Source organism: Panthera tigris, chromosome B2 (genome assembly GCF_018350195.1).
Source record: "Panthera tigris isolate Pti1 chromosome B2, P.tigris_Pti1_mat1.1, whole genome shotgun sequence".
Classification (NCBI taxonomy): domain Eukaryota; kingdom Metazoa; phylum Chordata; class Mammalia; order Carnivora; family Felidae; genus Panthera; species Panthera tigris.
This window is the reverse complement of record NC_056664.1, coordinates 36004584-36074486: the sequence shown is the minus strand read 5'-3', so window position 1 is coordinate 36074486 and position 69903 is coordinate 36004584. Positions and strand designations below refer to the sequence as shown.

Below are 69903 nucleotides of genomic sequence, written 5' to 3'. Positions count from 1 at the left end.
GTTTGGAGGGCCAAGGAGGCCACAGGGGAAACACTGGAGGAATTTAATAAAAAAAAATGTATTTGAAAATCACGTTTGTTTATTTCTGATTATAAAAATAATACATACTGCTTGTAGGAAATTGGGGAAAAATAGAAACATATGAAGACAGAAATGCAAATCACCCATAATCCCACCGCCCACGATAATCATTAAAATGGCATTATCTATCCTGCTCATCTTTCTTCTGTATACAGCTTTTTACATAATTGAGACCATATTAATATTATTTATATAATTTATATTCTATCTATCATGGACAACAGGTCCCTGAACTCTGCACAGTGAACGAATGAAGAACACACATACACAAATACTCCCACACAAACACACACCAGTTAATTTGCATAGACAATGGAGAATGGACCAGGAGAAAGGACACTGAATGGTACTCACAAGTCCCTACCCTGCTATTAACCAGCATCATGACCCTGAAGAAATCACTTCACCTTCTCTGTGCCTTACTTTCTTAATCTGTAAAATGGAAGGGTTGATGAAACCCCATTTAACTGCCTCCCAGCAATTTGGGGAGGGTCAAACGTGAAAGTTCTTTATCAACTGTAGTGGTATCATTAGGCCTCGTAAAAGAATTAGGAGCTCCTGGCTTTTGCCATTTAATGTGCTGTGTGGCTTTGAGCCAGTTCCTTAGTTTCTGTGGTCTCAGCCACCTACTTAGTTACATGCAGGACTGGACTAAGATTCCTAATAAGGAAACTAAGAATTTTTAGAACAATTTATTTTGTGCCAGGCACTGTACTGAGCACTTTGGATGCATTTTCTCACTTAATCCCCCTAATAGCTCCGTGAAGTCAGAACTATTTTTGCCACGCTTTTACCCACAAGGAAATAGACCCAGAGAATTTGAGTGACTTGCTCACAGTTGCTCAGCTAGTAAGCAGTAGAGCTGGGGTTAAAATTAAGGACTCCTGAATACCGCTGTCAATTAAACCCCTATAATGGTAGAAACAGCCTCTCTCCCTATTGTCCAATAGGGTGGCCACTGGTCATGTGCAACTCTTAAGCACTTGAAAAGTGGCTACTGTGACTGAATTAGCTAGTGGCTATGTGTCAGCCAGCGCAGCTATAGGGTGTTAGCCTTAGGCCCTCTTCTATGTCAGAGGCAGCACCAAGTAAGGGTGAAGAGTGTGGACCCTATAGCCTCTGGAGCCAGATTATCTGGTTTGATAATCAGTTTTGCCACTTATTAGCTGTGTAACCTTGGGAGAGTGACTGAACCTCTCTGTTCCTCAGTTCCCCCATCTCTAAAACGAAGATGATAAAACTCCCTGCTCCTTTGATGGCTGTAAGTCCTGGGGTAGCCGACCGAAATGGAAATGGAGAGACGTGGGGATACACTGGCCTCACAGGGCTGAGTGGGAGGGTCCCTTGGGTACCCACTCCCACGGCGGGGACCATATGTGGCTCTGAAGGCCCGGGCTAGTGGTCTTGGCCGATCCCTGAGGAGAGCAGGGAGAGCCAGATAATGAGCCGAATTCATCAAAAAGGCAGCAAGTCTCTGGGGCTCCCAGTGTGTGCGGAACGGCGAGCCTGCGAGCCTGCGGGGCGGCCGGGACCCCTTTTTCCCTGACTGCGTCCTGCGGGGGTGGGGCGATTAGGCCTGGCGTGACCCGGAGGGGAGGGGGCTGAGGGTGGGTTGGAAGTGAAAGGGCGGGGGAAATGAGGCACAGGATGGGTTGACACCAGCTCGTCCTGGGGTTGGCTCCGAGCAGAGGGAGCTGAAGCGGGGCCACCACTTTGCACACTGGGGTGGGAGGTGGGCGCCATTCGTGTTGTATTCTGTGTAAATGGCGCCCCCTGGAGTTTATGGCACGCGGTCCTGTCCCTGTGCGTGCGTGGGTGTGTGTGTATGTGTCTATGATTATTCCACTCCAGATTTCCTGCCTCTCACCCCTTTATATGGGTCAAAAAGAGGTGATGACAAAAGGAACGAGAATTTGCTGGGGGAGGTTAACCAGAAAGGAAGCAAGAAGAAACACCTGCCTGGTACCTGGGCCCAGCCCTGGCCCTGTTCCCTCCCCTGATTTCAGCTTCACTCCCCGTCCTGCCCTTTCCTCCTTTCCCCACACACCCTAGCCTGACTTTTCAAGCTTGAGAACATTTGATCCAGCTTCCTTCCGAAGAGCTGCCCTGGAGAAGGTGAGAAAGACCAGCTCAGCGAAACTCGATGCTTTCCTTTGGGGCTGCTGGGGCCCTGGGAGCAGATGCCAGAGGACAGAGCCCCCTTCAGCCTGGCAGAGCCCGGGGTCTTCAGGAAACCCACCAGACCCCCACCCCCACACCCCTCCTAAAAAGCATCCCAGAATGAGGCAGAAGTGGAAAGTCACTTCCCCTGCCCCTTGTTTACGCAGGATTTCCCAAAACCTTCTGCCCCTCGTTTGCCTACTTCCCTAAGAATCTGCTTCCCCTCAGCCTGTACATAACACAAATATTTCCTCTTATATATTTATTATTTATATTTGTCCCTAATCTACATATTGTCTGGATAGTTTGGGCTTCCCTTATCCTGGTAATTCAGGTCTTGACCAGAGCCTGTTTTTGTTCGAGTTAGTGTAATCCAGATCAGCTCATTTTAATGAGCGGACATCAAGTGGCTACTGGGTGCTCAGCCCTGCACTGGGCTACCTAATAGGAGTGGGGCATCCACCCTGCCCTCGAGCTCAAGGCACAGGTAGAAACAGAGCACATGACACAGATGCCACCTTGAGCCTGGGGTCGGAGGTGACATCCATGAGACCAGGTGGAACCTTGGGAGAGTTGATCTCCAGGTGTTCTGCAATCCCCTCGGCCAGATGTGTCCCTAGGGAGGCTAGTGGACTGAGGCGGGGATGGGGTTTGTTGCTGGGCTGGGGCCTGGCCCCCAGAGAGAGTGGGTTTTCTTCCCTACAGGGGCTGACTGCTACATACCAGCCTCACAGTCTTGCCTCCAAACAGGCCTGGTTCCCAGGAGCCCAGAGAGACATTTGCATTAGGAGAAAATACCCAAATAAAACACCAGGCTGCTTCCCCTGGGCTTGGTTGAAACTTGGAAGGCTGCAGGCAACCAGGCTTAAAGCAGGGAACAATCTTGCAGTAAGAGCCAAGAAGTCAGTGTAACCAGCAAGATGTCTTCCTTGTTCCCTATCTCCTTAGCGATTACTTTATCACTGTTACAACATATCTGCTCCTAGATCTATATCCTGACTCCATTAAAAATTTTTTTTTTAATGTTTATTTATTTTTGAGAGAGAGACAGAATGCAAGTGGGGTGGGGCAGAGAGAAAGGGAAACAGAATCTGAAGCAGGTTCCAGGCTCTGAACTGTCAGCACAGAGCCTGATACAGGGCTCGAACTCACCACAAGATCGTGACCTGAGCCGAAGTCGGATGCTCAACCGTCTGAGCCACCCAGGTGCCCCCTGACTCCGTTTTTATAGCAGGATCTGTAACTCCATAGTAGCAGTCTCCTCTCTCAGACTGGGGCTCCCTGAGGCAGGGCTGTGTCTCCTCCCACAGACTGGGACTCCCTGAGGGCAGGGCTGTGTCTCTCCCCTCAGACTGTGTCTCCCCCTCAGACTGGGACTCCCTGAGACAGGACTGTGTCTGTCTTCAGACTAGGGTCTCTGAGGGCAGGGCTGTGTCTCCCCCCTCAGACTGGAGCTCTCTGAGGGCAAGGCTGCGTCTTTATTTGTTGATATCTCCAGCAGAATACCCAATATGATGAAGGGACAACACCTGGCTCAAGAAATATGTGTTGAACTAATAAACAGTCAAGAGAACCCAACTTTTTCAGCCTGTTCACCCCCTTTCCAGACCAACCCAGTGGGGAAGTAGAACCGGGTAAATCAGTGCTCCTTACACGCACTCAGAGTGGGAAGACCATGTGTTTTCCAAGCCGGTGTTAAAACCAAACTACTTTTGATCCATTGGGACATCAGCTCAAAAAAATTAAAACTCCCCCGTTCCAATATTAGTGTGGACAAAGGGAGCTTGGGACAGCTTAGGTGACCCTCACCTGAGAAGCACTGGCATCGATAACAGGCCACTGACACAGCTCACGAGCATTTGGAGTTTGGGCTGGGAGCAATCTCAGGGGAGGCGGGGCACATCTGCTTGTTGTGAAAATGTGAATTTGGAGCCCAGAGATGGAAGGCCGCACGGTGAGGCATGACACGCTTGTGGAAAGGTGGCCAGAGAGAGGAAGGGACTCCTATCTCTTTTGTGTCCCCACCCCCACCATTCCAGGACTGGTATTTTCAATAATTAATTGTTAAGCCGGTCAGCAAATGTCTCTTTGGCTCAGTCTTCACATCTGTGAAATGGAGGCCACATGTCTTACCTCACAGGCACGTTTTAAGGACCAAATAGGGTAGTGGGTGTGGAATTCCTTGGAAAGGTCAAATGTGAGGGTACCCTTGGTGGTTGTAAAATAATTTACAAGAGGACCCATATAAATTGGACTTTCAAAAGTGATGTTTCCCCATCTCACAATCCAGCCCCATCAAGTTTTATGTGCCAATTCATATGACAAGCATTTATTGAGCACCCACTAAGTGCCTGGCACTATGCCAGGTGCGAGGGATACTGTGGTGCCCCCTTTAGTCCCTTACACAGAGCCAGAGTGAGCCTGCTAAATTCAAGTCAGATCCTCTCCCTCTTCTGATTAAAACCCTGCCAGAGCTCCCATCTCCTGGGAATAACACCCAACCTCCTGCAATGGCCCTAAGGCCCAAAAGACCTGTCCCCTTAACCCCTCTGATGTCAGCTCCTACTACTCTCCGGTCACCTATTCAACTGCAGCCAAATCCTCTTTCACCACTGCGGGGCCTTTACACCTGCAATGCTCTTCCCCCAGATATTGGCACAGGTTGACCCCCCCCCCCCCTTCTTCAAGGTCATGACTCCAGTGTCAGCGGAATCTAGTCCAGATACCCTCTCTCACATTTTGGCCCTCCCACTGCCTCCTCCTCTTCCTAGCTGTAGTATTTCCTTGCTATCTAAATACGATTTCGTTTCCTTATTCATATAGTCTTTTGCCTGCCTCTTCACCAGAAAATAACCTCCCTGAGGGTAGGCTCTGGTCTGTTCATTCACATTGAATCTGCAGTGCCTGGAGCAGTGCCTGGCACAGAGACGGAGATACTGGTTAAGTGAATGAATGGTGAACAGACAGGCTCCCAGAGCAGAGGATCTGCCAATGAGGAGGGAGGGGAGGGGCTACAGAACCTGGGTGTCGGAAGTCTCCTCCTCTCCAAGGGTGTCATTGCAGGACTGCATTGTCACTAGTCTTGAGAAGCACGTTTTAGAACGGGAGTTAACTGCTTACTAATTAGCAGCTGGAACCACTAATTGGCTATTTGTTAGAGCCTGAATTAATAAACTGGTCTTCCTTCGAGGTCATAACTCTGCTCATTCTTTACCCCTCCCAGTCAGCCTTCACCCCACCTGACCAGAAAGTGTCTTGCCCTGAGATTGAATCGATACCTGCCACTGTATGATTTTCAGAGACAATCTCCCTCGCAAAGGCGACAACACCATTTCCACAAAGACTTCCTCTCCCTCTCTCTTTCTCTCTCTCTCTCCTCCTTCTCCTCCTCCTTCTCTCTTCTCCCAGGCTCTAACTTGCCTAAGGCAGGAGGAGATGGGGGAGCTTTCTAGGAAGGAGCTCTCACAATAAAAGCCCTCAGCTGCCCTGCTTGGCCAAAGTCTGGGGTTCCTGGTTCCCTGGCCTGTCACCCCCCACCCCCCCCCCCGCCCCTCAATCAGCAGCTAGTTCCTGAAATCTCTTGGAATCCAAGGACTGGGATTTCTCCGGGCAGAATAGGGTTTTCCTAGACTATCTTGGGTGGAACTCAGGAGTTGACATCAGGTGCTACCCACGGAGCCTCCAGGCAGCCCAGCCTCAGTCGGGCTCAGGTCCAGTGGTCTAGAGCTCATATCCCCACCCCTCAACAGCCCATTTGGGGCCCAGTGAATTGTTCTCCGTGTGTGAGGAGAATAGGAAACATTTCTTGTGAAAACATTTACTAGGCACCTAAGCCCTTTTCAGTATAGAGCAGTAGGAAAGAGCAGTGTCGTGGAGCCCAGCTACCTAGGTCAAAGCCCGGTTTGGCCACTTAGCTGTGTGAGTCACTAAATCGTTCTATGTTATTCTATGAGAATAACAGCCCCATCTCACATAGTTGTTATGAAGATTAAATAGTTACCGACATGTAGGGCTTAGAATAGTTCCCGGCCCATGGTATCAGCTCTTATCCACTCCTGTTTCTCAACCATTCCGTGAGATAGGGATCCTACTCACTTTACAGCTGGGGAAACTGAGGCCTAGAGAGGTTAGGACTGGAACGTCGGGCTGATGGTTCTCAAGTCTAGTACTTTTTCCCTTCTCCGGGGTTGCCAGACAGAGGGCCGTGTCAGAGGCAGCAGACCAGGCACACTTGGGGGAGGAGATGGCTGAATCTACAGGCACACGCAAACAGGATGTCAAGGTATTTACACTGCATACAATTAGCTGCAGAGTATTCACAAGTGAATTAGCTACAGCAAATGTTCAATCCCAGCCTGGCTCCCTCACCCCCCACCCCTCCTCCTGGTCTCTCCCTGACCATGAGTCTTCTCTCTCCTTCAGGCCAGTGTGTGTTCAGGGAGGGCAAACTCAAATGCATGTCAGCTGAGTCAGTGGGGTTCCCTGCTCCTCAGTAATACATCCCAAGGCCAAAGAGGAGCAATCAACTGCTGTCTGGGGTTGGACCAGCTAATTGGAAAATGGGAAGGCAGTCTCCTATGACATGGATACAAGGTCATTTAATTCAGAATGGGCGAAGCCAAGGAGAGCGGGGAATCACCCTGAGAGCTTCCTGGAGGCGGTGAGGGTTTCTAGGAATTTTTGAACAATGGGAAGGAGATGACAATAAGATATTCATCATCACACCCTCCATCGATGCCACTTCCTCTTCAGACTTCCCGTGGAGCAGGAAATGGATTTTTCTCTTTGGGGTATTGGTTTGGGGTGGAGCGTAGAAAGGATGGCTGTACGGAGGGTATCCTAAGTCTGTGGTCTCTGGCCTTATGATGGGTATCACTCATCCATTCATTTAGCAGATCTTCAGCTGGCATCTGCCAGGTGCTCAGCACTAAACTGGATCCTCTTATTCAGCCTTGGATCCACAGGAAACGAAAGAGAGAGAAGGGGGTGGGGGGAGATGAAGAAGGAACAATCAGTTGGAGGGGGGCTGAAAAATAAGATTCTTCAGATGTTTTCGGACTTCCCAGGATGGACCGAAAGGGAACTGAGGAGGTGCCAACTGATGGCACACCCCCAGTGGCGGCCTGGCATTTCTCCCAATACCTCCCACTGCTGCCCGGTCACGTTCTCCGGTGAGCAGTCCCTTGAGGGTCAGGGGAAGGGGGGGACCTAGCAGGAAACGACCTGGGGAAGGGGTGGGTTTTATTATTTTTTAAAATTCATGTTTTAATTTCCATATTGAAAAATTAAATCTTTTTGGTGTAAGTTCTTTGAGTTTTGGTAAATGCAGAGTCGGGTAACCACCATCACAGCCCAGATACTGAACAGTTCCGGGGAGCGGGGGAAGGAGGGTTAATAATCTCCCCGCTTGTTAGCTGCTGCGGTTGTCCGCGCTCCCACGGGCCGCCCTGATACAGTCCTTGCGCACAAGCCGAGATAAATAACGGCGACAGGTGGAGCAGGTGAGATTAGCAGGACCGGGGTAGGGGGACGCGATCGGAGGCGCAGGGGAGGCAGCCCTCCCGGCTTCCCAGCCGACGCCCCCTCCCTGCCGGCGTTTGGGAGGAGCGCTCTCTCCACCCCAGCTCTTGGGGGCGGGGTGAGGTAGCGGAGTTCCGGAGTGTCTGACGCCCGCAGCTGGAGGGGGCCCCGGGCTTGGCTGCCGGAAGAGAGTGCGCCCCTGGGGCGCTTGGGGGCGCTTGAGGTCCTAAGGAGAGGCAGGATGGGGAGAGACAGGGGCAAGCCGGGGAGAATGTGGGTGGCCTCGGGGAGCTCCGGTGGCGGGGTCCTGCGGACAAACCTGTTGGCAACCTGTGGGCCGAGGCAAGGGCTGGAGCTCTAAGCGTGCGCTCTCCGCCCCCGGCTCAGCCAGTTGCTCTGGCGGTGGCCCCCACGCCCTACGCAGGGAGAGGCCGAGGCTGCCTGGAAAGGGGCGGGGGCTCGGCCGGGGGCGGAGGGACTCCGGGGCCGCGCAGACAGCCCTGTAGACCGACAGCAGGCGGCCGGCTCGCGCGCCTGCAGGACCCCAAAAGACGCGGGCCCTTGGCCTTTCCTTCCGACCTCCGCTGTAGTTCCAACCACCAAAAGTGCAAAACATTTACAAAGTGTGCAGTGCCCCGCAGGCTTCGGCCCCCGGGGCGAACGGCCGTGCTTGCCCCGCGAGCGTACTGGAATCGGTGTACCCGGCTCGGCAGCCAGTCTGGGTGTGCAAGGGCGGGCGAAGAGCGAGCGTGAGAGCGTGCGAGCGCGCGGCTGCAGAGCCCGCGCCGAAACCCACGTCCCTCCGCCACTGTCCTCGGGATAGATGGATCCATTTCTGCTTTCTGACATTTTCCTGCTGGGGGGGTGGGGGGGCGGAGAGAGGGAAAGAAGGGGGAGGGGCAGAGAGAGAGAGAGAGAGAGAGAGAGAGAGAGAGAGAGAGAGAAGGAGAGGAGAAAGCAGGCAGTCTGCTTCCCCCAGCCCTGTTTTGTTTTCTCTAATTGGTCCTGGGGGAGGCGAGGAAATTGGACAGAGGCTGGGCCGGGCGAGCTGGGCTGCCTTTAATTGGCTCCTTTTTTTAACTGGAGGGGAATCAAACAGGAGAGCGAGCGACAAAGGGTGGGAGAGCGAGAGACCGAACGAGGAGACGCGAGGAGGAGGGAGGAGGAAGGGAGGGAGGGAGGGAGGCGGGGGGAGCGCGGAATGAAAAGCTCCGAGGGGGGAAAAAGCAGCACAGCGAAGCTCAAGTTGCCGAGCGAGCGGAGCGCTCCCGCGGCCCCGAGCCCAGCGGCCGCCGCGCCCGGGAGCCCGGCCCGGCCCCGCCCGCTCGGGGCCCCCGCTGGCCGAGGCCGCCGGGCGGGGGCGGGGACGACCAACTTGGGGCGCGGCGCAGCCCCACTCTCCGGAGAGCATCGAGACCGGGAGCGCCACGGCCGCGGCCAGACGGCGGGAGCGAAGCGCGACGAGCGGAGGCGGCGAGCGGCGCCCGCGCCGCAGCCCCGGCCTCGCCGAGAGCGCGAATATTTTTCAAACGACTCAAACTTTCCTCCTTTCCCCGCTTTCCCGGGTCTCTCTTGGCTGGAATTGCTCTCCTGATTCCCGCGGGGTGCCGGGGCGCGATTCCTCCCCGGGGCTCCTCGGTGGCTCGGGTAACTTCGCGGACCTGGGGACCCGTGGATCTCGCCCCTTGGCCGAGCCCAGCCAGCGCTTCTCCCCCGCTCAGGAGGGCCGGGGCCGGGGCTCCTTCGCCTTTGGGAGGGCGCCCAATCCGGCCCCCCTGGGTCGGGCTACTGAGACTCCAGGACCCGCCGCAGGACTGGAGACCGCGGATTAACCCGAGCGAAGCCCGGGCCTTCCAGCCCCCACTCCGCGGAGGGGCGTCCCCTGGGCGGGGAAAAAGACAAGTTTGTCAGTCGTCGGTGGCCTGTTGGATCGAAGAGCCCCTGCCGCCGCAGAGGGGTCCCTGGCGCCCAGCACACGGAGCAGACAGCCCTGGGGACCCGGGGCAGATCGGCGGCCGGGCTCCTCGGGCCGGGGCGCTGGCTGCTGCGCCGGGCGCGCCAAGGCACCCGGGGCCGGGCCAGCGCCCCCTGCGTCCCCACGCGGGCAGCGGCCCCGCCGGAGGAGAAACCCGGGTCGCCGCCGCAGCCACCGCCGCCTCCTCAGTCTCCCGGTCTCCGTCGCCGCCCCCTCTGTCGCCTCTCGGGGAAAGGGGGGACGCAGGGGGCTTCGCGGGGCCCCGGCGGATGCGCCCCCCGCCACCTCTCGGGCTGCGCCGCCTCGCGGGGATGAAGCACCGGCCGTGAAAATGGAGGTGACCTGCCTTCTACTTCTGGCGCTGATCCCCTTCCACTGCCGGGGACAAGGAGTCTACGGTAAGATCCCGCGTCCCGCTCCACGCTGGCTTAGCACCGCGCGGAAACTTTGCAAGAGGCGCAAAGTGCGCGCTGCCGGGGTTTGGTGGGGACCCCGGCTCGGACTCTGGAGTGGATGCCCGGGTCCCCGCCCTTTTCAGGGCGCGAGGAGATCGAGCTCGCTGTTTCAGAGCACGGAAACGGGTCGTAGGGTCTGGCGTGAAGCCGGGGATGCCAGGGGGAGGCACACACTTCCTCAAACCTTGCCGGGGGCCGGAATGACTCGAAACCCTTGAGAGCACCCAGTGGGCTCGGGAGATCCCGACTGACCCCAAACCCGAGCCTGGGGCAGCGACTTGCACGGAAACCTAGTCCTACCCTGGCTCGGCCTCCGGAGTACAAGCCGAGCGATGCACGATCCGGAGTTGCGCGCGGCTTGCGGGTGAGCTGGCTGCCAGCACGGCGGCGGGGCGGCGGGCTCGCCTTCCCCGCTCTCGCTGCGGCTTTCGCTTCTTTTACTCGCTTCTTGACTGCCAGAGCGGATGCCAGCATCCCCTGGATTGGGCACCTAAAACCCCGGCATCCGTTTTCGGATCTAGCGTGAGCCAGTTCTTCCCATCCCCGGTTCCCAGCTACAAAACCCCAGCCCCACCTTCTTTCTCCCTGAGCGCATACACGGACGCATTCAGCCACCGTCCCCAGGAAACGCAAACACGGCACGCACCCATCGGGCTACGTGTTCAAACTCTGCCTCCTGCCACGCAGCTTTGCTCCTGCGTCCCTACGCCTCGCTTTCCGGCGCTAAGGGGACTCTGGCTGGTTACCCCTTCTCCTGTCTCTCCCGTGGGTGTTCCTGGGGAGAGGTCCTGAGAGCAGGCATCAATGTCCAGGATCACCCCAGGGCTCACCACTCTCAGGGACCCTCCTTCTGAGTTCTAGTAGGCTTCAGTGCCCTGACCTTACAGTCTCAGGGCCTAGTGGCCCTTACTCTGCCTTCTGACTGCAGGATGGTCTGCACAGATCACTTTTTAATATTGTATAGGTGGGGTGGGAGGGTTCCCCGTCCCTCTATCCTGAGTCCAGGGCCTAATTATTCATCTTTAGATCAGGGGAGAGTTTGACCTGTTCTGTTGGTGTGGAGGCAGAGACATTGTCCCCCCAGCTGCCAGCCTGGGGCGCAGATGTTAAATGCTTCCTTCTGGGGGTGGCTGGCGTTGCCTCCTGGTACCTCGCGAGAGGCATGGGTGTCCTGAGGGGTGTCTGGGAGGTGACATGCTCCTGGCTCTATACAGCTAGCTGGCTTGGGCATAATTCCCTGGGGAGGCCGGCCCAGGCATCTGGCCAAACTCTGCTCTTAATTAGTTTGTGTGTCTCTTACTGCCTGGCCCTTTACATAGGCCAGAAGAGGAAAAAAGAAGGAAGAATGTAGCAGGGACCTAGAGAGGCTGGGTTGTGGGGAGGAGGCCACTGAGCTAGCCCCAGAGGCCTCCCCGGGGGCAGAGGAAGACACCAGAGGGCTGGGGTGGGGGTGGGGGTTCTTTTTCTTCGTTGTCCCCAAGGTTTTCTTGTAGCTTCACTGCCTCCTTAAGAGGTGGCCTAAGGATGGATGTCACTGAGGTCTTTACCTCCTCACCACACCCCAGGGGCTCTGAGGGTGACAGAGAACCCTCACTATTCCCTACTGTCCTCTACTCTGCCCCTCCCCCCTAAGTGTCCTTGGGCAGATCTGGCGAACTATCTCCTGGTCATCCCTCTCCTTGGTCCCCTCCAGCTTTTCCAGACTTCTCCAGGGCTGCACAGGGCCCATGTTGGGGAAGCCCCTCTGAGCCTAGCCTGGAAACCCCAGCAATAAGGGCAGGGTTGGGGTCGGGTGGGGGCTATGGAAGCAGTGTCTGTAGACCCTGATTTCAGAGTCCTAGGGGACCAGGATTTAGCCATTGGCTTATCTGCCTCTCATTTTCTGTATTTTCTCCTCCCTCATGTGCCTGGATCTCACTTTTTGTTGCTCTCCACTTAGAGCAAACCAAGCTGGGTGTACTGGGGCCAACCCCAGGGCTCTAGGGTGACAGTCTTTGCATCTTCCCTTTGAGGTGTTGGCTCCAGGGCAGGCTGGGGCCTCAGGGAAATTGCAGAGTGAAGCATCTTTATTGGGATAGATGGGGAAGAGGTTAAGATCTAGTATGAGAATGAGGATGGCAAGAGGCTGCTGAGTTCTTTGTGATGCTAGAAGCTTTGGCCAGAGACAGCAGAAGGGGGAACTATGGTACTACCGTAGTTCTTCTGCCCCCCCCCCCCCCCGGTTTCCCTCTCTGCCTAAAGCAGATGAAGCAGCGTGAGAAAGAGTAGAGTGTAGGGGTGAGAGATGGCCACTTGTGTCCATCATTGTATCCTGGCATCCAACATGGTGCCGGGCACACAGCAGGAGCTCGGCAAATGTTTGCTGCAGGAATGAAGGGCCATGGTTGCAGGTGGCAGGGCGTGGGGGGAGGTTGAGGAAATGCTTTTTGAAATTCTTTCTCCCCAAGAAGTCTGTCTAGGATGTTTTCCAGCAGGGTAGTGGGGCACACTCTGAGGGTCTCTGCTTTAGGGAGAGTCACAGATTCCTAGACTGGCAGCTGTAGGAGACCTCAGGGAGGAGGAGAGAGAAGAGGCTGAAAGCCCAGTGCTGCCTTGGCAGTGAGGAGAGGCCGGTTTTAGCCAAGGCACAAAAGAAAACATGTGTCCTGGGGAGGGAACCCGGCCCCTTCCCCTCTGCCTAGCCCTGCGTGGCTGAGGGAGGGGTAGATTAACATGGAAGCTGAATCGAGAGGGCAGAAGAGCAGGAGGGCAAAGCCGGCAGGATCTATCTAGCTTGGGCTGTGGGTCTCTGTTGAGGCTGGTAGGAGGCAAGTGTCCAGAGCCTATTGGCTGCTTCCATCTGAGGGTCCTGTTGCCGGGGTCTGAGGTCTGCAGTCTATAGCAGGGCTGGGGAGGTGCTCTCAGTCTGGCCAGGTGGTTTCGCTCCTTCTTTGGGACACAGATGCTACGGCAGCCCAGTGCTGGACCAGATGGTCCATTTGGAGCCGATCTCCTCTTCCCTCCCTGCCTCCCAATCTCCTGGCCCGGTTTGTTGTGCTCCGTGGTGGATTCTGCAGTCTGTTTTCTGGCCGGCCAGGGGAGTGGGCTGGCCCCAGAGGCCTACTCCTGGGCAAAGGCAGGAGCCAGGTGAGGGAGGAAGGGCATCCCGTGTGTGGAAAGCATCAGAAAACACCCGCTCCTCCATCCTGGCTTCCGCTTCTCCCCGTAGCTGCCGGACGCCCGGCCAGGGCAGGTCAGTGGGATTCCACTCCCTTACAAAAACACAGCAAACCTCTGGATTATTTAATATGCAGGAGTAGGAATTGACATTATCCTTAAGACAGGTTGTTTGCAACTTACTGGTGGAAGTCAAAATATTTCACCAAAGGTGTCATCAGAAACTACCATCCTATGCTAATTTTTGTGGGAACATGAAGACAGATGTTGAATAATTTGACAAGAGCAACATAGCTTACAGAATTATCACCAAGTCAGGGTTTTTTTCCCCCTCCTCTGAGGGGTGCAGAGAAAGAATTTCAGGAAGTGCGTCTCCCAGTGCCATCTTCTGGGTGTTGATCCTGGCTGTGGGCACTCTTGGGATTTCTCACTAGAGTTTCTACCACAAGTCTTGAGTCTGGCTGTCCAGATCTAACCCTGCCCTTGGAGAAGGCATGCCATCAGAAAACTGGTCCCCTAGGGCTAATGGAAGGCTCTGGGGGTTTCTAAATGTCCTCAAGAAGGTTCCAGCCTCTGTTCCTTCTTCCTTCCCAGTTATGGTAACTGCATGAGAGAGAGATGGAGCCTTGTGCCCACAAGTCAGGCTGGTTTCTTTGCCTTGCCAGCATTGTCTTCCCACCCCCCTCCACCTTTCCCTGCTGAAGTTGATGTTGGCCCCTGAGCCAGCCTCAGGACTCCCCAGGTCCAGTAGCAGAGCCTGGAGAGCCCCACTTAGGGTCAAGATCTGCATGGTGCCCCATCCTACACTGCAGGCAGGGGATCGGTGTTTCATGGGTGGTGGTGGGGCCCTGGTGAGGGGGTGGTTAGAGAGGATTTTATTAGCCAGGAAAGCACCCTTGAGGGAGTGTGCTGGAGACATGCCAGGGGCCCACTTGTAATTGGCCAGGCTTGGCTGTGAGTTGCTGGGGCCGGGCGGCAAAGCTTCCTTTAGAGCCTGGTATTAGCTCCGCTTTGCTAGAACAGGGAGGAACGGGGCGGGGGGGGGGGGGTGCTGTTGGCAGGGGGAGTGCTCCGGAGGGAGAATGGAAGGAGCTAATCACGGCCGCCAAGGCCCGGCAAATGAATGATGCAGGAAATCAATACCTGGGGGCGGGGGTGGAAATCCGGGCAGTGGTAGCAGCCCCAGCGTCTCTAGCTGCCCAGGAGGCACGGGTGGGCCTGGGAGTAGTGAGATAGGCTGAAGTGTGAAGGACCCCTCTCTGCTACCTCCTCCCTTCCTCCTTCCTCATCACTTCTCTGCCTTTCTTCTCCCCCACTCTTGTCTTCCATCTCCATGTTGGGTCAGGCAGTGCTGCACCCCACAAAGGCAAGGGGCCTGGGAGAGAGGACCTTGGGCCTCTCAGTCCTGGCAGGACATTGCCCTGCCCCCTACCTACCGCTGGACACCTGAGCCTGACCAGGCCCCAGGTGCAGGGAGCGTGCGTAGCTGCCCAAGGACTGTACCTGATGCTGCTGGCACTGCCACTCCAGATGTGGCCAGCAGGGGGAGGGCTTGGCCACCACATTGCCTTTTCTGGGCTCCCTGGGCCTCAAGTCTCCCGGTGGGATGAGTTATTCCAGTTCCTCAGCCTGGGGTCTTCGGGAGCTCCTTAAGGCCTTCTGATGCTCCAGGCCACCTCCACCTCCCACACACCCAACCCCCTGTCCCAGGGCATTTGCCTGTGGCCAAAGCCACACTTGCTGCGCCCCATGCCGCAAGAGAGCTCGGCAGTAGGACTCAGCTCTGTGGGATCCTGCCCAGGTGGGGCGGTGTGCAGACCTGGGACTGTATCCGTCACAGAGCTGCCTCTTTGTGAACCTGGGGTGTGGCCCCTGTTCTTCATCTTCCTCCCCTTCTCAGAACACTCTGCTTTGCAGGCACACAATCTGCCCATGGCAGGAACTAGGTATTAAGGGACCCTACTGCATTTGAATGCCGATACAGGAGTCGAGACCAATGCTTAATAACAGAGGAATCTTTTTTAAACAATGGAATTGTTACCCCGACCCCCCACCCCCGCAGTCAATGAGTAACACGTGCTCTTTGCAAAACAATCAGAGAATGCAAAAAATTATAAGGAAGAAAGTAAAGCTCACTTGATATCCCACCCTGCATTTGGTGATGGTTCTTTCAGGTGTCCCTTTATGCAAAGAAGAATGACTCTTTTCGAGAGAATCATTGGTTATTACAACAATCCCTCATAGGGAGTAAGTGTCATGTGCCTTTACCCAGTGCTCGTATGCCTCTGATTCCCGTAAGGTTCTGAGAGGTTAGCATAGCATGTCCTATTGTCCGCATTTAAGAGAAGAGGAGACAGACACTTAAGTGACCTGCTCAAGGTTACACAGCTGGTAAGAAGTGGCCATGAGGCTCCATCGCTGGGGACCTTCTGATTTGGAGGTAGGAAAGATGGAGTTTCCTCCCTCAAGGAGAAGGGGAGAGGAGTTACACACAAGATGGTTCCTGAAGATCTTGGTAAATGCCATGTGGCAAGGACAGATAAAGGACTGAGGGAATTCAAAGGGTTAGGAAGTTACTTCCAAGGTCTTGTGAAGGGGGCGTTTCAACTGGCTCGATGAATAGAAGTAAGGCCTGAGGAGAACATCACAGATGGAGGGCTCACTGTGGCAAAGGCATGGAGGGTAAAGAACCTGGTCTGTGCAGGGAGTAATGAGTTGTTCCGTCGGGCTGGAACATCGTTTGAAAAAGAATGGGCACTTAGAGTTGGCACAGCAAAGGAACAATCATAACAGTGGCTAATGTTTACTGCCTGGGCTGAGATCACAAACGTGCATTCACTACAAACATGCAGTCACTACAACCCTTGGAGTGAGTCATTTTTAGCCCATTTTACCAAAAAAGTAAACTGAGGGCTCAGAAAGATGAAGTCACCTGTCCAAGTGCTGGAGCTGGGCTCAAACCCATATTGGATTACGGAGCCTGCGTTTGGGTGTAGGAGGCTGGAATTCTGGGTCTGGGAGAAGCTGTCAGGAAGGTCCTGAGCAGAGAAATGGGTTGATGTCAGCCATATTTCAGGCTGCTGTGCAGCTGTGTGTTTTGAAGAGGGTATATATGGTCAGGAGGAGGGAGACTGGTTGGGAGGTTCCGCGGTTGTCTGGGGAATTCATAGGGAGAACTCCATCCAGGGTGGTGGCTGTGAGAATGGACAGGAGGTCTCAGGTACAAGAACCACAGGGAGTAAAGGCTCTGTATGGAACACGAGATATCTGGCGAGAGAAATAAGCTCTTACTCTCTTAGAGTTTGCATTCACGCTGAGGGGAGACAGACAGTAAACAGTAAACAAGTATAAAATGCATCCTATGGTGATGGGTTCGATGAAAAAGGGGAAAGGAGCTTAAGGGACAAGGAGGGGTAGACTGTGGTTCAAGTTCACATACAGAGTGGCTGGGAGGCTTCCTTGTATAGGTGCCACCAGAACAGAGAGCTGAAGATGCGGAGGGAGGAAGCCCAGTGGATATCTGCAGGAAGTATATTCCAGGCAGGAGATTAACCAGTGCAAAGGCCCTGGAGTAGGAGTCTGCCTGGCCTGTTTGGCAACAACGAGGAGTCCAGTATGGCTGGAGCAAAGTGAGCGATGCAGGGGGCGGGGGGAGGAGGTGGCGTGAGAGAGTTAGTGGGGCCTGGTTGTTTGCAGTCTTGAAGGCTATGTAAGGATGTTGGCTTGTATTCTGAGAGGTGTGGGGGAGCCATGGGAGGCTTTTGAGCAAGAGAGAGACATGAGTTGACACCTTTTTAATAGAATCCCTCTAGCTGCCATGTGGAGAATAGACTCTAGGGGGTTGGGCGTGGGGGAAGGGATCCGGTTAGAGATTGTCGGAAAACGCAAGAAATGAGACTGTACAATCATTATGGTCCAAAAGGGCTTCAGGAAGAGCACAGGCAAGAGCTGGGGCTGAAAATGGCTCTGAGGTTTGGCACACAATGGCAGAGCAAAGGCCACAGAAGTCAGGCAGGTTTAGGGCAACGGCGTGACGTAGTTAAGAGCTTGGAATTCGGGGTAAGAAACCAGGGCCGAACCCCAGCTCTGCCCGGCACCAGCCACGAGAGCCTGGAAGGTTACATCAGCTTTCTCAGGCATGGCTTTTCCGCTTGTCGGAATGTTTACTGCCGACAGTAGTAAACTGCGGTGGGTAGTCGAGCCCACCGCATGGGTTTGTGATAAGCACGCCATGAGACCGTGCTGGGGAGCCCTGGGCACTGTGCTCGGCACTCAGCCAGGCCTCAACACATCGCTTTATTCTAATGACGACGCCCGTGCAGTTTTGAACTTTGTGGGATTGTGGTGTGGGATGTGTGGGAGCCCTGGTGGTGGGGTAAGTGGACACGAGTGTTCATGCTCAGGAGAGAGAGCATTCTGAAAGAGGCTGATTTGCACACGTGGATTTATGTGCACAGAACAATGTGGGTTGAAATCACGAGTGGACTGAAATTGCCAGGGAAGAGAGAGTAGAGTGAGGGGCACTGGACTGAGACCAGCACCCTGGGGGTGGAAGGAGTGAGAGGAGACAGAGTAGAAGGCATCAGGGAGGAAGAAGGAGACCTAAGAGGGGACAGGGATCAGAAAGCCAGGAGAAGGGCCAGGGTCTGTGGGAGGAAGGGCCATCTAAGGTGGAGGAGGAGACAGAGTAAGGGCCATCTGGGGACTAGGAGGTTGGCAGAGAGGCAGCAGGGCTCCTCGAGATCCTCTGGGGACTTGGGGAAACCTCAGATGCTGATTCAGTGGGTCTGGGGCTAGGCTGAGATTCTGCATTTGTAACGAACTCCTCGGTGTGATGCCCATGCTGCTGGTCCAGTCGCTCTTTGGATAGCAAGGGCATACAGGAAGGAGGTCAGACTCAAGCGGCAGACTTGGGATAGAGGGCCAAGTAGGTGGCTTGCTGCCTGTGAGGGGCTGTGGCCCAGTAGCCTCACCTCCGAGCCTCAGTTTCCCCATCTGGAAGGCCGGTTTAGGCATGCCCGCCTCTTAGGATTCCAGAGAAGCCCAACAGTGATAATGCTTTGCAAGCTCTCAGGCGAACTCTGGGGACTCTGTTTCGCGAGAGCAGAGGGGGTGGCAGGCAGATGGTAGGGAGCCCCGGGTGTGGGTGGCCTGTTGAAGCAGGAGGTGCGGGCTGCGCTTTTGAGAAACGTGGCGGGCCAGGGAGGGCCTGAACAGCAATTCCTGCTCCCCTTGCCTGGCCTTCCGCCTGTGGGAAGCTGGGCTGCAGGGGTGGGCGATCTGGGTCAGTGGGTGGTGACCTGGGCAGGCATGAGGACGCTGCTTGGCCAGCTTTGGAGATTCCACCCCGCGCTCTTCTGGGTTCCTTTCCAGTCCAAGAAACTCTGCTGAAATAGACTTTGATTATCTGGAGGGCTGGAAGCTGCGTGGAGAAGTGGTTCTCAACCCCAGGGGCATGGCAGAACCACCTGGAGAGCTTTTTCAACGACAGATGCCCGGCTCCACCTCAGACCTCCTGATTCAGAAACTCTGCAGGTGGCATCAAGGCAGCTGTGGTTGTAAGAGCTCTCCATTCGATTCTCGGGCACAGCTGGTGTAGACAGTGCATCCGAATGAGTCAGGCCCAAACAGATGTCTTCTTCCCCTGGGCTTTCTGAGGGCATTTCTGGGTTTTCTAGGTCACCGCCCAAGCTTTGTTTCAGCCAAGCTCTGGACCCTGGGGTTTTAAAAAAAAAAACCCTATGCTTATTATTCTGTAAATTAGGAGCAGGGAGGCTTTCTAGTTTAAGAGTTCTAACTGGCAAGTGCAGGTCATGATCTTTGGGAGACTGGCCCCTCCCTCTGCTTCTGACCACGGGATTTCCAGTCCCGAACCTAGAGAGCCTGAAAGAAACTGCCCCAGAAATGCTGTTTTCATTGATTTTCAGTAGGTAAATTCTGTTACCATGTTGAAACGTTGCCCTTTTGTTTATTCTTTTCTCTTTTTGGTTTAGAGAAAAATGAAAATTTCAGAGCTGGACCACATCACAGCAATTCAGTGTAAACCAAGCAAATATTTAATGAATATCTATCTGCCGAGTGTCTGGAAGGGTAGTGGGTGCCGTGGCTGCAGGGGTGAAGGGCACCTGCCCCCGAGGAGCTCACAGTGGAGCAGGAGAGTGCAGTCCTTTCCAAAGCCCTCATTTTGGAGAAGCTTGAGTGATTTTGCCCAAGGCTGTAGGGTTAGCAGGTAGTGGAGTAAGGATTTGCACTCAAGCCTGCCCAGTGCAAAGTCTAGGGTCTGCCTGCTGCCCCACATGTGAGGTTCCTGAAGGAAGTATCTGGCCATTTTTTGTTCCCCAGCCTGTGTTGTGGAGGATGGGTTGGCTGAGGACCCTCAGTCTTATATCAGATAGACATCACATTCTGTTGCTAGAAACAAAGTCTTGACTATGGAGCCTCCAACAAATTAAAGCTGACTTTCTTAAGTCGAGAGGTAGACTATCCATGACTGCTATGGTGACTCCCTGGTCAATGCAGATCCATTCTCTTTCCATCTTATTGCTCTGCTCTCTTTACAATGGTGCTTCTCAAACTCTGCCACGTGTTAGAATTACCAGGTTGGGTGCTTAAAAATCCTGATGCCTAGGTCATACCTCATACCAGTTAAATCAGAACATCTGGGAGTAGGAACCAGGCATCAGTGTGTGTGTGTGTGTGTATGCGCACACACACACACACACACACACACACACACACACACACACGTTCAGCATAAAGAACTCCAGCCTTAGAGCATTTTGCTTCAAAGTCGCCAAAGGGCTGCTGGGGCTCAGCCATCGTGACACATTCCAGGCAGGAGGAAAGGAGGAACATTTAAAAGGGTGGACCTGCCAGCTGAGTCAGCTTCTATTAAAGAGCTTTTCCAGAAGCCCCCTCCCAGTGACTTCTGCTTGCATCCCATTGGCTATTCTTAGCTGCAAGGGACGCTGAGACATGTAGTCTTTTAGATGGGCACATTGTCACCTAGGAAAATATCAGGTTACGTTAGAAAGAAGTGGAGAATGGGTATTGGGTAGGTAATGAGTAGTCTTTACCACAAATCCCTACCTTGGGGCCAGTTGGCATTTCTTGAAATGAGAGAGGATTTAGATGGATGTCAGCGCTGCTCTCACCCCTCCCTGCCAGCCTAGCTCAGGGGCTCTGGCTGCTCTGAGGATGCCCAGAAGAGACATAGGGAGGAGAGACATAGGGAGGAGACTTGCTTAGGGTCACCGAGACATTCATGAGGGGTCTAGTTTCCCATCTGCCAGTGCTCCTTTTTTTTTTTTTAAGTTTATTTATTTATTTTGAGAGAGAGAGAGAGAGAGAGAGAGCGCGCTCACACAAGCAAAGGAGGGGCAAACAGAGAGAGAGGGAAAGAGAGAGAATCCCAAGCAGGCTCCGAGCTGTCAGTGCAAAGCCTGACGCGGGGCTTGAACTCATGAACGGTGAGATTATGCCCTGAGCCGAAATCAAGTGTCAGATGCTTAAGTGACGGAGCCACCCAGGTGCCCTGTATCTTCCAGTGCTCTTGTTCCTTCCTCCCCACCCCAGCACCATTCACACTTGCTTGAGGTTGTTCATTTCTGCTGGTCGATACCCCTTTCCACTAGCAGGTAGCTCTTTTTGCTCACAGCCACCAGGAGGGCACTGTGGATTTTTAGACCAGAAACTGAAGGTCCATACTAGAAGCCAGGGACTGGAGAGTACTGTAGAGGTGATGATCTAGCTCATTTTCTCCCTCTCAGGCCCACACCCATCTGGGACCAGGCTACTCCATTGCTGTTTGCTCAGTGTCTCTGGTCCTTGTTGCTGGAAACTTCTCATTGTCTGACCCTATTTCCACTCACCTTAACATAATCTCTTATCAGAAAGATACAGGAGCTGAGGCCTTTGAGCTGAACTTGAACATCTCTTTGGCCCCGAGACTTTCCCTATGTGATTCTTAAGGAACTCTTCATGAAGGCACCTTTTCCCATGTCTGAGAGGGACATCAGGAGGGTAGAGGTAGGGAGCTGGATTCTGGTGGCCCCATCTACCTGTGTTTGGTTCTCGCATTTCAGTAAAATGCAGAGGGACCTTGGGGGAGGTCACTTTAACTTCCAGTAAAGTATATAAGCCCACAAGGCAAGCTGGAGGTGGCAAGGCCTGGCTTTACTCTCCTTTCTGGAATAAGGCCACAGAGTAGACAGAGGGAAGGCCATGAGATGGGGTCTCAAGGTGTGGCAAGGAGTGAGCTCATCTGCCAGGCAGTTGCCTTAAGTAGTGACCCAGAAGCAGATTTTCGAGATTCAGTGCAAGAAGAAACAGACCAGTGAAGGTAAGTGGCTTGCCAAGGTCACACAGCAATGAGGTGTCAAAGCTGAAGTTAAAAGCCAAGGGACTCTACAGCTGCATCTTTCTCATTCTCCAGTATCACCTCGTAGGTTCAAAGAGAAGCCAGGACCTGTCTACATGGTATTTACAAACTTTTTTATGTCCACACCTTTATAATTCTCCCATCACCCCTGTGAATGCTATGTCTCATTCCCAGGCCTCATTACATCTGGACTGTAGGATCTGGGGCTCATTCTGGGCCCAGGGCTCCTGCTTAGATGTTAGAAGTCCTTAATGGAAAAGTCAGGGAGGCCCCCCTTGTGGGTAGAGGAAGCAGTTGGCTTGGCAATGTGAACTGCTGCCAGTCCCCACCAGGCCCAACATCTCTGTCACACTGCCTAAGTCTCACCTTAGAGTTATTGACAAGTTAGCCAGCAGAAGCATGGTCTGTGTTACCAGAAGGTTGTTCTGGGAGTACCTGGCAGCCCTCAAGCCTTCCTCCAGTGGCCCAGGTTGGTTGATCAGATGAGTTGGATCTTGAAGTGTTGGTATTCATGCAAGGAAGTTTCCAAGGAAGTCATGGGTGGAGGTAGGGAAGCATGGTAGGTTATGTGATGTTGGTGGGTGTGATTGTTAAGCAGTATGAGGGTCCTGGGTTGTGGCCATGTGAGAGATTTAATAGTGGACACCATGGTGATCAGGATTGGCTTGGGCTCCCTGTCTTAGTTTGGGCTCCCCAGAAGCAGATGCCGAGATAAGGAGCCAAGTGAGGTAGTTTATTTGGCAGGTGAGCTTGGAAAACTCTGGTAGGGAAATGGAGATGTAAGACAGGGAACCAAAAAAAGGTGCACCGTCAAGCCAGTCACTACTGTGTCCCATTGGGGACCTCTGGGACACCATGTAAAACACTCTCCCACCATGGTGAAGGAGCTGGGGCATGTATACACCAACTCCTATCTGTGTTGGTTGAAGGCTGCTCCTGGGGGTATTAATTTCCTGGTACTTCTAGCCCAGTAGGCATGGAATGTAAGCTCTAGTGGCCAGAGATGGCCTCAGGCAGAGAGAAGCAGGTTCTGGCCAGAGTGCAATGAGGTGGTCAGGGGAGAGGATGTGGTGCAGAGAGGGGAGGCACCAACAGCTGTACGACATCCTGCCTAAGCCATCGGTCTTGCTTTTTCAGATCCAGCCTGTTTTGCTGAGCTCTTTGTTCTTAGGTCCTGTCTTCTAGATGCATGTATAAGCCCTGACTCCGGGATAAAAACTCTCCCTTGCGGCCATCAGACCTGTGAGCTGCTCATTTACTTCCTAGGATTTTGTGACCAGAACCCCAGCACATCGATTTCCCCAAGACCTTCCTGATAGAGTCCAGGCTCTCCCTGATGGATTGAAGGGGGCCTTACACTTGGGGAGGGCAGGGTTGGGGGATCACTGAGGACAAACTCAGAGTCTACAGGTCTTTTGGGCATTGCCACGAGAGGCATGATCTTTAGCTACCCACCTGCTGAATTCAAAACTAAGAAAGAGGTGGGGACAATCTCTGAGACTAGCTCTCCGCAGGCAGAATTCTGTGTGGGTGAAAAAGTAGATTGCTTTCTGTCCACCTCCTTCTCCAGGAACCAAACCTCCTCCCGTGGGCAGACTAGCCTGTACCCCTGAACATCCCTGGGCCTAATGGGTCCAGATCAGAGCACCTCCATCCTGTTGTGAATTTTTGTGTCTCTTCACTACCCACCTGAGATTAACTAATTAGTCAGATATTTTATTGAGCACCTCCTATGTGTCAGACACTGTTCTCAGCACTGAGGATACGGCAGAGAGCAAGACAAAGAGAAGATCTAGAATCACAGGCTTGTAGAGTCAGAGCCAGGAGGGATCTTAGGGCAAATCTGATCATTTGTTCGGGAGAGAAACCTGAGGCCGAGAAGGAGCAAGAGAAGCCTTCATGCCACAGAGCAAATAGGGAGCCCAGCCTGGAATCATGGAAGGTCAAAGATAATGGGCTAAGAGGTCACCTTTCCCTAACTGCTCGGTTTTTAGAGGCAGAAACCAGTGGCCAGAGGCAAGAGTCACACCAAGCTAGTGGCATGGGTTTTGCCTGCCAGTGAACACAGCATTCTCTCCTGCATCCCTTCCAAGCCAGACTTGGGCTCTGATGTACTGAAGGGAGTGTGTGTGTGTGTGTGTGTGTGTGCGTGCGTGCGTGCGTGCATGCACGCGTGCATGCATTGTGCCTGTGCCTGTGTGGCTTTACATGGGCTAGGGCAGCCAGCAGGAGATATGAGTGGCTTTCCAGTGATCAAGACATCCCACCTCCTTCTGGGACATACAGTGAGCTCTCCCCTCCTGCCTCCTCTAGCTCTCCCATACAGCCATGGCCCCTGGCACTGCCCACTGCCACAGTGACCTCGGGCAATGCTGGGAGGGTTCAGTCCTGAAGGATGCCCTGATGTGCCTGAAGCATCAACATCCCTGACTGCCTCACTCCCTTTTTCTGGAGCTGAAGGAGCAGAGGCTGTGAGGCTGTCCAGGGCAGGGGTGGGATGCATGCCTCCCAGTCTGCTCCCCCTCATTCTGTTGGAGCTGGGGCAGGTGTAAGGAGTGGCTCTAGAGAGCCAGGCTGAGAGGCAAAAGGGGAGGTAGTTCTGTGTGCTGGTAATCAGTGTGTGTGTGTGTGTGTGTGTGTGTGTGTGTGTGTGTGTGTGTGTGTAGGACCATTGGCATGAGATAAACTGCTCCCACTGGGTACCTTGATAGGAGCTAAAATACACCCCCCCCCCGTTCTCTCTACCCTGTGCATGTGCACTTTACATGTATTTTTTGTGTACCCGTAAATACACCAGGGCATACATGTGCTGAAAGTGATGGTGATGTACAAGAGCCTGTGTACAGGGGACCAGATGTGTACATGTGGGGAGACTGCTGACCTCTTTCGGGGGCCTTCTCTGGGTCTACCTTTATCCCACTGCCTCTCCAGGCAGCCCTTGGCTCCCAGGCAGGGGGCAGGAGCGGGCATCCAGCACTCTGGGCCGCCAGCTCAATGCTTATATCCAGCCTGGGTTATGGCTCACCTCCCCCCACCCCGCTTCTAGGAGACCTGAAGTGGGGGCCAGGGGCAGGCCGAGGCTGGCCTGGAGCTCCTGGCTAATTTTCCCCGGCCTCCATCGATCCAGCAGCTTCTCCTGAGTCTATTAGCAGTCGGCGAGTGAAAATATCCCCCATTGCGAGCCCTGACCTGAGACAGGGAGGAATCCATAGCAATTTGTTCAAACAGAGGAAAGCGTTTCCTTCTGATTTGTATTCCAATTTATTCTAGGCAGGAAGGGGGTCAGGGTGGGAGGGGTGAACCCTGGCTCACCAGTGCTGGGCCCGGGCCCATCCCCCTCAGCCCCCCATGCCAGCCGGGGTGGCAGCTGGTGCTCCCCATGGTTCCTGGGGTGGGGGCTGAGGAGGGGAGGGTGGGCCCCAGCAGGGGGACGGGAAGAGAGGCCCGCCAGCCTTCCCAGCAGGCCCTGCTTGGCTGGAGAGCTCAGTTGTGGATTTGGTTTTCACAAAATACAAAGCCGCCTGCTCGGAGCCTCTCTCCCGGGCACTGGGGCCTGTGCCAGGCGTGCGCTCACCCGCTGCGCCCGTGCCAGGATGGGGGCTGGGCCGGGCCCATGGACAGTGGCCCCAGCTGGGCTGAGTGGCAGGAGGGTCTATTCTCCTGAAGCCCTCCCCAGCCAGCCTTGCGGGAACAGAGCCGCTCAGGCTCTGAGGGGAGCTGAGACTTTGGAAAAGCTGCTGTGCAGGGCGGAGAGCCCCTCTCCACGGGAGTCCCAAGTGCATCTTCCTGGCGCAGTGCTCAGGCTTCGAACCTGGTCTGAGCGAACTGGGGGTCACTGCTGTCCTGCCCAGGAAGACTCTTTTGAGCACTTACGATAATGACAGCTCTGACTGACATTCATTAAGTACCTACAGTTTGCCGGGCACTGGGCTAGTGCTATTGAGTAACCAGTCCTTGCAGGTGCCAGGCCGCCTTGTGTGCCTCAGTTTCCCCCTCTCCCACATACTTCTGTCACCCCGCCCCCCATCTCTGCTCAGTCTCTCTCACTTCCTCCTGAGAATCACTTCTCCCTTCCACCTGAGGGTGGCCCTGGTGACAGAGTCTCAGTACTGACGCCTCTGCAGCCCCCTTTTCCAGAGGGACCCCATGAACAGGCGAGCTCCTTTTCTTCCAGGTAGCTTTCCTTTGGCCCCACCTCACCCTCACCGCCAGGACCCCGGCCTCTGCAGAGGTGGCACCATGGCAACAGGAGACAAGGATTCTGGGAAGGGTCAGCCAAGTGGTCCTACAGCCACCCCCCTCCACTGCTTTCCTTCCTTCTTGGGTCAGTGCCCGCAGGGAGGGGAGTAACCAGAGACGTTCTTCACACCCAGGTGTCAGCGGCTCGCAGCTCTGAGGTCAGCTGTTGCACATGATTTGCCAGGCTCCATGACACCACCAAGGTCTAATTTCAGAAGCCAGCAACTAAATATACCAAAGCTGATGAATAATCATCTCTCTCAGGTGGGAGCCTGCGGCCTCAAGGAGCAGAGGCTTCTGAAACAGATCTGGGTTCAGGTTCTGCCTCAGCCGCTCCCTGGCTGTGCGATCCCGGGCAGGTTGTGCTCTGTGCCTCATGTACAAGATGGCATTATAATAGCACCTTCCTGAGGGGGCAGTGGTGAAGAGGGAGTGGGAATGCATGGGAAGCCATTCTTTTTTTTTTTTTTTTTAATGTGTTTATTTATTTTTGAGAGGACAAGCACGAGCAGGGGAGGGGCAGAGAGAAGGGGAGACACAACCCCAAGCAGGCTTCGTGCCATCAGCGCAGAGCCCGATGCGGGGCTTGAACTCATGACCTGAGCCGAGATCAAGAGCCCGACCCTTAACCGACTGTACCACCCAAGCGCCCCTCGAAAGCCATTCTTTGCCAGTGTCCGGCGCATGGGAAGTAAGTGACGGCGACCGTCCAGGGGAGGCCCTGCTAAGTGGGTGCTTCCAGTGCCTGGGCCTGGCTCAGGAAGCTAGTGAGTCACAGAGGCTGCCACCAGGGAAGTGGCATGTGAGGCTCTGTGTACGGGCATGTGACGCATTATCCGGAGAAAGAGGGAGCAAGACCGAGACCTTGTTCCAGGAGAAGGGGTGGCAGAATTCCAGCCCTCCTCCCATCTTCCTCTTGGAAGTTTATGGCAACAACGTTCCCTTTCAGCCACTTTGTAGGTGGGGAGACAGGTGTGTTTTGCACCCAGCCCTTTACTGCACCACTGCCTATTCCAGACCTCAGTTTCCTCCTAAGAGGCAGCCCCCCCCTCCCCCCATCTCCTCAGCCCCTGGGCGCTTCCTAACAGCAATGACTTTTCCGTCTCTGGCTGTGATTGAACTCTGGTCCAATTGGCCTCCCCCATCCCCAAGTTCTTCACTTTTCTCCCCCGACCTACTGGGTTCCAAATCATTTACAAGTTGTTCAGAGGCTCAGCATTATAATCAGATCCTACGGTGCAAGCCACTTACGTGGTTTCTAAAATTTTAGCCAAAAAAAGGAGTGAAACCCTTCAGTGATGGAGAAAAAAACAATAATGAAAATACTTAACAGGGGGGCAGGTATTGCATTTCTTGATTTATAAATGTACTCAATGCTAAAGAAAATATGTTCCCAAACTTTATGCTTCCTGAATTGACTCTTGGAAAAAAGGAAAAGAAGATTGTTCATCCTTTTCAGGGATTTCACATGCTTTCCCTCCCAGGGGTATTTGCCTTTTGAAAGGGACACAGAAAGAGAATAAATGAGTGACTGTTTAATATGCAAGGTGTAGATGAGTGTTATGAAGAACACAGCAGGGAAGGGATTGAAAATGGTAAAAGTGGGGGCAGGCATGCTGTTTTAAATGGAGTGGTCAGGGAAGGCTTCTCTCTCTTGAAAGAGCTGTAGGAGGTAAGGGAGAGCGAGTTCTGGAAATCTGGGGAAGAGCAGTCTGGCGGCAGGAGCTGCAAGTGCAAAGGCCCTGAGGTAGGAGTGGGCTCGGCCTGCTTTGAAGAACAGCAGAGAGAGCAGTGTGGCCACAACGTGGAGTATAGTAGAACCCAAGGGAGCAGATGACAAGGTGGCATGGTAGCCTGTTGAAAAGGCATTGGCTTTGACTCCACATGAGATGGAAGTCATGGTAGGGAAGAGGAGAGGAAGCAGAGGAAGGATGGGACCTTAGTGTTGTAAAGGGATCCCTCTGGCTTCTTGCAGAGAACAGACTGAACCTGGCAAGGGAAGAAGGAGAGCAGACCTATCAGGAGGCTGCTATGGTAATTGGGGCAGGAGGTGGTGATGGCTAAACTAGAGTGGTATCTTAGGGGTCAGAGTTAGGATCAGTTTTTTGTTTTCAAATTCATTTTGAGAGAGAGACCGTGTGAGTGGGAGAGAGGCAGAGAGAGGGAGGGAGGGAGAGAGAGAGAGAGAGAGAGAGAGAGAGAGAGAGAATCCCAAGCAGGCTCCAAGGCAGGGCTAGAACTCATGGACCAACAGTGCAGAGACTGACACGGGGCTTGAACTCATGAAACCATGAGATCATGACCTGAGCCGAAACCAAGAGTCAGATGCTTAACGGACTGAGCCACCCAGCCGCCCCTTCGAGTTGGGAATCAGTTTTGAAGGTCAAGCTGAGAGGGCTTGCTGATGGATTGGGTGTGGGGTGTAGGAGAAGGAGAGAAGTCAGGGAGGACTGTTTCTCGCTGACAGCAAGGGACAGAGTGTTTTCACTAATGGGGGTGGGGATGAGGAATGGCTCTTCCGCCTTGGAGTCCTGGGCGGGGAAGTAAGTGCTGTCCTCCTGAGGTCACTGGATGTGGAGAGAGGCGTAAAGTGAATCAGGCCCTTACATCTCTGCTCCCTGATTTTTAAACCTCAGAGCTAATCTTCCTGCCCCCTCTGAGCTGGGGTGAAGGCCAGCCTGGAGGGGCCGTGAGACATTTGAAGCAGTCAGGTTGTGGCACCTATAAGTCCACCCCACGGCTGGGTGGGATGATGCCTGGAAACCCACAGCGGCCTGGGGCGGAGTGGGGGTGGGGGTGGGGTGGTCAGACTGCTGTCTGGCGGTGGTAGGCTCTCCAGAAACACTGTCCTTCCCTCCCCTGCTTTCCCATCCTGGGGTCTAAGGCCCCACCTGCTCTTAAGCCACAGGATTGATTTTGCTTTCAGGGTTGTTATTGTTATTATTACCCACTTAAACAACTTCATAGGGGGAAAAAAAGGAACCCAATGACCATCAAACATTAACCATTCATTCTAAATTCCCTTCCCATACCTGTCAATACATTTTTACATAGCGGTAAACAGTCGTCTGTTCTGCTTTGTCGGCCGACTTTATCTCCTACACACGTCTCCTGGTATTGACTGAGACCTCGGACCTGTCACTTTAATAGCTACAGGGCACCCCCTGCATCGATACTCTGGAGCCTGGTGACCATCTCTCTGTGGCGGAGTGTTTGGGCAGGTGCCAATTTCCCCTTCTTCTAAATAGCTCTGCCGTGAATATCCTTATGTGAATGACTTTTTCCTTTTAAATTATGTCCTTGGGGCCTGTTCCCCAAAGTGAGATTGCCTAATAGGTCATAGGATAGGAACAGTTTTATGGTTCTCATTTTGCACCGCCGGGTCGTGCGACAAAGAGTTTGAGCCAGCTTTGCACACAGCCCAGCCGCAAAGGATTTGATCCTCCTAATTTATTTTCACTGGCTTAATAGGTGCATTATGGCTTGTTTCTTAACTTCCAATTTTCACTTCCTGAAGCCACGTTGGGTCTTTGAGCACCCAACAAGACCTGATCTGTGCAGAACTTCATAGTTTACATGGAGCTTGCTGATAATGTCACCTCAGTTAATAAGGCGCTGTGAGTGTAATATTACTGGCTTCTGTTTTGTATGGCAGAAAGGGAGTTTAGTCAAGTTAAGTGCCGCAGCAAAACCTCCAAACAGTTCTTGCAGGTTTGTTATATAGGATTCCCACCCACCTGTCCCCATCCCATTCCTTCTGTGGGCCCAGGATCCGCAGGTACCCATTTCAGCCCAAATTCAGTGCCCTAGCCCTGTTGTCTCCCATCGGCTCCCACAGCCAGCGTGGGCCAGGCCCCAACCAGTGCCCTGCGCTGCCAGGTTGGGTCTCAGCTCCGTGGGGCTTAGAGGAGGCCTCTGCATTTGGGGGTCAGGTGTGGCTTTGGGGGTCCTTCAGCAAAGCCATAACTCTTTCCATTGCCTGGCCTAGGACTGGTCCAAGCTCTGTGTTCTGGGTTGGGGGTCTAGACCTGGCAGCGTGTCTCTGGTCCCACCCAAGATGTGCCCCAGGCCCAGTGTTGTACCTAACACAGGTGCACTGGAGCCTCGGTGCACCTAGGGACAGGGTCACTCAGGGGGCTGTTGGGCTCTACATTGGAAGCTGTAACTCTCAGACCAGGGGCTTCTCATGGCAGACACACCAGAGCTGTGAGTTTGGTTTTATTTTGCTCCCTTCTAGCTATAATTCTTGAGTATCTACTAGGCAGCATGCACTGTGCTTGGCGGATGGCATTCTTACCGTATTTCACACTCACAATAGAGAGCGCGCTTATGCCCATTTTATAGTCAGGAAACTGAGGCTCTAGACTAGAGGGTTAACGATTTGCCCCAGGCCACACAGCAACTACTGCAATGGCCTGGACAAGAACCCCATGCCCAGGGCTGTGTCTACTCCAGTAGGTTTGGATCCTTCCATGGGTTTGGGTCAATAGGTGTGGGGGCTTGGTCATATCTAGTGTCCAGTCTCCTGCCAAGGTGGGGAGCCAAGTGAGCGACAGTGATGGGGTCCCCAGGACTGGCAGAGCTTGGCAGGGCTGGGTAGCTGGGACTCAAGCAGGAGAATTAACACGAGTGACCCCGTGTCCCTGGGCCACACATCCCTGGGCCCGGCAGCTGAGGTCCTGGGTTCTAGAAGCCATTCTCTGCCCTGATGGGTAGCAGACTCTCTCTCCCACCGTCGTCCTGTATGTTCTCTTGGGGAGATCTTTCCTTCCCATGATTACCTCCGTTAGCCCACCTTGCTGTTCTTATCTCTTGAGATCAGGGCTCTTGGCATTCTCCCTAAAGTAGACCTCTTCATCCAGTTTTACATTTTCTTTTCGCAGGCCCTTTGAGCAGGTTCCCGAAGAGTCTCGGGCTATATTATCAAATGGAAAAGGGACTAACATTTGTTAGTACCTACTAGATACTAGTCATTGTGTCATGGACCCAATGTACGTTTTCTCATTTAATTCTTGCAACCCAGAAGTTATCTCCCCTAGTGCCTGAGATGTATTTTCTCCATTTGCAGATCGAAGAAATTGAGGCTTCTGTTTCTTATAGTAATTAGATGAGAGATGGAGTCCTGCCTTTGGCCCCTCATACCACACCATCCGGGCAGCCCCCCAGGCTTACATTTACAGCCTCAGATCAAGCAGAGCCAGATTTAGGGCATGTGCCTTCCTCCTCTCTCCCCTGAGCATCCTACCTTCACTGCTTAGAGCTGCCCTAGGTCCCCTCACTGTTGAGAGTTTTGATCCTGGTCTCCTGTGACCCAGGGAGAACATCCCTTATAGCTACCCTCAGGGACCTCAGAATCCCAGTTTAGAGGGCTTTCCCCATGGCCTGTCCTGACATCCCAGAGTTCCCTAAGTGGTGTGCCTATCACACTTCTGTTGATGCACAATGAAGAGTCCAGGAGGATAACCTGGCCCTCTCGACAACTATGTGCCTTCTCATGAGGCCAGGATATAGGTGCAAGGGTGCTGAACGTTCTCTGGGCCCTGGGGCACAGGTGGACTGGCCACCACTTCCAGCAGAGGAAGTGTGTCAAGGGCACCAGGCTGTGCCAATGGCACGAGACCCCACCCCCAGTATCGGCTCCTGAAGATGGAACCAGGCCCTGCAAATAGTGTCAAGCCCTGCCTCTGACCACGGAAGCAGACTTTTCGTGCTCAGCCGTGGTGATAGGGCGGCAGCCTGTGTGCTGATCCTTCCTGCGATGGCTGCTCTCGTATTCAGTGACAGCACCTTGTACTTGGAGGTCAGAGACAGATACGCTCGGGTCGGGCAGAGATTTTTGTGGTCAGAGAGGAGGTCGGCTGCATATGGGTTTGGTTCTGATGAGCAAAAAAAGATCTTACGGTGGGGAGCAGACTCTACTGTGGTCTGCCGCAGAGCGAAGACAGAAGTTCCTCACTGAGGATGGCTCTGCCTGATTCGGCTCTGATTCTGTCCGGTGCCGGGGCAGGACATTTCACACAATAGGTGCTCAGGAAATACCGCAGAACAAATCAATGGATCGATGGCAAATAAAGAGGCAATGTGTGTGTCTTTGAAGTGTTGGGAGGCAAGGAACGAGAGGGAGGGTGGCGAGGGAATCAGCTTGCACTGAGGTCTAATGGCCCGAGAGAATGACCGGAGTGTGATGGTGCTTCCCCTCAAGATGACCAGCATTAAGGTGAGGCCAGAAGAGATGGGGCGGGATGGGAGAGACTGTTTCAGACTGGTTTTCCCAGCGTAGAACTGGAGCCTCCCTTAGACTTGGAGTGCTCCTGAGAGGTCACCTGGTTCATTCTGGATGGGGAACAGAGGACAGGTATTAGCTTGCTCCACAGACAGCCAGGGCTAAGGGGAGGGCAGGGCAAAGCCCTGCTGTGGAGAGCACAGAAGGGCTAATTTTCCCAAGAGGTCCATGTTTGATGGTCCATGGTCTGCTGAAGAGGTACAGAGCATTGTCCCGTGCAGAAGGATGCCCAGGCCGAGCTGGTCAGGTGCCCTGCCCCGAGAGCCTCCTCCAAGACCCTGGCCACCATTCTTTGAGCGGCTAATTAAAAGAGAAAAACCTGTTAATATTTCAGCACTGTTAACTCTGCTAAATTATTAAGTGTCCATTTGCATTACATGTATAAAAGGATCAATAAACATGTGCATACCAGGAGCTGGGAGGGCGAGGGAAGGATAGCTTCCAAGGATGCTGCCTGGGACTGGCTCAGGTAGCGACTTGGAGACTGTGCCCTGCACCCTGAGCCCTAAGTCCTCAGCACTGTGTCAGGCACTTAGGACCTGGAAATGCATGGGGCTTGGCATAAGAGTGAGAGAACCAGACTCTAAATCGGCAGGGCATCCTTGAACAACGTACTTAACCTTGCTGAGCCTCTGTACGCGTCCCTAGTTCTCCCTGGCACCAAGCTCAGCACCTCATATCCATAAGGATGTGTTGACGGTCTGATAGAAGGAAGGACCAGAGCGCAGATCCTGATTCCATATTGCCTGGCCCAGAGCACTCAGTGGTGCTGTGGGAGGCTGTTAGGATGATGGCATTCACCCTGTCCGCTGGTAACTGGGCAGAGAGAACCAACTCCAGGCTGGGAAGTCTGCAGCCTGCTTCCTTTCTCTCGTCCCCACCTCCTCTGCAAGTGTCCCAGGCCTCCTGCAGACACACACTTTCCCTGAAAGAGTCAGGGGCAGAAAGCACAACAGCAGCCCATACCTGACTATGATTAATCTTTTTTTTTTTTTTTTAATGATTAACCTTTCTAAATGTGGGGTAGGAAACCTGAAGGAAAGCTGATGGAGCTTTAAGTTAAGGTTTTCCAGGGGCACGTGGCTGGCTCAGAAGAGTGTGTAGCTCCAGATCTTGGGGTCACGAGTTCGAGCCCCACATTGGGTGCTAGAGATTGCTTAAAAAAAAATAATTTATTAAGGTTTTCCTATTCATTTTGCTATCTGCCTGCTTTACATGGCTCTACGTCTTACCGTCTCATCCTTGTGCATTTGATAGCACCCTCTTCACCCTAGCTCGTGCCGGGGAAGAAACTCTCTGATGAGGGATGAGGTCCTTGATGAAATTTCCCTTCCAGGTTCCGGTGACAATTCTCTTCCAAAGCCCAGTGGGCAAGTTGGAATTCGTCTTAACATGAGTCCTTGAGAGTTTGTGGCTTCCTCCCTGGGCCTGCTGGGTGCTGGCTGTCCCTACCCGCCCCTCACCTGGAATTTGGGGTCTGTGTTTTTTTTTTTTTTAGGGGAAAGGAGTACGCAGATAGGCCAGAAGCACTCTACCAGGGACTCACTATTTCTGCCTCAGCTGAACTCCTTACGATGTTGCCCGGTGGGGAACATCTCTCATGCTGGCTTGGCTGTTCTCGGACACAGGCTGGGGAAGGCCATGTTATTTGTCTCCATAGCCATTAGTTTTATACTGAGCTTTGGATCAACATTTCTCCACTCGTTTTACACAACGCTTCTAGCTGTCACGATACTAAGAGATCCTCTGTGAAGAAAGCACTACACGGTCAAATTTCTTTGGAAGGCACTGGCTTAACACCAAGTTACATAGGTGTGTTTACTGCAGGACTTTTCAGAGCCTTTAATAATACACACTTGGGTGCCGACACACTCTGGGAAGGAGAGAAGACACAGCATCAGCATACTTACTCCGCAGAGGACTATCGATCAACACCTTACGGCACACAGCTTGGGAGACACCATTCTCCTTTTCCATGGGGGTTTGTGGCTAGAGCTCAGGAGAGTGAAATAGGAAAAGTCTCATAGACAAGAGGCAGTGAAACATACTTGTTTCCAAAATCCCGCCCTATTTTCTACCGATGTGGTGTCAAGCAGAGGGGATCAAATCCAGCCTCCTGAATTTCCAAGAAGCTTGTTACAAATACAAACTCTGAGGCCCGTCCCTGAAGAGTCAGGGCTGGTGGTTCTGTGCTGCGACAGGCTCCCTGGTGACACAAGGCAGGGGCAGGGGAGTCCGTGGAGGACTGGGATAGTGAATGGAGTGCCAAGCTAGCAGGTGAAAGGCCTGGGTTCAAGTCCCAGCTCCGCTCCTGTCCTGTGTCAGTGAGTGACGTGGACGGGGCATTTTCTTCTCTGGGCCTGGGTTTTCTTCTCTGCCGAAAGAGGCTAAATAGGACTTGCTCTTTCTGCCTCTCTGAACGAGGTGAGGAGCTTGGAAATACACACAGTGGACCGCAGGAATGTATCACTCCTCACCATCTGTGGCGGATAAGGCAGGGTCCTCTTGTGCAGAGGGCTTGCAGGCCCCCAGGGAGGTGGATTCTTGAACGGAGTGCAGGATCATTTCTAGAATAATGATGCCAACATGTGTGGATGGTTTACTGTGTGCCAGACACTGTTTTAAACACTTTGTGTGAGTTACTGATGTATTCCTCACAACAACCCCGTTTTACAAATGAGAAAATTGAGGCTTAAGTAACTTGCTAAAGTCACAAAGTAACTTGCCGAGAGCTAGACGTGCTCGATGCTAAGAGGGATGCTCAGAGGGGTCCCATCCCTCCCCTTGCTCCCAGCTCCTCTGAAGCCATGCACAGCCCGCGACATGAATTTTAACATATTCGTGAAACATCCCTGTCGGCTTTATGTCTGTTTTGAGTGTCTCCGTGCTGGGATATAGAGGGAGCCACAGAGGGTGGTCTCCTGTCCCCATCTCTTGTCCCTATTTAATCATCTCAGGAACTGTCATTTGTTTATTTATTTTTTATTAAAAAATTTTTTTGACGTTTATTCATTTTTGAGAGACACAGAGAGAGCATGAGCGGGGAAGGGACAGAGAGAGGGAGACACAGAATCTGAAACAGGCTCCAGGCTCTGAGCTGTCAGCACAGAGCCTGACGCGGGGCTCGAACTCACAAACTGTGAGATCCTGACCTGAGCCGACGTGGGACGCTCAACCGACTGAGCCACCCAGGACCCCCTATTATTATTATTATTATTATTTTTAAGAGGGAGGGAGTGGGGGAGGGGCAGAGAGGGAAGGGAGAGAGAATCTTAGGTAGGCTTCATGCCCAGCATTAGCCCAATGTGGGGTTCGATCCCACGACTGTGACATCGTGACCTGAACCAAAATCCAGAGTCAGGAACTCAACCAACTGAGCCATCCAGGCGCCCCAGGAACTGTCATTTATTGAGAGAGCACGTCTTGTTGGGCCAGATGTTTTACAGGTCTTGTATTAAACCCTTACACCGGCCCTGGAAGAAGGCATTTTTGTTCCCATTTTATGAATGAAGAGGCTGAGGTTCAGAGAGGTTAAGTAATTTGCTTAATGTCACTCAGCTAGTGGATGGCAGAGCCAGGAGGAATTAGTCCCAGATTGTCTGCTTTTCCCATTTCTCTAAACCATGTCTCTCCTCTGCTCACTGTTCCGTGACGCATCCCCTGCTCTAGAGTAGTCTTAGCACTTACAACACTCTGAAACCACCCTGTTCATTTCTGTTCCCTTGTGTGCTATCTCTGTCTCCCCAACAATGCTCTTTCATTGTTGGCTTTTCATGACAGTCTCTCCAGCACCCAGCACAGCAGCCCCCGCTCGGAGCATTTGTTGTTTGACAGACTGAATGCAGGGATTATGATGTCATGGTGCCTCTTGACACAGGCCCTGGCCTAGTTGCCTTTGGAACCGAAGATGCTACTGCTTGCTGGTAGTGCCTTCCTGGGGTGTGTGGAGCGGGAGGTTAAGTGGGACAGAGTCCCATTAGGGGCCCGTGAGTTGGTGGGGACCCTGTTGGTTCGGGGTCCAAATCACAGTTGTAGCCACTCCAGAGGTGACCAGAGTCAGAGAGGCTGATTCATGTTAACAAAGCTCAGTGGGAGGTGATGGGGAGATTGAAACGCCAAGGCTAAGGGGGCCTGGGCACCACTTGCTCCAGAGGGAAAATCTGCACTGTGAAGAAGTCAGCCATGGGAGGCAGCTCATCAAGGAGTCAGAGTGAAGGGAGTGGGTAGGGTAATGGTTAGTGTCAACAGAAGGAACTGGGTGATCTCAGTGGGCAGTTTTTTAAAACTGAAGTGTAACTGAGGTACAGTAAAACCTTAAGCAAATAACCTGACACATTTTTACATGTCTATCCACTCATATAACCACCACCCAGATTAAGATGTAGACATTTCCATCCCACCAGATGGGATCTCATCTTCTCCCCAGAAACTTCTTTTGTGCCTGTCCCGGTTAATAATCCCTATCCCCACCCAAGGGCAACTACTGTTTAGATCTCTGTTGCTTTAAGATGGGTTTCTTCCAGTTTTGAATTTCAGATATATGAAATCACATACTCTTTACTCTTTCGTCTCTGAGTTCCTCCACTCAAATTGTGCATGTGAGATTCAACAATGACGTTGTGTCTATCAGTTTTTTTTTTTTTTAGTGTAATATTCCATTGTCTGATTATACCAGAATTTATCCATGCTAGTCTTGATGGACACATGGGCTGTTTCTTGTGTTTAGCTATAATGAAGAAAGCTGCTATGAATATTCTTGGACCTATTGTTTGACTGTTATTTTTTAAAAAAAATTTTAATATTTATTTATTGTTGACAGAGCATGAGCAGGGGAGGGGCAGAGAGAGAGGGAGACACAGAACCTGAAGCAGGCTCCAGACTCCGAGCTGTCAGCACGGAGCCTGACGTGGGGCTCGAACCCACAAACTGCAAGGTCATGACCCGAGCCGAAGTTGGACGCTCAACTGACTGAGCCACCCAGGCGCCCCTATTGTTTGGTTGTTATAAGCACTCGTTTCTACTGGGTACAACCCAGGAGTGGGATTGCTGTGTCATGGGGTGTACCCTTGAACAGCTTGAGTAAGTACTGCCAGATTCTCTTCCAAAGTGGTTCCATCATTTTAGAGTTTGATGTTCTTAAGAGTCAATGTCATCAAAGGGAGTTGGGTAATCTTCATGATGTCATCATCCATGATGCCCCATCTGCAGTGAGGAAACTTGTCAGGTGGCCAGAGGCCTTCTGTCTGCTGGCCAGGCCCCGTTTTTTCCTGGCCTGTGCTGTCTAGACCCTGAGAAAGTATGGCTCTCCAGCTCCTTTTCAATATTCCTTATCAGTCACCAAACCTTCTGTTGTGACAACACTGCCTGGCTATTGGCGAGCCAGAGTGTCCAGGATTCCAGCTTATCTTCCACTGGAGCCTGTTAAATCAATGTCTTCCTTGTTGAGAGGCACCCCAGGCTTCTTATAGACATCCACGCGACCTTCTGGTCTTATCAGCAACTGGCATGCGCGTCCTGCATTGGTGGGTCATTTCCTGACGAGATTGCTGGGGACCTTGGCCACAGATGGCTCTCTCTTCCATGGTGTGGTGATGTGCCTGCATTTGCATTGCAGGGAGGTGTGTGGGTGACAGTTTCAGACCCCTTCCCCAGACTCTAGGGTGCATCTTCTATATGGACTATGCGCTGATTACAAAATTCATAGAAAGTGTGAGTTGAAAGGGATCTCAGAGGTCATCTAAACCCACTCCCGTGCTATATAGGTGGGGAAACTGAGGCCCAGGAGGTCTGACTTGCCCAAGGTTGCATAGCTTATCCCCTGACGACTAGCCTAGGTTCATTTTTCTGTGGCAGCCCGGTGGTCCAGAAGGTTGTCTGGACACTCAGACTCTGGGTTCTTGGCAGCTGCCGCTGTTTGCAGGAGCCGCTGCTGTTTGCAGAGACTCTCCTGGTTAAACATGGCCCTGTGTTGCTCCCTGTTGCTGCCCCACAGCTTCTTGACCTACAGCTGGGCTGCCTCTGTGGACCCACCTCTGTAATTAGTTCCTGACTGCCCCAGTGGTATTGGTTGGAGAGGTTCTGTTGAGGTCTACTTGCGGCAGCTCTAGAACACATTAGGGGTCTCCTAAGCACTTGTCATTTTGCCTGTGTTACTGTCACACCCACCCCTGTGAGTTCTCAGGCCTGGCAGCATTCTCTCTGTTTCAGAGATGAGAAACTGAAGGTCCAAAGACCACTAAGGGTTTACTCCAGGTAATACGTATTAGATGGGACTCTGCCCGGTCAACCTGCACAAAGTCCCTTGTTCTCTGAGGCCTGGTTAGAAGGCTATCTCTTCCATAGAGCCTTCTGTGATGCTTTCTCTAGCAGACAGTGCTCTCTCTCTCTCCTCTGACATTCTGGGCCCTCTCTACCTCTCTTACAATGCTTAGACACATTGCCATGGGATGTTCTTGTAAATTCATTCACTCAACATTCACTGGGAACATCAAGGTGAAACTCATGGTTGGGTAGGCAGAAAGACAAGAATCCTGAATCTGGCAGACACACAGATTGATGCTTTGTTGTTGTACTGGGATAGTGATGGATACAGAAGGAGGGAGGGTGCAGGTGAATCATGGGATGATTCCTGGAGGAAGTTACACATCTTATGCACAGGCTTTATCGCATCTTTGTACACCTCTTTAGGGCAAGGACTCTGTTTTCACCCCCTTGTGCCCCGGATTAGCCTTCCTACCTCCATTTTCTCTACCCTCACCTGAGAGCAGACAGGTAGGAACTCGGGGGGTCTTGCCCTCCTTTTCCAAGCCCAAACATTGCTGGGCTAGGGGCTAGACACTTAGGGAGGGACTGTGTACTTTCCCAATCCAGTCATTTTCCCTTTGGGTGTCCCAGCCACATCCTAGCCCTGGTCCCCCAGCCCTGGTCACGTGAGAAAGGCCAGGGAGGAGCCAGTCTTTTGGAGGCTTCCAGGCCCTTGGAGAGAGGTTCTGTCCCTAGAAGAAGAGGTTGGCCTGCTCAAGGAGCAATGGGGGAACAGTAACAGGCCTTTGGGTGAGGGCAGTGAGCAGTCTGTGGGGCTGGGAAATATGTTAGTTAAGCTCTCTAAAAGTAAAGGCTGGATGGTTGATGGGGTATAGTTCAGGCAAGTGATTTGCTGGGAAAGTGCTCTCAGGAGAAACTGGATGGGGAGGCAGACAGACAGAAATGTGGTTCAGTTGTTTTAGCCTCAACCTATTCCCAGGGGGGCTCTGGAGTGCAAATGGCACCATAGTCATCCCACCAGGAGACGGGGATCTGGCAGCCATTGGACTATGTGCATATGCACTAGGGGAAGGGGAGAGCTCCCAGGCATTTCTGGTTCAGGCAGCTCCCACTGGTGAAGGACAGTTCCCAGGGGAAGGTGAGCTGTATGTGCCTAGCAGCTGGGGGATGGATGTACCCCGCAGGTATGGGGACCTGGGGGAGCGCCAGCAGTCTCTGCTACAGAGGCTGCTAAGACAGCGATGCTCACGGAGAGATGACCCATCTGTATGGATTACTGAGCCCCTCATACTCATCAGCTCATTGAAAACACAGAACTCTTGCAAGGAGGGTGGGATGAGGAGGAACTGCCCCTTTCCTGAGTCCTTGACCTTTCTGGGCCTAGCCTGGGACCCTGGGAGTATTCTTTCCAGAGCTCCATAGGTCAGGCCTCTAAGGAATGGCCTGGGGAGTTCTGGGCTGACATCTCCCCCTAACACACTCAGAGGAGGGAGCCTTAGACCCCCGCTGGCCTTGGTGCCTCTTACCTAAACCTGCCCCCTCTCCCGCCAGCTCCCGCCCAGGCTCAAATCGTCCACGCGGGCCAGGCATGTGTAGTGAAGGAGGACAACATCAGTGAGCGCGTCTACACCATCCGGGAGGGGGACACCCTCATGCTGCAGTGCCTTGTCACCGGGCACCCTCGGCCCCAGGTAAGCCCCACCCTGGCCTCGCACGTGCCTCCCCTGCCCTTACCTCCTCACTCTGCGCCCCACTCTGGGCCCAGAGCTAGAGAAGAGGCAGCAGGAGCTGGGGGTAAGAGGTGGATGTTGGCCAGTAAACCCAACACAGAAGGCTGGGGCTAGGAAATAGCTGGAAAATGAACGCGGTAGGGAAGGGCTGGAGTCTGTGAGCTTATTCACCTGAAAACATCGATGACTGAGGGAATAATTCAATGTCAGTTGTTGAATTCTACTTCATTCCCATTGTATCTGTTGTGCAGATGCTTCCTCACACGCACCTCCAACCTCCGTTTGAGGGAAGACCACGTGCCAACACTGTGCTAGGTACTTCCTCCAGTGTTTTCTTGTTGGAGCCTCACGACCATGCTGTGAGGAAGACATTAGGGCATCCACTTCACAGCTGAGGAAATCAAGGCTCAGGGAGGTTGAGTAAACTCCCAAGATCACACAGCTCCTGTGAGGGTGGAAGCAGAATTTGAATCCAGAACCAGCGTCCGCTGTAGCTTTAGCGCACCTCCTCCCCGTGTGTCCATCTTTGGGTTGGAGGCTCCAGGAGTTACCAACAACATATAATACATTCTCTCCTTCAGGAGGCTTCAGGTAGGCAAGCCCCACATTCTTGATGGTAAAAGCCTGAAAGCAATTAGAAAGCAGCAGAAGATGAGTAAATTTACCAGAAGCCAGGTAAATTTTGTCACAGACCATGTATATGGTTCCATCAGAAGCGTTGGCCAGTTCTCACCAAAGCTGGTGGCAAGAGGCAGGAGCCGGGCTGGAGGAATGATGGAATTTGCTGGTGAGCTGCCGTGGCATTTTAAGAGCAGCAGAAAATTTTTCATTGGATCCTAGGGAGGACAGTGAAATGCAAAATAGTTTTTTGGGATAATCTTGGGAAGAGGGATGGCTTTGATGGGTTTGGCCTTGAGACCAGCAGATGGACAAGGAGACCCCTAAAGACTCAACCTAAAACCATTATCACTGCTCGCTTCTTCTCAAAGTTTTGTTTAGAAGTGACAACAATGCTGCCAGCCTTCAGGTTGGTGTTTGTATCAGGTGTGACATCGGGATGGTCCTCCCTAATGCAAGTGAGGCAGCTGGGCCATCTCTCCCTAAGGCTGCACTGGCCATCTGCGTGTGTCCCCTTGTGCATTGCGTTTTTGAGTCGTTCGTGTCTGTGGCTGTGCGTGCACACACTCTTTTTTCTACTTCCATCCATGATTTCCTTGTTCCTCCTGCTACCTAGGCTCAAACCCTTGGGCTAATATTTGACTCTGCCTTCTCATTCCCCACATCTAGCCAGCCTCTGAGACCTCTGTTTTTATGTCTCCCGCATGGGTCTTCTGCTTCTATTCCTCATTACCTCTGGAGGCCAGACCTTCAGTCCTATCCCTTGGACCACTGCAATAGACTAACTGGATCCCCATGCTTCTGCTTCTGTACCCCATTCCCAGAATCATCATCTTCAAACCTGCTCTGTCCTATCACTCCCCAGCTCAGACACCTTCGATGGTTTACCTATTACCTACCAGACCCATTTCAGGCTGCTAGGGGTGGAAGTGAAGACCTCCCATAGGCTGGCCCCACCTGCCTTTCTGCCTGTGTGACCTCCACTGCCATCCTCCTCACACCCTGTGCTCCAGTCACACTTGCCCAAGTACACCCTGTTCATTCCTGCGTTAGCCACTTCTGCTCCCTTCTCCTGAAATGCCGTCTACCTCCTTGTTTGCTCAGTTCATTACAACAAATATTTATGGAGCACCTGCTATGTGCCCAGCACTGTGATGGGTCCTAAAGATACAGTTACAGTTCCTGTTGTCATGGAGCATCCAATCTAGTAGGGGAACAGGGAAGCAGCATCTCATGGCCCACTTTGAGGTCAGGATGGGGGGCTGAGTGGGCATGGAATTCCCCACTCCAAACAAGTAGCAACAGAGAGGGAATCTTGAGGGCCAAAATGAAGGATCTATAGCAATGGCAGTGAGCAGAAGGTGAAGAACTCCTTGGAGGGGCTTGGACTGCGTACTCACCTCAGGGATAGTAGTATTAACACACACATGGGGGATATAAGTTGAGGCCACAGGTCCATCTATGCTTGGAAGTTAGACCTAGACTCTCTATCTAAAGCAGGAAGCTGGACAAGGGCATCACCTGTGAATGGGGACCAGAAGAGCTCTGTCCCACATCCTAGAGTCACAGCAGGGATCAGATTCTGCTTCAGGGCATGGGTATAAACAGAGTCACCCACGAAGGAGCACAACCCTTAGGCTGTCTGTGTCTTGCACTATCCAAGTGGTGAGGAAACCCTAAGCTGAGAAATTAGTATAAAAACTAGTTGGAACCTGTGAACCTATGTGTCTTGGGCATTGGGAACCATAAAAGCTATACCACAGACAGGCCTGTGAGGGCCTAAGTGGGACTTCTGTGGAAGAAAACTCCCATGAAATGCAAGCCTGTGGAGTAAAGTTTCCAAACACATTTGAAAATACACTGCCAGGAGAGCCAATCCATAGACCACCCCCACCCAACAAAAAAAAAAATTGAGCAATCCACATCTGAGGAAACAGAGATAACAGAACAATCTGAAAGGATCTTTAAAATAAATATGATTAAAGTGTTTCAAGAGATAATGAAAGGAATATAATCCACAAGACAAGAGATTATACAACCCGATCAGTTAGATATGGGGGAAAAAAACAAATAGAAATCCTAGAGATAAAAATAACACAGTCTTTTTAAAAACTTGGCCTCTGTGCATAGAGATAGCTAAAGAGAAAATTAGCGAATTGGATGATAGATCCAGGGAAATCAACTACAGTGTGGTCTGGAGGAGACAAAGAGATGGAAATGTGGAAAGGAAGCTGGGAGGCATGGAGAATAGAATGACAAGCTCCAACATAAATGTAGGCATTCTGGAAGGACAGACTAGAAAAAACTGAGAGAAGACGACATTTGAGGAGGTAAAGACTGAGAATTGTGCTGACCTGAAGAAAGGTACAAACCCTCAGGTGGATAAAACAAAGCAAATCCAAAGCAGTTTCTAAACACATCCCATCTAGATAAACACAGTAAAACTGCAAAATGTCAAATGTAAAAGAAAAGATATTCTCATGGCCTTGGTTTCTCTCCAAAGCACCCTCTGACCTAAGTATGAATTGCCTGAAATTGCCTATAGCCTTCTGCAGGTTTTGTCCCCTCTACATCCCTGAGGGAAAGGTTGAGGGTGGCGGGGGGATGACAGTAGCAACAATGAGGCCTGCAGTGACGCTTCTCTGAATGAGAAGGTTGCCCTTCACCCACTTCTCCTGAGCCTTGCTGTTTTTGTGCCCTATTCACCAGCATCAGGCACCTTGCCCTGTCTCAGTAATAAGCAATTCTCCCCAACTTTAAGATGGAAACTTCCCTACCCCATCCCCCAGTCCTCAAGACTCAATCATCTGGAACCGATCAATTTTTCTTAAACGTCTGGTACCCTGAGGAGTAGCTCCAGTTTCTTGTGTGATCCTCAATAATTTCCCACAATTTAGGGCAAATATAATAATAGGAATTTGTGGAATGACTAATATGGGCCAGGGGCTACCTCACAATGACTCTGCAAAGTGAGTATTATGCTATATGATAGTTACAGTTATCTATTGCTGCATAACAAATGCTCTAAAACTCAGGGACTTAAAACAATAGACACTTAGTGTCTCACAGTTCCTGTGGGATCAGAATCCAGGAGCAGCTTAGCTGGCCAGTTCTGGCTCAGGGTATCTCAGGAGGCTGCAGTCATTTGAGAACTGACTGGGGCTGGAGGACCCACTTGCAAGCTAACTCCTGTGGCTGTTGACCTGAGGTTTCCATTATTTCCCTGTGGACCCCTGCACAGGGCTGCTCGTGACAGCCAGATGGCTTTCCCCAAGACGGAAGTCACAGTCTTTTACAACCTGGTCTTGGAAGTGACATACCATCATGCCTGCTGTGTTATATTGGTCACACAGACCAGCCCTGGTACAAAGTGGGAAGGCACCACAGAAAAGGACTAGAGGCAGGGATTACTGGGGCCATCTTGGAGGCTGGCTACCTCAGAGACCTCTTTCACAGATGAAAAATCTGAAGCTGAGAGAGGAATAGCCTACCCAAGGCTACTAAAAATTTTACCAAATTCTTAGTCTTACAGGCACTAAGGCACTAAGGCACATGTAATCCTCCCAGTAACCTTAGGAGGGCATAATGTTCTCTATTTTACCAATGAAGAAAGGAAGGCAGGAAAGGTTGGGTAATTTGCCCAAATCCATGCTCTTAACCACTGCACTACACAGCCTTATTTAAAGCCTCCTCCATCCGACCCCAGATTTCCCAGGCTCTTCCCTGAGGCGTCCTACCCCATCTGTGTATCCCTGGGAGTCTGTCTGGGTTAGTTTCCCAGGCCCGGGTGTGCCCCCCGCACCCTCACTGCCACGTCTGACCGTGTCCCACCCTGCCGGTCCAGGTGCGCTGGACCAAGACTGCGGGCAGCGCATCCGACAAGTTCCAGGAGACGTCAGTGTTCAACGAGACGCTGCGCATCGAGCGCATCGCACGCACACAGGGCGGCCGCTACTACTGCAAGGCTGAGAACGGCGTGGGCGTGCCCGCCATCAAGTCTATTCGTGTGGATGTGCAGTGTGAGTTGGCGCCGTGGGTGCCCCCGCGTGCTCAGCCTGGGAAGAAGGAGGCGGGTGGAAAGGAGGCTGAAGAAACAATAGCTCCATGGAAGAAGACAGTAGAGACCTTCTTATCTCTCCCGGACGAGAGGGGCATATCTGCTGTTCCTCCAATGTGCATCATCCTATACAATTCACACATATCCGTCCGTAATCTGTATGGACCTTGCAACGTCCCTCTAAAGTGGTCAGGGAGGGGCCTCTGGGTGGCTCAGTCGGCTAAGCCTCCAACTCTTGGTTTGGGCTCAGGTCATGATCTCACTGTTGGCGAGTTCAAGCCTTGTGTGGCTGTCAGCGCAGAGCCCGCTTGGGATTCTCTCTCTCCCTCTCTCTACCCCTCCCTCCCTCTCTTGCCCTCAAAGTAAATAAACTTAAAAAAAAAAAAAGTTGTCAGGGAGGGCAGGACAGTTTGGATTATACTCTTTTTCACAGATGATAGGAGGTACCAAGGGTTTGTGTTTGTGACTTGTTCACCTGCAAAGGTGCTCTTGACTCTGGTCCAGTGCCCTTCCCACAGGACCTCATATCTCTGCTTTTGTCCCAAGGGTACCTCTGAATCTTCCCTACCCCCACCACCTACATAACCAAGCACCCCTCAGTCCTTGCTGCTGGTTGAATGAGAAGCCCCTAGTCCCTACCTACCTTCCATGGAGATACCCCATTAACCCCAAGAGGCTATTTTACTGCTTGCCACCTGCCTCTGTGCTCACCCAGGCTGACCCTAGGTACCCAGAAACCGTAGAGCCAACCCAAGGGGCCTCTCTGGCACCATCTTAATTTCTGCAATGATTCTACCCATTAACTATGCCTCACGCCCCCCGGTGAGACCCCCAAGTGGTGACCACTGGAACGTTAGACCCTTCTGTCTCCCATCAGCCACCCAAGGGCCTGCCAAACCCTGGGGCTGAGGATCATTTTTTAAGTTATTGGTGCTGGAAGGGGCTGGCAGACATGGCTTAGGTGTCATCAATGCCTTACCTCCACCCATGGCCTTTGTTATGACTTCTGTCCAAGGGGGCTGTGCAAGGAAAGAGTGACGGGATGTTGGAATGCCTCTTGTGGGATGTTAGACTGTGGGTTGTTGATTCCTGTGGTTCACAACACTGGCTGTACATTAGAATGTCTAGGGGCTCTTGTTTTGGTTTAATGTTTATTTATTTATTTTGAGAGAGAGTGTGTGTGTGTGAACAGGGGAGGGTAGAGAGAGAGGGAGAGAGAGAATCCCAGGCAGGCCCTGTGCCATCAGTACAGAGCCTGACATGGGGCTTGATCCCAGGAACTGCAAAGATCATGACCTGAGCCCAAATCAAGAGTTGGACGCTTTACTGATTGAGCCACCCAGGCCCCTCCTAGAGGATCTTATAAAGAAAATACTGATGCCTGGGTCCCACTTCCAGAGATTCTGATGTAATTGGGGGTGGGGCCAGCATCGGGATTGTTTTCATTTCTTTTTTTTTTTTTAAGTTTATTTATTTTTGACAGAGAGAGAGAGAGAGAGAGCGCGAGCACAAGTGGGGGAGGGGCAGAGAGAGCAGGGGTTGGGGGTGGGGAGCGAGACACAGAATCTGACTCAGGCTCCAGGCTCTGAGCTGTCAGCACAGAGCTCGACGTGGGGCTCGAACCCACAGACTGTGAGATCATGACCTGAGCCAACATTGGATGCTTAACCAACTGAGCCACACAGGCGCCCTGGGATTTTTTCTTCAACTTTTTTTTTTTTTTTTTTTTTTTTATTGAGGATTAACTTACATCCAATAGAGTTAACTAATATTTTTTTAAATGTTTACTTTTTAGAGCGAGAGACAGAGTATGAGTGGGGGAGGGGCAGAGAGAGAGGGAGACACAGAATCCAAAGCAGGCTTCAAGCTGTCAGCACAGAGCCCGATGAGGGACTTGAACCCACAAATCGCGAGATCATAACCTGAGCCGAAGTTGGACGCTTAACGAACTGAGCCACCCAGGCGCCCCTAGAGTGCACTAATCTTAAATGTACAGTTCAATGAATTCTTATGTGTATGCCTATGTAAACACCAACCAGGTCAAGAGCATTTCCAGGACCCCTGACAGTTCCCTCATGCTCCCTCCCAGTTCAGTAATCTCCTTAGAGGCAATCATTCTTGTGACTTTTGACACCATCAGTGAGCTCTGCCAGGCTTTGGTATTAAAAAAGAAAATCTCCATGTGATTCCAGTTTACCAGTGAAGAAAGAGGCCCAGAGAGAGAAGGGACTTAGGCAGGCCACACTACAAATTAACAGGTAACCTTGGATTTGGACAGTGCCCTGATTTCCAGTGTGCCCTGCTTCCTCCATCCCATGATGGGAGGGTGAAGGTAGACACCCCCATGCAGTTCCTGTGAGGGACAGCTAGGAAGCCATGAAGTCCATTCCCCTGCCTCTAACAGGTTGGTCAAGCAAGCAGGGCTGGGACGCCATCTGACTCTCCGGAGGCATCCCTTGAGGGTGGCTTAGCTTTCCTGGGGGGCTGCCAGGAGCCCAAGCCCCCCACCATGGGGGTCACCCAGCCCTGACCTCACTGGGGCTGTGTCCTTGCAGACCTGGATGAGCCTGTGCTGACGGTGCACCAGACAGTGAGCGATGTTCGAGGCAACTTCTACCAGGAGAAGACGGTGTTCCTGCGTTGTACTGTCAACTCCAACCCGCCTGCCCGCTTCATCTGGAAGCGGGGCTCCGACACCCTGTCCCACAGCCAGGACAATGGGGTCGACATCTATGAACCCCTCTACACCCAGGTCAGGATGGACGGCAGCTGGCCTGTCTCCTCACGGCTCCCCCCACACTCTTCCTTGTGCACCCAGCAAGGGAGGGGAACATGGGGACTGAGGCCTCATGATCTGGTGTTCCAGGGGCTGCCCTGACTCTAATGATTCTGTTCTGACCTCAGAAGCATGCGTTCTGATTGGGCTTCAGAAAACTTGGGCCAGATGAGATCAGGACAGAAAGGTCAGGGAGCAGTGGTGAGGACAGCAGAGTCCCCAAGGCAGCGTGTCTTCCTGGAACATCGCTTGTTAGAAAAGTCACCCCCGAGGGGTGGATGTGTCATCCCTGCATGCACATGGTGGGGTGGGGGGCTCCTGGGCAGGCACAGCAGGAGTTGGGGGGCAGAGAGATGACTGTGCTTCCCATGGGTCCCCTCCAGTCCCAGGAGATGGTGATGAATCTGTCCTGCCAGGGGAGTCTTTCAGAGGTGGCTATCCCTGGTGGCTGTCAAAGCTCCCCATGTGGACGTGGCCTGTGGGCCAACCCCATGTCTGTATACGTTGTAAGACAGGGCAGGATTCCTTCCTTATCCTCCCTTTCCCAGAGCAGGAAAGCTGAGGCGTGGTCCTGGCTGTGTGTACCAGGACATCGCATCCAGAGACGCTCAAGCTCAAGCAGAGAGTGCAGTATCCATCCCAGGCTCAGGCTCCCTGGGGATAAATGGTGTGGAGGTTGGAAAGATAGGAATGAAAATAGGAATTTGCTTCAGCCGCTGGTGCTGGGTGAATGTGTGCGGGATCCCCAGAGACCCAAGCAGGCCCCTCAGCCCAGTGATGTGCTCCTGCCCTAGGGGGAGACCAAGGTCCTGAAGCTGAAGAACCTGCGGCCCCAGGACTACGCCAGCTACACCTGCCAGGTGTCTGTACGCAACGTGTGCGGCATCCCGGACAAGGCCATCACCTTCCGGCTCACCAACACCACGGGTACAGGACTGCCCTGCCCATGCCCTTTGCCCACCTGGCTCACTCCCCAGCCAGGAGAAAGTGCCCCACCCCACACAGGACTCCAGGCACGTCACCATTAGTGCGTCCCCTCCTCCTCCACGCCTGCTCCCTGACTTCTCCCCTCTCTTCTCCCTCTAGGCCTTCTCCAACCCCATGGTTTCCCTGGACCCCACCCCTCCCCCAGCCCTGCCTCGTGGTCCCCTAAGACCCCACCTCCTTGTCCTCTTAGCACCACCAGCCCTGAAGCTGTCTGTGAATGAAACTCTGGTGGTAAACCCTGGGGAGAATGTGACGGTACAGTGCCTGCTGACAGGCGGTGATCCCTTACCCCAGCTGCAGTGGTCCCACGGGCCGGGCCCGCTGCCCCTGGGTGCCCTGGCTCAGAGCGGCACCCTCAGCATCCCTTCAGTGCAGGCCCGGGACTCTGGCTACTACAACTGCACAGCCACCAACAACGTGGGCAATCCTGCCAAGAAGACCGTCAACCTGCTGGTGCGATGTACGTGGGTCCAGAGGGGTGGGAGGGAACTCGGGAGGCAGACAGCATCCCTGTCCTCCAGGAACTGCCAGTGACCTAGGAAAGGGGCCTGTCTGCTTCCTTTTCGGGGATGAGATATGCCGAGGAGGCGTGTTCCAGGCACTGTGATTTCCCCGCAACTCAGGTGTCTGCCCGCGGGCAGCAGGACCACGATTTGTAGAACGTTTTATTTATAATCTCCTCTCCCAAATATCATCTCAACAATGGAAGAAGGGAGAAGGGCTGGCGTTGATTACCTACATTTTTTTTTTAGATTGGGAAACTGAGGCTGCGAAAAGCTAAATGTGGACATTCCAGTCTGCAAGAGAAATTTCCTCTCTTCCCGTACAATGGTTTCTACCTTTTTATTTATTTATTTATTTATTTATTTATTTATTTATTTATTTATTTTTATTATTTTTTTAAATGTTTATTTATTATTGAGAGACAGTGAGAGATAGAGCATGAACATGGGAGGGGCAGAGACAGGAGGAAACACAGAATCCGAAGTAAGCTCCAGGCTCCGAGCCGTCAGCACAGAGCCCGACGCGGGGCACAAACCCACAAACCGCGAGACCATGACCTGAGCCGAAGTCGGACGCTCAACCGACTGAGCCACCCAGGCGCCCCTGGTTTCTACCTTTTTTTTTTTTTTTTTTTTTCCAACATTTTTTTTTTAAATGTTTATTTATTTTTGAGACAGAGAGAGAGCATGAACGGGGGAGGGTCAGAGAGAGAGGGAGACACAGAATCCGAAACAGGCTCCAGGCTCTAAGCTGTCAGCACAGAGCCCGACGCGGGGCTCGAACTCACGGACCGCGAGATCGTGACCTGAGCCGAAGTGGGCCGCTTAACCGACTGAGCCACCCAGGCGCCCCTCTACCTTTTTAATGGAGTTAAATGAAAGTAACATACATTTGCACATACCTCATATGCAAATCTTTATTAGCAAAGCGTGTCAGTGAGTCTGAAGGTAATTAGTAAATGTAAAAATGATACAAAACTTGGGGGCGCAAATGAAGTACAAACACTTCCCTTATGAAACTTCAGCCTCATTAGCTGCTCCGTGTGATCTTGATTTTGCTCATGTGCTTTACAGAGAGAACTTTAAATTCTTCTGACTTAGGAGTAACCTTAGGTTGTTTGTTTGTTGTTTATTTGAAAATTTTAAAGATCTCGGCTTGATTCCAGCTCTTTAGCACTTGAAAATAAAGTACAGCTTCTGTCAAATTCAGTGGAGAATCTTCTGATGAAATGGACTTTCCTTTTGTTCTTCCCTCACCAACCAGTCTCTCTCTGACTCTTCTCACAAAAAGAAGCTAGCTCTCAGTGACTTTTTACTCAACCAGAGCAAGAAACACAGTAGCCAGATTGTTGCTGATGACTATTTCTTCCTCTGATGGTTCTTCTTCTGTCAGATTAGTTTTCTCCACCTAATTACATTCGGGGCCTTTAAAACCTGGGTTCGTGAGGTTGCAATTTACATCAGATACTTACGGTTACCTCTTAGGGTGACATACAGCCTGCTTTGCCCGGGCCAGTCCTGGTTCATGGCCATTGTGCCACGGACCTATTGAATCAGCACCCAAATATTAAGAATGCTGTCTACCTCTTGGCTACGTCAGACAATATTCAGGTTTTTCTTTTTCTTTCTTTTTTTTTTTTTTAACATTTAGACTTTTCAAAAAAGGCTAGACCTTTCATTTTTCCAAACTCTGTGTTTTTATGTAACGTCATGTAAAATTATCGTATTAGGCTTTCATTATAAAAATTACACAAACTTATTGCAAAGACTCAAACAGGACAACAGGATAAAATGTGCAAATTAAAATTTCCCCTCAGTTCCACTCTTTAGATAGAAGTACTAGTACATTCTGGCACATCTTTCCAAAATTTGTATTTTGCATATTCAAGGTTTAGAAAAGAACAAAAATAAAGCAGCACAGCCGTTAAGAGCGTAGGCTGAGTCTGAATTCAAGGTTGGCTACTTCTTCGGGCAAGTTCCTTAAACTGTCTGAGCCTCAGTTCTGTCCTTTGTAAAATGGGGACAGGAAAGTGCCTCCCTCAAAGACTGTGGGATGGGTTAAATGAGTCAACCCATGTAAAGGGCTTAGAACAGTGCCTCTCACATAGTGGATGTTCAATCAACAGTGGCTAGAACAATTACTAAACCTACTTTTCTGCAGCCAGCTTTTTTGAACTTTTCAAAATGCATCTGAACAAGCAGAACAATTTCCAAGTAAAGTGATGGTTTCTCTTGGGGGTGGGATGGGGTTGTAGCCCCCAGCCTGCAGGGAGGGCTGGTTCAAGGAGAGAAGCTGGGTCTGGATGGGGGTGGGACATAGAGCCTTGGCTTTGGGCCAGCCCCAGCCACCCTTCCCTCCCCATCCACCTGTAGCCATGAAGAATGCTACGTTCCAGATCACCCCAGACGTGATCAAAGAGAGTGAGAACATACAGCTGGGCCAAGACCTGAAGCTGTCATGCCATGTGGATGCGGTGCCCCAGGAGAAGGTGACTTACCAGTGGTTCAAGAATGGCAAGCCGGCACGCATGTCCAAGAGGCTGCTGGTGACCCGAAACGACCCTGAGTTGCCTGCCGTCACCAGCAGCCTAGAGCTCATTGACCTGCACTTCAGTGACTATGGCACCTACCTCTGCGTGGCCTCCTTCCCAGGGGCACCAGTGCCTGACCTGAGCGTCGAGGTCAACATCTCCTCTGAGACAGGTGGGCAGCTGAAGCAGCATGGGGTGTGTGTGTGAGGGAGCTGGAGAGGCCCATAGAGGGGAGGTGGGGACAGTAGCTTGAAAAAAGGAGGCCACAGTGAGGGGAACACCATTTGTTCATGTTGCACACATTTATTAAGCACCTATTATATGCCAGGCATTGTGCTAGGCTCGGGGGTAGAGTGGTGGGCAGATAAGCTCTGCTTACATTGAACTAAGTGGGAAGGCAAACGTTGTTCAGATAGTCTCACAGATAAATATATGACTGCAAACAGTGATACGTGAGTGTCAGGAAAGAGTTTCCTCAGAATGTTTGATCTGAGATCTGAGGGAGGGGCAGGTTTTACTAGGCAAAGGAGAACAAGGGAGGGTGGAAGAGAAAGGCAGGCCAAAGAATCAGCATGTGCAAAGGCACTGGGGCAGGTAAGCGCATGGGTCATTTGGAGCACCCAAGGAGAGTGCGACTGGGAGAATGGAGTGAGATGTGAGAGAGTGGAGGGGCCAGCAGGGGCAAGATCATGCAGGGATTTGGGTCTTTATTCCGATAATAATAAATAAGAATAATGAAATAATGACTAACATTTATTGAGTGTTTACTATGTGTTCTGATGATTTCATATTGATGTCATTTACCTTCATGGTTTACCTTATGGGATAGTTTATCATCAGTTTTGAGAGATGAAGAAACGGGCTCAGAGAGTTTAAGAGACTTACCTAAGGTAACAAACAATAAGTGGTGTAGCTGGGATTCAAACTCGAGCAGTCTGACTTTAGAGCCACACCTGAAGGGTTTTCATTTTATGCATGACGGAAGTTTGGAAGGGATAATTTCCAAGAGAGTTTCTAGAATCTTATCTCCAGCCCCTAGCCCCTTGCACTGAGGAGCTGGCTGACTTTGACTAAGCCTCTTTAATTCTCTGGGCCTCCGTTTCACCTCTGTGAGACATTGAACCAGATGGCCTCGGAGGTGCCTTCGAATCCTGACTTTTGCACAGGGAGACGACTTCGTGTCCGGGGAGAGTATCCCTTACAAGGGGATCCCATAGCTGGGATACAGGACGAGAGAGGGAAGATGAGGTGGGAAAGGCAGAGACGGGAACAGGACCCTTGGGTTTGCAGACGCGAGGAGTTTGAGTTTTAACCTGAGGGCACTGCAGCCTCAAAGCGGGGAGACAACAGCCCTTTAGCGTGTGAGGGCACAGAAGGTTGGGGAGCTGGGATGTTTTAGAAACAGGGAAATCAACGGGGCGCAGGGCCATTTCCTCCATTTGGCTCATCAGCCTGATGCCTGTGGCACGGAAGCTTTTTAAGGTCTTGTGGAAATGATTCAGACCTGGAAAAAGAAATTAATTGGCTCCAAAATACAAAGAGAAAACTGTAAAATTAAAGCCAACACATGTATAAATGTTTACAGAGTATAAATTATGCTAACTAGATAACTGGACCTCAGCTTGCCTTGTAGAGTTATTTATAATTCATATTTGATGTCGGACATTTTAATTTGGTCCATGTCATGTGGGATGGGACCCATGGAAGTCTTTTAAATTTTTTTTTTTTAACGTTTATTTATTTTTGAGACAGAGAGAGACAGAGCATGAACAGGGGAGGGTCAGAGAGAGAGGGAGACACAGAATCTGAGACAGGCTCCAGGCTCTGAGCTGTCAGCACAGAGCCCGATGCGGGGCTCGAACTCACGGAGTGCAAGATCATGACCTGAGCCGAAGTCGGCTGCTCAACCAACTGAGCCACCCAGGCGCCCCCATGGAAGTCTTTAAAAGACTCTCCAGTTGGGTGATGTGTTGGGTTGGATTAGGTTTGGCAGTGAATAACAGAAAATCCCGAAATGCTACTAGTGGCTTAAATGAGGTAGATGTGTACTATTTTTTCTGGTAAAAGTGAGCAGTCTGGGCTGGAATAATGGCTCTGCTCCACCAAATCCTCAGGGCCCCAGGCTCCATCTTGTCTTGTTACCCTTAGCGTGCACCGCCTTGTCCACAGTGGCAGTACCAGCTGCAGCCATCAATCTGCATTCCAGCCTGCAAGGAGAAGGAAGGGAAGAGGGGTACAGCCTCTCCCTGTGAAGAACCTTATTTTCTGTCACATCCCATTGGCCAGAATTTGGTCACATGGCCACAGCTAGCAGGCTAGGGGACATCATGGTTATTCTGGCTGTGTGCCCTGCTAAACTCCAGACATTCTATTACTTTGGGAGGAGGGGTAAGGATGTTGGAGGACCGACTAGCGATCTGTAATAGCACTCCAGAAGACAAGATGGAAGCTTTAATTAGAGCAGGGCCAGTGGGCAGGAGAGAGGGGGTTGAGGGAAGGCATCCTTTGGTAGAACTGTTTAAAAGTGGAACCCCCTTTTGTTGGGGTAAAGGGAAAGAAGGAATAGGCCAGGATGACTTCAGCCCTTTTTCTGAGTTGGGAGACCCTCGGGGGTGCAGGAGGTGGGGAGAATGGGGGGAGGCGAGTTGTGCTTTGGAGATGCTGAGGGATCTTTGGGACATCAGGGATGCGCGAGGGAGGCTCCTAGGGGGAGGGGAGCAGAAGCCTCACGGCAGAGGCTAGCGGGGAGCTCTAACCTTGCTCCTACCCGCTTCCCCACCGCAGTGCCGCCCACCATCAGCGTGCCCAAGGGCAGGGCCGTGGTGACAGTGCGGGAGGGCTCGCCCGCTGAGCTGCAGTGTGAGGTTCGAGGCAAGCCGCGGCCGCCGGTGCTCTGGTCCCGCGTGGACAAGGAGGCAGCGCTGCTGCCCTCGGGGCTGCCCCTGGAGGAGACTCCGGACGGGAAGCTGCGGCTGGAGCACGTGAGCCGCGACATGAGTGGGACCTACCGCTGCCAGACGGCACGGTATAATGGCTTCAACGTGCGCCCCCGCGAGGCCCAGGTGCAGCTGAACGTGCAGTGTGAGTCCCATCGCCCCACCTGGACCACATCAGAGCTGTCCCTCCCGGTTCGCAGCCTGGCCTGCCCCCCTCTTCACCCCTTCGTACACTCCAGTCCAACCAGCCTCCGCCAAGTACTGCGGATACCCCTAACACCTTGCCACCCCCGTGTTCTAAGGTGGGAAGTCTGACCCTTGTCACACTTCCAATACCAAGTGCCCCTCACCCCCATCTGCATTCCCAGGGACCCAGTGAGCAAAGAATAACTGATTTTGACAGGTAGACACGGGAGTTTGAAAGACTCTCAAGGGAGCACGTTGTGTCTGAGACTATAACGATGAGAGTTAACTCACCTTGTGCCAAGCACTACTCTAAGAGCATTTTAATGCATGAACTTATTTAACCCTCCACAGCCCTATAAATAGACTCTATCATTCCCTTATTTTTACAAATAGAGAAACCGAGTCCCAGGATAAGTAACTTGCCTAACGCCTCACTAGCTAGTTAGAGGCAGGGCTGAGATTTGAACCTAAGGCAACTAGCTCCGGGGATCATGCTCTAAACCCCGACGTTATGCTGCTTTTTCGCTACACGGTAGGGTGAGGGGACCCTTTGAGGCAAGACTAAAGGCCCAGTCTGGGAAGCACGGCTGGAGGAAATGGCCGGGAGGGGGGTGGGTATCTGCAGGTCAGGGAGTTCTGAGCGTGGCCATTGTGTTATGTTGCGAGCGTGTATCCGCTCTGAGATCCTTCCAGGCTGCGGGGTGCGGGAGCAGGGTCGAGTGCGTCGCTTTCAATGGGGCCGCTCCTCAAACCCCACTCGGCCCCGCTGACCGCCGCCCCCGCCGCCCCCACCCCCAGTCCCGCCGGAGGTGGAGCCCAGCTCCCAGGATGTGCGCCAGGCGCTGGGCCGGCCCGTGCTGCTGCGCTGCTCGCTGCTCCGAGGCAGCCCCCAGCGTATCGCCTCGGCTGTGTGGCGCTTCAAAGGGCAGCTGCTGCCTCCGCCGCCGGCTGTCCCCGTCGCCGCCGAGGCTCCCGACCACTCCGAACTGCGCCTCGACGCCGTCACCCGCGACAGCAGCGGCAGCTACGAGTGCAGCATCTCCAATGACGTGGGCTCGGCCACCTGCCTCTTTCAGGTCTCGGGTGAGCGTCCCGTGGGTCCCGCCCCACCCAACCACGCCCACCTGGGACCAGGCTCCACCCCAACTCCAGCCCCCGCCCACTCCCGGACTGGGCCGCGCCCCTTTCCAGTTGCTCGTACTGGGTTCAGGCCCCTGCCTTCCCAAGACCCGCCCATGCCGGGTCTAGGCCCCGCCCATGCCGCCCGGACCTAACCATGACGTCGTTTACAGCCAGATCCCCTCCAGACAGGCTAGATCCCTTCGCCCACGCCCACTCCAGGTGTAGATCGTCTCAAGGTCCGCTTGTACGTGTCCTAAGCCCCCCTCCCCCCGCCCCCGTTTTAGCTCAGCCCCGTTCCTTGGCCTCGGACAGCCCTGCCTGTCTCAAACCCCTCCTTCCCCGGGTTTAGGCTTCTCCCCTCCAGCCCCTGGAGCTCCAAGTTTGGGCCCTTCCCTCTAAAGACCCGCCCACACCACGCCTAGGCCCTAGTTGCCTGACGCATAGGCTTCACCCCTTCTAGCCTCGTCCAATCCCAGCTCTCCATTTCTTGCTTTTTTTTTTTTTTTTTTTTGGTAGCAGGTACGCTCCAGCCCCACCCACACCAGGTTTAAACCCGCCCACTCAAGTCCTGGGCACCGCCCCATCCCAGCCATCACGTTTCAAGCCCCTCCGCTTTAATCCGTGGCCCCAGAAGCTGCGCGTGGGGGACTCCCTCTTTTCGTGACCGCAGGCCCAATATGAGGGGCCAGAGCTGTAGCTTAGAGGAGAGAAGACGACCCTCAGCAGCCTCTCTGGAACGTCGTGGGTGGCTCTAGTCCTGCCAGCACACATTTCCTGAGCTGTCACCCCACAGATTCAGGCCCCTCGGTACCCAGAAATCCCTCTCAGCCCATCTCATCATCAAGTCACTCCCGGGTGGGCTGTTTGGGGCTGCAGGCGGGCCTGGGTGAGTCAAAGGGCTGAGGTGAGGGCCGAGGGGAATGCATAGTGGCCAAAGGAGTTGCTGATCCCCCCCCTCTCTTCATGAGGGAGAGTTGGTTCCCCACCACTAGACCTGGTGGCAGCACCCCAGGAGGAGAGCCACAGTTGTGCCTGTGCCCTTCTGCACCCCAAGCTCTCCCAACAGACCCTACTGACTGGGTGCCCCTTTAGTCCTCATTTGGATTTCCTCACTCAACAGCAAGGGGCCAGGACGGGTCACTTCCCAGCCCTTCCCCACCCCACCCAGCCCTGCCAGCCAGAGGCCCCTGTGACATTTCCCACCTCCTTCCCCTCTCCCCTGTTCTCCCATACTTTCCTTGTCTCCCCACCTTTTTGTCTCTCTCTGTCCTTCTCCTTTCTCTTCTCTTCCTTGTACCTCAATATCCTTACCCTTCTTTGTGTCTTTTTCCCCATCCTCTTTCCTGTGTCCTCTCTAATATCCCTCCCCCGTGTCTTCCCAAATTTCTCTTTTCTCTGGCTTTTCCTTGGCCTTTCCTCTCTGTTCTCACCAATACTACCTCTTGGAATTCCCAATCTCCCTTTTCTCCATTTCCCACCTTCCCTGTGACTGCACCTCATTCTCCCAATCTCCTCCTCTCCCACCGTCTCCTCTTGTCACTATATTCCCTTTCTCTTTGTCTCCCCATGCCCTCTCTCTGTTCCTCGCCATCTTCCTCTGTCTCCCTTTCCGGCACTCCCTCTCTCTGTATCTCTCCCCATCCCCCACCCTCCCCGGCCCCACGCCCCCATCCCCATCCTCTCAGCCAAAGCCTACAGCCCGGAGTTTTACTTCGACACCCCCAACCCCACCCGCAGCCACAAGCTGTCCAAGAACTACTCCTATGTGCTGCAGTGGACCCAGAGGGAGCCTGACGCTGTCGACCCCCTGCTCAACTACAGACTCAGTGTCCGCCAGGTGGGCCAAGGGGGACAGGGGCCCGGGTGCAAGCTGACCCTGGGAATGTCCATCAAGCCATGGGAAGGGGTTGGAGGCAGGGCCTGACCCCCTTAGAGACAACTCTTCAGACCTAGAAAGTGTTCTGGACACAGCAGCAGAAACTGGGAGGCTCTAGGGACCTGCCCCCTCTGGACTCCTGCTCTGGGCACAGGCTTGAGAATTGAGCTGGGTCTGCTGGATTCAGACAGGAAAAAGGGCAGAGCCACCAGCTGTGTTCCCAAAATGTAGAATCTGCTCTTGGGTCAGGAGCTTAAGGTGGGGTGTGGGGTCAGTCTTGTCCACAGGATCTCTAGAATGCAAGGCCAGAGCTATGCGGATGTTTTGTATAGTCTCCTTCGGTGTAGTTCTGCCCAAGGGGCATTAGGTGTGGAGGGTAAAAGTGTGGCTCTGGGGCAGACTGCCTAGGCTAGAATCCAGCTCTGTATGAGCTAGGGCAAACTGCATCTGTTTGGCCTCAGTCTCTTCATCTGTAAAATAGGAGTAATTATAATGTTCCACCTCATAAAAGTGTTATTTTGAGGAGTAAATGAGTTAATAATGGCAAATTACTCTGAATAGCGCCCAGCACACTTTTGTTGTTCGGTACGTGTTGCTATCGCTTACTAAGACAGCTCTAGGAGGCAGGCATAGAAGGAGTGATTGTCCTATCTCACAGATGGGGAAACTGAGGGTCTGGGTTCTTAGTCCTTTATGCTTTCTGCTCCCTGACACTGCCCCCACCCCACCCTCCAAGTCTCACCAGGGCCTGGGCTGGTGCTCTGGTGGAGGGTGTGGCCCGCTGGGCATCTGGGAACTCCCTGTATCTACAGTTGAATCAGCACAACGCCATGGTGAAGGCCATCCCAGTGCGGCGCGTGGAGAAGGGGCAGCTGCTGGAGTACATTCTGACCGACCTCCGTGTGCCCCACAGCTACGAGGTCCGCCTCACACCCTACACCACCTTCGGGGCTGGTGACATGGCCTCCCGCATCATTCACTACACAGAGCGTAGGTGGTGGTGGTGGTGGTGGTAAGGGGGGGCCCATCCCATACCCTGGGGACCCCTTCCAACCTCACCACATGGGTCCAGAGCTTGGGTCCCCCCACTGTGTCGTGTTCTACTCTGTCACCCCTCTGGACCCCAGTCCTGGTTTCGGGAACCCTGTCCCCTGGTGCCAAGCCTGGGCACCCTCTGTGCAGTCCCACACCTCAGTTCTGACTTGGTTTTCCTACTTTGTTTCTCAGCCATCAACTCTCCCAACCTGTCAGGTGAGACAACTCCCTCCCACTTCTTCTTCCCTTTGGGGACACAAAAACTCCCGTGGTGGGAGGAAAAGACCCTGAGAGATACTCAGAAAATGGGTGGAGGCCAGCAGCTGGAAGGAGAAGCCAAGGGGAACAGGGCTGGGCTTGGAGACATGTATATCCAGGATTTATTCTGGGGCTTACAGGTGGTGTGGCGGGGGTAGGGGGGTCAGGGGTGGGAGACGTCTTGAACTCAGGGCCTTTCCTCTTCAGCCAGTACCATTTACGGTCCTTAAAAGAAAAATAGAGACCAGGCTAATCCACATCCCCTGTTCTCTCTGGCAGGGGTACTTAATCTGAGACCCAGGAAGCTGCTCCCCACAAAGGATCTGTGTATAGATAGAATTCAGGGGGGTCCGTGATCCTGGAACATAGAAGGGCATACAATTACTTCTTCATTTTCCCTAACTTCTAGCAGAAGTTTAACATCTCCTTCAGTGATGAACGTAGGCGACAAACCGCAGTAGTAACATCACTACCTGTGACTTTGTCATCAGTACAAACCTGGTGCTTTCACATCACCTTAAAGTTGTTACAGCTATTTCTAAATATCATTAACATTCATTAGAACTTCAAAATCACAGCAGTTATTAGACCCAACACTAGATCTTGTTATTTAATTAGATAATAAAGAAGCCCACTTATTATTATTATTATTATTACAACACAGATTTGTTTTTTAAATATTTTGACAGCTGTATCTCAACATAATTGATTTCCTTTGTAACCCTGTGTATTTCATTTTATGCATCTAAAATTATTATTCTGAGATGGAGTCCTTAGCCTTTACTAGATGACAGAGGGTCTGTGGTGCACAAAGGTTAAGAAGTTCTGTTCTGGGAACAAATTTGTCAGGGGCCCAGTTGCCTGGTTTCTCAAGCCCTGAGATCCTGGGTCCACCGTTTGGATGCACGGGACCTGCCTTGGGGTGGCCAGGGAGGGCAAAGCTGGACCAGGGGACCCAAGGAGCCTGACCCTCTTTGTCTCATCCCCACCCTCACCCCAAAGCAGACAACACCTGCCACTTTGAAGATGAGAAGATCTGTGGCTACACCCAGGACCTGACAGACAACTTTGACTGGACACGGCAGAACGCCCTCACCCAGAATCCCAAGCGCTCCCCCAACACCGGTCCCCCCACTGATATCAGCGGTACCCCTGAGGGTGAGGACATGGCCTGCTGCAAGGAATGAAGGACAGCATCAGGGAGGGGTCTAGTGCCAGGGAGGCCAGTCTGAGGTGGGGAACACAGCCCTTCCCTCAGGGAGCCATAGTCTGAGGGGGAGACACAGCCCTGCCCTCAGGGAGACCCAGTCTGAGGGGGAGACACAGCCCTGCCCTCAGGGAGACCCAGTCTGGGGGGGAGACACAGCCCTGCCCTCAGGGAGACCCAGTCTGAGGGGAGACACAGCCCTGCCCTCAGGGAGCCCCAGTCTGAGGGAGGAGACACAGCCCTGCCCCTCAGGGAGCCATAGTCTGAGGGGGAGACACAGCCCTGCCCTCAGGGAGACCCAGTCTGGGGGGAGACACAGCCCTGCCCTCAGGGAGTCCCAGTCTGAGGGGAGACAGCACCCTGCCTCAAGGAACCCTAATTTGAGGGGGAGACACAACTCTGTCCTCACGGGGATTCGGAAGAAGAGAGAGTACAGTAGAGCTCAGAACTGGCCCAGACTCCGGTGCTGTGCTGAGGCAGGGAGGACAAGGTGCCATGAGGGTCAGATGAAGTCAAGGCAGTGAAGGAATCAGAGGGGAAGAGGCCTGTGTGGGGTGAGGCGGAGGCTGCTGGTGCATCTGCCCCTTCCCAACAGGCTACTACATGTTCATTGAGACATCAAGGCCTCGGGAACTGGGGGACCGAGCCCGTTTGGTGAGTCCCTTGTACAATGCCAGCGCTAAGTTCTACTGCGTCTCCTTTTTCTACCACATGTACGGGAAGCACATTGGTGAGTCGGAGCACCAGGTGGTCTGCCCAAGCGTTGCTGGGGCTGGGAGGAGAGAGGGAGTCCACAGGAGGCTGGGTATTGGCCCATGTGAGGCCTGGGCTTCCCAGCTTAGCTGAATCACATATCCTTGGAGGGGGTGTGGGCAAGGGAGGAAGGCAGAGCCAGCTTGTCTGAGGTTTTGAGATGATGAAGGCTTCCTGAGTCTGCAAAGAAAATGGCTCCAGCCGGACAACATGCAAGTCTTGGAGGAGACGGAGAAAACAGGTAAGAGGATGCATGTATTGAGTGCCTGTCAGGTGCCAGGTGGCCTCCTGGGAGCTCTGTCTCCATGGTCTCATTATCTCTCACAACCAACAGGTGAGGGCGGTGTTACCATATAAATCAGAGAGGTTAAGCATTTTCCCCGAGATCACACAGCAACCCGAGTTGTCTTCCTCCTCCAAACCCTAAACACAGAATTGGGAGGGTGCTGTTTTGTGAGCAATGAGGGGAAGTCCTGCTTCTTAAGTGTGGGTGTACATTTGCCCTTGGAAAGAGATGGTAGGAGAGTCACGTTAATCAACGAACTCATCATTCAGCCGTCACTTCCAGAGCTCCTGCTCTGGGGCCAGGCATCAGGTGCTGCTACGAACAGGACCGACCAGTTCCCATCCTTGGGGCACCCGAAGTCAAGTGGGAGAGACAGGCATTGAACAGCTAATTGCAGCAGATAAGATTGAGCGGCCACTGTGACACATGTCCACAGCAAGACAGGGGCCAAGACAGCTGGTAACAGGGACTGACTGTGGGGGCTGAGTTATGGAAAACTCTGCTGAGGAAGTGACAGTCTTTAAAATTTTTATTATTTGTTTGTTCACTTATTTAGGGGACAGGCCATGTATTTTGCATGGGTCAAAGGTACAAAAGGTACATAATGAGAGCCCCCTGCTCGTCTCAGTCCTCCTGCTGCCTAGAACCCTTTCCCACAGGCAACCACTGCACTTAGACTTGGGGGCAAGTTTCCAGAAACGCTTTATGCCTACAGAAGCCAGTACATGTGTGTTTGATTTTGCCCCCTTTTATACACACTGTTCTGTGTCTTGCTTCTCCCTCTGAACTGTACATCTTGGGAATCATGCCTTATCAGACCACAGAAAGTTTCACAGTAGAGGAAGTGACTTTAAGCAAGGGTAGACCTAATGGCTCTTTATGGACAAGTCTCCCCAGCTAAAGTAGTGGGTCACGCTGAACTGATTAGCCAGGATGGGGTAGGATGGAAGGTTCTGCGTCCACTGGGGCCTCCAGACCATCCACCCAGACCAATGCACTCGTGGCTGGGTCTGGAATTTGTGGGAAGATTCCTGTGGGGTAGGTGGGTTGGGTGACCAGCCCTGCGCTGCCCAGGCCTGTCGTTTCCATTTGGCTCCTCATTTGGCCTTCCTGAGGAAGACTCTGTAAGCATCAGATCTGGACAGGAGGACTTTCCAGTAGGGATGCCATGGAGGGGCCCCCTGTCCCATGTCATGTTACTGCCCTGCCCTGCCCTCTTCATCACCATACTTTCTAGGCCTCCAGTACCTGATCCGGTCCCTGCCTCCTTCTCTGACCTCATTTTCTGCCACTCTCCCCCTTGGCTCCTACTCAGCTTGAGCACACTGGGCTCCTTGCTTTCCTTTAAATACTCAGGGCAGGTTCTTGCCTTAGAGGACTTTGCTCATGATGTTCCCTGGACTGGAACACTCTTCTCCTCCCCTCATTCAAGGTCTCCTCCTCAGAGAGGTCCCTGAAAGCCCCAACTAAAATACCTCTTTATTCCTTTCCCTGCATTGTTATCTTTATCATGCCCATCACCAATAGAATGTAAGCTCCAGGAAGGCAGGGGTCTTTGTCTTATTCACTGATGTATATCTAGTGTCTAGAACAGCCCTTGGCACGTAGTGGTGCTTCATTAGTTGAATGAATGAATGAGAGGGAGGTCTGAGATTCATGAACCCAAAGTAACTTCTAACCATGAGGCTCTATGAAAGTCCTTTTTCAGTTGTGAGGATAGTCATGAAAGGTTCTTCAGTCAGCATTTAATTATTGAGAACCAATACCAGTTTGATGCAGACTTTCCCTCAAAGAGTCAAATGAGGAGGAGATGTTAATCCCAGTAACTATCACACCACAGAGCAGAGAGTGGTCTGGGCCTGGAGGGCTGCAGTTGAAGGACCCAGGGTTCACAGGACACATAGAGGGCTCCCAACTCAAGCCTAGGAAGACTTCTTGGAAGAGAGGACATTGCAAGAAGGATTTGGCCAGGGGAATGTGGTAGGGGAGGGAGTCTCAGGCAGCTGGAAAAGCCTGAGCAAGAGCCCAGAGGCTGGAAAGCTGGGGTATATCTAGGCTCCAGCATGTAGTCCACTTTGGCTTTGCAGGAGGCAAGGAAGATAGGGAAGAATGAAGTGAGCAGGCCCACCATTAAGGGAGGCTGAAGGTCTTGGGCCCTGGCTGATCCCTGTGAAAGGCGGTCCGGAAGCCCCCCGAGCAGGGGAGATGCTGGAGATGAGGGGGTGCTCAGGGGAGAGGACAGAAACCCAATTTTTGTTTAAGTAGTAAAAAGGAGGGGTTCCCCCATTAGTGTCCTGGGGGCAGGGTGGTGGAGGAAGAAGAAAAGGTGGAGATTGAGGGGGATAGGAACAGGGGGAAGAGCTCCAGGACAGGGAAGAGAGAAAGGCCCCTTTGGAGCTGGTGAGGAGCCTGAAAAGTATTGGGGCTTGCCTCCTGGCCCCCTGGAAGCTTGCTGCAGCCCTGTCGTGGCCCCATCTGTCGGTGAGGGTCCCCACCCAGGCCTAGCTCTGCTGCTTGGGAGGGGGTGTTTCTTGCTGTCCAGTTCCCTCCTCTTCCTTCCTCTGCTACCCCACCTGGCAGCTCTGGGCACCAGCTGTCCCCAGACCTTGTGTCTCGCTGGCTCTCCTCAGTCTAAGCCAACTCCTTTCATCTCAGGCAGGTAACATTTGGTGGCTCTCCCCCACCGGGGGTCTGTCTATCTGGTGTCACAGATGGTGTGCCTTTGTCTGTGGGCAGAGCCATGGAAATGCCAGCCACCGGGCACTGTCTAAGATTGATTCCCCTTCCCTCTGAGCCAGGTCTTTCACATCACTGGGGGCTTGAGGTGGGCCGGAAGAGCCAGGAAGGGGCATGACATCGCCTGGGTGCTCTTAGCCAAGCCATGATTCCCTCCTTCTTTTCCGGGGCTCCCAGCACCTCCAGAATTCCAGGCCTCTGTGGCTGTGGGCAATGGGCCTCAGCACCCTCCGTCTAATGCCCTCAAAATTGTACTTTCACTGTGCTTACCATGGCTGTGTAGCACAAATACTAACATCTCTCTTTAAAGAAACTCACTGCTCTTGTCCTAGCTTTGTCCTAAGCATCAGTATTAGAGAAACTGTGAGTTGGAAGGACTGGCTTTATTCATTTCTTAAAACATACATATAAGTATTGAAAATTTTAAAATTTTAAAGTCCATCCCTATGCCTCCAGAAATCATCCCATGTATCATGCCCTGCCAGGGGTATGCCCTGTGTGCTTTGGGAATCCTGCTTTGTGCTCAGTCGTAGGCCCTGCTGCCCTGGGATAACTCCACTGTTGAGAGGAGGAAGGGGTGTGTGTGTGTGTGTGTGTGTGTGTGTGTGTGTGTGTATGTGTGTGTATGCCAGGGTGGGGGGAGGATTAGTTGACTAGAAAGGAAGGGGAGAGGGGCACCTGGGTGGCTCAGTTGGTTAAGTCCAACTGACTTTTGGCTCAGGTCATGATCTCACGGTTCATGGGTTCAAGCCCCGCGTTGGGCTCTGTGCTGACAGCTCAGAGCTGGCCTGGAGCCTGCTTCGGATTCTGTGTCTCCCTCTCTCTCTGCCCCTCCCCTGCTCACGCTCTGTCTCTCTCTCTCTAAAAAATAAATATACATTAAAAAAAAAAAAAAAACAAAGGAAGGGAAGAAATGAACGAAAATGTGCAAGTTGTCCTGATGAATTGAAGCCCTGCTGCTGTCTTCTCTTTCCTGTGTGGAGGTCCCTCCCCCGGGAAAATGGGACAGTGAACCAGTCTGGGATGGTGCTGTGGGCAGTGGCAGAGAGGAGGGTTTGGGGAATGTGGAAGGGTAGGGGTGTCCTTGTCCAGACCTCACTGCCCCCCCTCTTCATACCCACCACAGGCTCCCTCAACCTCCTGGTGCGGTCCCGGAACAAAGGGGCCCTGGACACACACGCCTGGTCCCTCAGTGGCAATAAGGGCAATGTATGGCAGCAAGCCCATGTGCCCATCAACCCCAGTGGGCCCTTCCAGGTGAGTCACCGAGTGTGTGGGCCCCCGAGGTTCTCCCAGCCCTTGGGCCATTGCTCTGACCAGGGAGCACTTAGGAGGACTTCATGCTCTTTCTGGGGAGCTGGGGAGAAACTCAGGCAGGGTAGGGGGGGCTTTCAAGTGGACTGAAGGGAAGGGATTGGGGGCTCTGCCTGGCAGAACACCCCTAATCCCTGCTCTCTGACCCCGCCCCAGATTATTTTTGAGGGTGTTCGAGGCTCTGGCTACCTGGGGGATATTGCCATAGATGACGTCACGCTGAAGAAGGGAGAATGTCCCCGGAAGCAGATGGATCCCAACAAAGGTGCCAGATGGGAAGGGATGGGGGAGCCGAATCTATGGGGAGCTGTGTAGGTAGGCACCTGTCCGTATCAGGAGAAGGTGCTGGTGTCTGAATGGTGGTTCAGAGTGACTAGGTGGTGGGATGTGTGCGTCAGTGACTATTTGAGCAGGTGTTGGTGTGTTTGGTACCCACCTTGGGCTCCATGTTGGCTCAGGTTATGGGGCATATGTAGGGCAAGGAGAAGACTAAACTCTGCCCTCCTGTGAACTTACTGAGTTATTTACAGTACCCGAGTGCCTCCTGTGTCTGCGTCCAGGTATGTGTGGGTGCAGATGTGAACGTGTGCCCCACCCCCCAGGGCCAGGTGTTTGTAGTTATAACAGCTGGAATTTGCTGAGTGATGACCATGTACCAGGCAAAGTACAAAGCCCTACATGTATCTGATCTCATTTAATCCTGATGACAGCCCTCTGGGGTAGCACTTACTATTAGACTCATTTTACAGATGGGGAAACTGAGGCCCACTGAGGCCAGTGAGCTGCAGAGCCAGGATTTGGACCCTCTCAGGCTCAAAGTTAACCCCCACCCCACGCCACCAGACGTCTGTGCTTACAAGTATGTCTGTGCACAGTGAGGGCAGTGTCTCACTTTAGGTCCCCCAGAGAGAGGGGGAAGCCTGCTAGTCCCTGACATGCTGAGCTGATCAGAGCCCTGGCCTGTCTCCCTTTTCTCTCCTGTCACAGTGGTGGTGATGCCAGGCAGTGGAGCCCCCCGCCAGCCCCACCCACAGCTCTGGGGGCCCATGGTCATCTTCCTCTTGGCGTTGCAGAGATGATGAGAGCTGCGTGGCCCCCCCACCCGGCCCCTGGCACACCAAAGTGTCTGCATCGTACCAAAGACTGACCCCCGCCAGCCGGGGTGCCCAGGGGCAGGGCCGGCCCGCCAGGGAGGGGGCCTGCATTGGCTGCGAGGATGATCAGAGAACAAGGACAGAGGCCCGGCGCTGAGGCCCTGGAGACAGTCGTTTGACACACGCACACACTCACACACTCACACTCACACACACAGAGATATATTAAAGCACAAGTTTCTATCCGACCTGCCAGCACCTTCTTTTCTGCGGAGACAAGGGACTCGCCCGAATGGCGTCCACCACCCCAGAGACCTCGGCGCCACATAGGCCTTGTCCAACTGCACCTGTGGCGTGTTTCTGACCTTCCCACATTCCTAACTCAAGGCTGAGCCCCGGCCCAGTGGCTTTACCAGACGGGAGCCAGCAGAGGAGCAGACTCAGGAGCCCCACCCTTGGCTGGACTCTGGGACTCCCTGGGATGGGGGAGGCCTGGGTCAAAGGAGGCCAGGGGGTACTTTGTGAGCTCTGTGAATGTCCCCGTGCAGGTGACGGCGAGGGAGGTCAGGCACCTGTTGCACGCACCTCTGTTTACAGGGCGAGAGCTGGAAGGTGGAGATCCCAGGTCACCCTGATCCCTTGACCTGTTCCTTGGACGTCATATCTCACCTCGATGTGCCCCTTTGAAGGGACCTAGCACAGGGTCCTGGGCCTGGGCAGTCTGAAGACTGACACCTTCCCTTCTACCCCATCCAACCCCCACCCCACCCTACGAGGAGCTGGATTCCTGAGAGCACAGTCCCCACCCTAGTCAGCTGGCCTGAATTCAGCACCCACCTGCATCTCCGAGGAGCCAGGAGGGGTGGAGGCCGGCTGTTTTCTGGGGTGAGGCTTGACTTTGAGAGGGGCAGAGGAGAAAGCCTGCTTTTGTGAGTTTGTGCCCCCATGGCATTTGGGAATAGAGTGGAAACTTCATTTCTTATATACTTGGCATGAAGGAGTGCCCTGGATAGGAGGGTATACATAGAGGGGGTGCCCCTGCAAAGCACTGTCTAGTTGGCTGTTCCCTTCCCTGCCCAGGGTCAGTGAAGGGGTGGGGGGTGTGTGTGGTGGTTTGTAGAGCAGCAGCAGAGGGTGGGGCAGTTGCTGGCCTCCACGTTGCCTGGGAGCCGAGCTCATGCCCTGATCCATGAAAGGGCTCCCTGTCCTTGGGTTCTGGGATAGGAACCTAGATGGGCAGGGTGGAATCTAGACCAGTCCTTCTCAACATCACCCGTGAGACCCCATCCAGCCGTCTATGGGAGAGATGAGGACCAGCTCTTTCCAGGGTGAGCCTTCACGCTTGCGTACGTGTGGCTGTGTGTGCACGCACATGTGTGCACGTGCGTGGGCCGATCTGTGTCTGTGTAGCACTGTGGGGACGTCTCTGGGCAGCAGTGTGTGCGAATATGAGTCTGCATGTGCAATTACACATATCTGTCTGTGAGGCCGGGTCTAAACCCTGTCTCAGTGAGTGCCTGTGGATGTCGGCATGCACGTCCGCCTTCAGGAGGGACACGAGTGTTTGTAGGGGGCTGGTGGAATATACCACTTCTGGCCCTAGTCTGTAGTCTCAAGCTGCCTGCCACCACCTGAATTTCTACCTTTCGTCCCCTCTGGATGGCAAAGAGTTTACAGATGACCCTATTGAAATGCAAGCACCTTTGGTGGGGGTTGTCACAGGGATTCACCCGGAGCATTCTGCAGGGACAGTTGCCCAGAAGGGGCAGCACTGCAATGCCAAGAGGCAGGCAGGGGACCAGAGGACAGGCCTGTGTGATCATCATCACCCACAGCTGGCAGGGGGCTGGGCCAGGCCTGGAGCAGGGCCTTCTGACGCCTGACCAGCCCGGCTGCCTTCTTGGCCCAGCCGAGGCCTCGGTCCGAAACGAGTGGCTCCAGGTTCCCAGAACACACTTCCATCACGCCGGCTGGGTATTGTTCCTTAATTGTCCCATCTGTGCAGGGTCTGCTGCCCCAACTAGACTGTGAGCTCCTCCTCTGAGCCTTCCAACCTTCTCCCCCACCCCCGCTCCCAACCTCAACGCCCAGCACAAGTGGGCCTGTTATGGAAACCACAGCGGGCTTTGCCCAGTGGGAAGGATGATATTAATCGGTGGTTCCCAGCCCTGGCTGCAGAAGAGAACCACCTGAGGGTCTTTTAGAGAGCCATGATGCTTGGGTCCTACCCCCAGAGGTTCTGATTTGATTGGACTGGTGTTCAGCCTGGCATCAGAAATGTTTAAAAGCTCCCCAGAAGAACCCGGGAGTGGGAACCAGTGGCCTATCACCTGCCAAGTGCTTCCTTTGTGCCCTTGCTGGGGTGGGTATGGAGATCCAGGGATGAAAAGCACCAGGTACTTCCTCCTTGGGACACTGAGGTCCTGGGTCCTCACGTGTGGATGGGTGAGGCTGGTGTGTGTGTGCGTGTGTGTGTGTGTGTGTGTGCATGCAGGCAGGTCTGCAGGGAGTGTGGGTGTCAGTGTGTATTAGCATTAACAGTGTGCGATGAGAGCACTTAGAGTGTGCCAGTCAGTGTGTGTGGGGGGAGGGCGGGGGGAAGATGGGGTCTGCAAGGAAGGAGTGTCTTTGTGCATCTGTGTGTGCCTGTGATTCAGCACCTCTGTATCAGTGTCACTTGTGCTGTGTGTGTCTTTGAGTGCCTGTGGGTGTCAGCACCGTTGTGCTGGTAGGTGGCCCATCAAGACCCCCAGCCCAGGGGAGACCAGGCTGGCAGGATCCAGTGCATCTCCCCCTGGGGCAGTCTCGCCCTCTGGGTCAGGGTGGCTGAGGCATTTTGTGGCCTTAAAACAGGGAGTCCAGGGTCAGCCCTCATGGTGTTGGGGTTTGTTCAGCCCTGTTGCCCCTGATTTGATGTTTTGGGGAGACCCCTAGGGCCAGGTGCTGTACAGTTAGGAGAGGGGAAGTCTCAGCTTGGCTGTCCTGCCCCTGGGACCACAGACAGCCCTCCAGGGTGCCCAGCTAAGCCTGCGGACGACACGCCCATCTCCTGGAATGCCCCTCCCACTTGCCTTCTCCGGTATATTCTGCCACCTCTTTCCCTTTCATTCTTTCTCCCTGTGCTCGCTGGCTCAGGCTCTCATGGCCAGGGTGGGCCTCAGAGGTCTGAGCCCCTCACCTTGTAAATGGATAGGAGCAGGGGTGGGGGGGGGGCTGGCCCAAGGTCACATGGCTAGTTGGGGTGGAGCCAGCCTTGGAAGCCGTGCTCTACAGCCCCGAGGGTGTCACACTACTGGCCACTGCCTCCTGCTGGCAGCCAGACTGCCCTGTCTCTGGGTGCTGGTACAGATGTGACTGGGCACCTGCTCTAGGAAAGGTGCTCCCT

General features: G+C 53.0%; 1 protein-coding gene across 4 annotated transcripts; it reads left to right on the top strand.

Annotated features, from left to right (window-relative positions):
- The first annotated feature begins 9967 nt into the window (after positions 1-9967).
- Positions 9968-67303, top strand: MDGA1 (MAM domain containing glycosylphosphatidylinositol anchor 1). Of its 4 annotated transcripts, XM_042986250.1 has the most exons (18): positions 36085-36172; positions 38937-39020; positions 40065-40204; positions 44706-44880; positions 47474-47670; positions 48489-48621; positions 48872-49141; positions 51558-51887; positions 54500-54796; positions 55636-55920; positions 57645-57796; positions 58648-58825; positions 59063-59086; positions 60131-60286; positions 60931-61065; positions 65237-65367; positions 65581-65689; positions 66412-67303. In XM_042986250.1, the coding sequence occupies exons 3-18, from the start codon at positions 40166-40168 to the stop codon at positions 66501-66503; spliced, it is 2703 nt and encodes a 900-aa protein (XP_042842184.1). In that variant the 5' UTR covers positions 36085-36172; positions 38937-39020; positions 40065-40165; the 3' UTR covers positions 66504-67303. The 4 variants fall into 4 exon arrangements, with proteins under 4 accessions (XP_042842181.1, XP_042842182.1, XP_042842184.1 ...); XM_042986247.1 differs by lacking the exons at positions 36085-36172; positions 38937-39020 and adding an exon at positions 9968-10134 and having other exon boundaries at positions 60134-60286; XM_042986248.1 differs by lacking the exon at positions 38937-39020 and having other exon boundaries at positions 36084-36172.
- The last annotated feature ends 2600 nt before the right edge of the window (positions 67304-69903 follow it).

Coding starts and splice junctions, on each gene's coding strand:
- MDGA1 (XM_042986247.1), top strand. CDS start 10,068: ATGGAGGTGACCTGCCTTCTACTTCTGGCGCTGATCCCCTTCCACTGC. Junction 58,826..59,062: donor CATCATTCACTACACAGAGC/GTAGGTGGTGGT, acceptor TTTGTTTCTCAG/CCATCAACTCTCCCAACCTG. Junction 65,368..65,580: donor ACCCCAGTGGGCCCTTCCAG/GTGAGTCACCGA, acceptor ACCCCGCCCCAG/ATTATTTTTGAGGGTGTTCG.